The following is a 72,089-nucleotide window of genomic DNA, read 5'->3' as shown; positions in this document are numbered from 1 at the left end:
ACTAATTCAGAACGAAATAGTCTGACTGCAGACTTTAGTGTAATGGATGGTTTAATGTGGGTTGACGAATTCAAATTTCGAAAAAGCTACGTATCCCAGAAGGGACAAATCTCATATAGATGTACAAATAAGTTGTGTTCAATGACCATTATGACGGATGCTAGTGGACGAATTGTTTCCAGGAGTAGCGGTAAACACTCCCACCATCCTCCCAAAGAGAAAAATAGTAGAACTCCTGTTTTATTTATTTTTCATTTTATTTAGGGTTTAATGGCCTGTATCCGATTATACGGTAATGAATTTATACAGTGAAATATTTATTGGTAATGATCAGATATATAAAAATTTAGTTTATTCAATTTCCTGGATGGATAAAAAATATATTAATATTATGAGTAAGAGTAATTCAAACCTACAATTTATAAAGAGATAATTTACGATTCAATACAGTTTAATACAGCTAAGTTGGTTGATTATGGTTACTGATGAATGAATTCGCAACTAATAAGTTCAAATAGAGAGACAAGTACTAAATACTTTAGTAGACTTTAAGAGGTACAATACCGATTTTATTACTGATGTTATTAATGATGAGTTATTATTAGAAAGATTATTACGTATTAATTGAAAGAATAAATTAATAAAGTAAGTTATTAGGTTATGGACAAGATCTACGATGAAAAAAGATTTCTAAAGGCATAAACAAGAAACGGTTTATCTTATCTGCGCTCCTCGAAACACGACCGTCCGCTACCACTGCTCCGACTCGAGTCCTGTCGGTGATAGTACTGTTGTAGTTTAAAGAAAGAAACCTGTGCCTTTGTTATTCTGAGTAGAACCGGGCGCAGTTAATTGTTACAAATAATTGAAAATTATAGTCTGATCGAGTGTTTACTTACATGATTAAAGCTATAATGGCTGTCACAAATATCAGCTTGATGTGAACAGCTCAGATTTGTGAGCTAAGTGGCCGTTCTCCAGGTTTTCACTAAATCTCTCCCAAGTTCTTATCACGGGATATCAGTAGGTGCATTACCTCTCCAAAGATAGCTGCGCTTGTTCGTAATCATCTGAAACCATTTCTTCAATTATTTTGTGGATTCAATCTGTAATAATAAAAGTATGATTAATATTATAATCCCAGCATTCAATATTTTAAAATATATATATTATTATCCTATTATTTGCTGCCAGCAGTAGGAACATGCTCAAATGCAAATGATAGGCTGTCAATGTATGATTTTCTTCACATTTCACGATTCAAGTTTACATTTTTGAGCTAGAAAAACATCAATTTCTCTATATATCTCTTTTAGAATGCTCTTAAAAACACATTAAATATCAATATTAAACTTGCGAACATAAAATATTAAATTATTTTGATGTTGCATACAAAATATTTTATGAGTTGATAAGCATAATAGCTAGACATGTTAAAATTGTTATAGTTAATCTATCAAAGATGAAATTATGGTAGTTTTAGTCTTATCTAAGTGAAAATTGGTACAAAATTATAATAAATAAACGTAGGCTCAAGTAGACGAAGTACACCGAATATGAATGTGATGATTTCGAACCTGCTTTGTGCTTAGGCAATAAGTTAGTTTATGCTAGTCGGTATTCATAAATATATTCAGTGGAGTCACTTGAGCAAGACGTCAACAGTTTAGTGGGAGTGGCAGGTGCATGTTTGATAAGAATGATAACTTAAGGTTGTGCATCACGCTTTTCAAAACTTTTTATGGTAACATTTTTCAAAGAAGGCTATTCCGATTTGGATACCATCGGTCTCACTAAATGAAGCACATCACAAGGGAAAACTCAATTCATAATTTTTACTTTTTGCGATATATAGTTTAAATCTTGGGTGAGATCCGATCCATTGCTGAATTGGGAGTAAATAAATTCATGAAACTTTGAGGGTTCATTATTCAAGATAGTTGCTCATTGTAGACCACTATTTCAACCTTTGTGGCCTCATTTTGACTCTGCCTGCAATGTTTATCCTGGAATCAGCCTTAATGGTGGAATGGAAACCACAAATGTTCACAATAAATGAAGAAACTCATCACTATAAAAAGATCTACAAGCAAAATTGATCCATGTAGTGGAAGTGACTTCAACCTTGGCCAGGAATAGGCCTGAATTATTGAGCAAAAGAATATTGAACAAGGTTGCAGCTACTGTACGAAGCATAGAAAGAGGACAAGTTGAAGAAGACCCTGAAAAGTTAGCGGGTAGACAGACCCACACCATGACCACCACTCTGTCGACGAGGCTTATTCTGCACAGTGAGGCTTAGACGCTTCACACGCATTCGGTTCGGTTCGTTACCGAAAACGAATGAGGCTTTCATACATGTCAGGTTTTAATTCGTACGGTTCTAATTAGGTATTTTCTTCTCAAAAACAGTTGTGTTTGGATTTTCACAGGTCACAGGTCATCATATTTAAATATAACAGCTGGTGTTAAATTGTAAGATGTTATTTCTTGAACAACAAAAATTTAGGGCCGGTTTCCGAGCTCGGGATTTAGCCAAGTTATAGACTTTGACTGGCTTTAAACTCTGGAGTCAGATTCAAAATAAGATGTAGTCAATTGGTTTTCTGAGTCAGAGTGTTAACGTAGTCGAGGACTCAAATAGACCCTGGAGTTTAGACATCACGTTAGACCCTGGAGTTTATAATTTCGCTTTCTGAGTGAAGGGCTTATAAGTCCAGGACTTGAATTAGATTCTCGCCTCTTTCCAAGTCAAGGATTTATCAAAAATCAGAAAGCGAAATTACATACTCCAGGGTCTAACGTGATCTCTAAACTACACAGTCTATTTAAGTCCTCGACTACGTCAACGCTCTGACTCGGAAAGCCAATTTTCTGACTCCAGAGTTTAAAGCCAGTTAAAGTCTAGAACTTAGCTAAATCCCGAGCTCGGAAACCGACCCTAAAAGTTAATTAAAAATTGTGAATTATTTGAATAGTTTCTTTTTGATTATGTTAATTTTGGATGTTTAGAGATAATTTTTTTAAATTGAAAATTTGTTCCTTGTTTTGACACATGGTATTATATAAACTTCATCTCTTCTCTCCATTGATGAAATCATATAATATTCGTGGAAAAAAATTCTCCCTGAGTTTTAATTTATATCTTTCATATTTTTTTGGCAAACTATTCATTGAGAAAAAAATGTTCCTGTGAACTAACAGAATTGAATTGACCATATGCTTTTGACTTGGGAAATTTTGAAACAGATAATCACGATATCAGGTTAAAATAAAAACAAAAAAGGCCAGCGTGTGTAGAAGACTTTGTTTCTTCCTGTTTCCCTAGCAACAAATTCGAATATGATAAAACCTATTCGTGTCGAGGGGGCGTTCGGTGCTATGCGGTTGCTATTCTGTACCGAATTCAAACCGAATCATCGCTTCACACTTATAGGAATTCGCCAAAAACGAAACGAACCGAACCGAACCGAAAGTGTGTGAAAGTAGCCTCTCGCTAGCAACGAATTGAAACCTGATGGAATTTATTAGAGTCAAGTGTCAAATAGGCGTTCGGTTCTATGCGGTTTCTATTCGGTACTGAATTCAAACCGTATTACCGTTTCACACTTATCGGGATTTGCCGAAAACGAAACGAACCGAATGAGTGTAAAACTAGCCTGACGACCACAATGCAGCAGCGTTTCCAGAGGGATGAAAACAAGTATAAAGTGATCAAGAAAGTATTGCCTGTCTCATTACATATTTGATTTCTCAGAATATCAATTCTAAGTAAATTAAATCGATTTTTTAAAATTACCATATTCAAGTTGTTTTTGATAGTATCCAAATCGAAACAGTACAAAAATGTCACCTGTAAAATGATTTCCAAGTGGGTGGCGCACAATATTTATAAAACTTTGTGGCTTGGACACACACACAGCGATCTGCAGACAGGAATCAGAGAGATCTTAGCAGGTTATAGACATGAATATCTAAAATATAGATGAAGGCCACTCTGACCGCTTCCCGCAGATTGTTCTCTGTGTGTCCCAGCCCATACTGATTTGGAGCAAAAGCAAAAATTCCATTTCATGGTGAATTGTTTACTTACTTGGTCAAAAATAATTATTGCAACAACCGTATCAGTTACTGAATCACATCTTGAACGTTCCATTAGGATGCAGTTGATCAGTTTGGCACTGTAAAATATAAATAATAAGTTCAAGTTAATTTATAAGGAAAACTTTTGTATAATATTAAATTTAACATTAGCATGAAAAAAGTTGGCGATCAAATGAAAACTACTCATTCAAAGAGGGTAAATAAATACAGCGATACTTAAGTACAGCTGATTATACGAGTCACACTGGCAAACAAGGAATCTTCCTTCTGCAGGTATTTTTGCCTCACCTACTGTACTCATGCATGTGAGCATAAATTTAATCTTAATTTATTAATACTATTATCATAAATAAGGATATCATTTTGTTATAATTTCTAATTAAATAGATTAACATTTCCTTAATTTTTATGTTTGTATCTTGTTTTTGGCAAATAAATTCATTCATTCAAGTAGGCTTATAGTTAGGTCAATGCTATAATGCCAGTAGAAAAGATAGGACAACAGCGTTGCCGATTTCCTGTATTGCCACTGGCTCCTATAATAGAGAATAGCTGATTCGGAATAACATATCTGATGTAACCCAATATTAAATGTGCATTCTATTTAATAATAATAATAAATAATATTTTATTCGTCAAGAAAATATATTATTCAATTAGTAATTCATAAATTTTCATGATTTAAATTAAATCTTTTTGTAAGGTCTAATTAATTAGGTATATTTTTACATTGTAAAAAAACAATCATGTGAAGCAACATGAGGATAGAGCAAAACTTATTTCAATTTCCAAAGCAATTTGATTTGTCAAATGATAGACAAGAATAGCAACACCAATGTTTATCAAATGCTGCCATTAGGTGGACCTCATAGTACCAGAGTTATTATATTTATATTGAGTTAATATAAAGCAAAAATACCAGCGGCTTGAGTTAACAGTGAAATTTACAACATAAGAGCCCTATACTAAACCATTAAATTAAACACCATGAGATGTTTTTTATGCTATTGTTTCTCTATGATGCTACAAATTACAGTAGTCTGAGTACCGTATATAAATTAGCTTCAAACAACCAATCCAATCAGCTCTAGGGCTTCAGTGAGTCTGGTTGAATTTCATTCAGTTTATAATTTGGTTAATGGAAAACTTTTTATAAAATACTGAAAAACTTTATTTTCTAAAACAATCCACATTTGGCTAAACCACTCTAAGCTTAATCTTGAATCATTTCTCTAAATGGATTTTCCAACAAGTAGCCTGACTGCAGTAGGCCTACATGTAAATCACTTATGTTAGCAAATCCTTTTTTATTTAATTTATTGAATAAATGATGCAGTAACCTAACTACAGTATTTAAAAGAAGATGAAATTCATAAATATCTCACAATAGGGAATAAGGTCTAAATATATTTAGCCTATTCAGTACCCCTACTTCTAATATTATTCAAGTATTCTAATGATAGAACAAAGAAATTAATAAAAGTTGCTAGCCTATTATTAATAAATTAAATTTGCTATTTTAAAATAATATTTTCAACTTTAGTAACTTAGTCCACATTAAACTTACCTCAGGATGAGAATTATTGAGAAACCAAATTCTGTCACAATGTAATAGATATCACTAAGCAAAAAGTATATTTTTGTATTATCCCAATCCTAATTATAATTACATTTGAATACATTACATAAAAAAAGATTAGCCTGTAAAACAATACTCTATAAGAAGCTGTTTCTGTTGCAAAATGCAAATGTACGTTACACTTACCTTAATTATTATTATTATTATTATTATGCATAACATAACCTATAAACTTGATGCTATTATATTGAAGACATATTAAATTTTCTAAAAAATAATAGATATGTACGTATTATTATTTTATTATAAAATATTATATTATCTGGAAAATATTAAATTACTTCTACTTATTTTTTGGTACAATCGCAAATCATATGAATAGTCTATAATTGAAAAAGAACGACAAACCAGGTCCAAAAGTCCATATCATTCTAGAAAATAAGTCAGACTTGAACCATTTCTCAATGTCAAAACTTATATTATCTTTGATAAGAATCAGCAAGCCACCCACAGCTCGGCCACGTCTGTTATCTCTAATAGCCACTCTTTCCAATATTTTAAAACTATCAAATATAACTGAATCATTATCTTATTATAAGCCCATGTTTCTGATATGGCAACTATATCAAATGAATTGATTCTTTGGCGCTGCTGGCCATCAATTGAAAGCAAATTACTCAATCCGTGACAGTTCCAAAACATTATTTTCAGTCGAGAATTAGACTTAATTGAAGGATTAAAATTATGAGCCTCTTTAAAGGGTAAATGACTACGTCTACTGACATTTAGCGACTCCAGATTAACAAGTCTCTCACACTCGATGACTGGACTCACCCCTCCGTCTCCTATGGTGGACCAGCATCGCCGGGAAGCACACTAGGACTAGCACCAAGTGAGTGTCGAGCCCGTTCCTCGTTTGTCGACCGCAACACACGTTGACTGCCCCCGGCCCCCGTCCTCAGCCAGCCAAGCAGGTTGTTGGCAGGGCGCGGCGGCTGACTCGCGCTGTCGCCGTCCCTCGCCGCCTCCACACATCGATTTCGCCGACCATCTCCCCGTCGTCTCTTCGCACTGTGGTGTCCTCTCGATACATCAGTACGTCGCCTTTGAGTTATTGAATTCTCAGGGTGCTGAAGGGTGTCAAATAATGTAGCTCCTTGTCTTATTACTGTTGGGGTCGCGAGATCGGAAGCCGGGCTGCAGGGTGCAGGAGAATCGAGAGCACCAGGTGATTGGTTGGGTGTGATAGGGTAAGATCCCAGAAATCGTATGTCGGGAGAACTCGACAACCGGATGATCCTCCTATTTCTAGAAAGCACACCGCCGTCACCGTCAACATCAGCCATCGGCACCGTCACTTCACCAACTTCACTCATCACAGTCTGTTTGACAAATTTTCCCAAGTGTTTGGAGAATAATCGTTTTCCGTGGCGATTGAGATGGAGACCATGTTTTGTGAAGTTGAATCTCCGGAGGAAGTCATTAATGTCTAGGTAGAATAGCTGCAGCGCACCAACATAGTCATCCACCACTCTAGATACGTAAGAGTTGGAGTAGAGTATGCTCTCGTTAAGTGTTAGGTCGTCATAGCGGCAGGGTACACTGCATATTACAATTTTCGACTTGAGCTTGAGTTCAAGAAGAGAGCTGATTCCTTGGAAGATGGTTAATTGATGAGGTTCATTTTTATGAAAGTCATTAGTACCAGCCAATATAACAATGACATCATCCTTAGTAAAGTCACTGACAAAATGGAGTCCATCGTGAATGATGTGTTTCAATTTAGCACCGGGCTTGGTGTAGACAAAAATTTCGAAATCGTCATATAGATGATGGAGGTATTTACTCACCTCTTTTCCTTGACTGTCTGCTAATATTGTCATCCTCCTTTTCTTCTTACTATAGGTTGAATCACTACGTTTCATGCAAAGAGTCTTAGATTCACTTTCCTTATTAGGTCTGTGAATTTGAGCTTTGACTAGTAGCTTGTGAGTAGTAGGCTCATCATTTTTGATGGAGACAACGTATCCCCAGAAATTGAAGACATATTAAATTTTCTAAAAAATAATAGATATGTACGTATTATTATTTTATTATAGAATATTATATTATCTGGAAAATATTAAATTACTTCTACTTATTTTTTGGTACAATCGCAAATCATATGAATAGTCTATAATTGAAAAAGAACGACAAACCAGGTCCAAAAGTCCATATCATTCTAGAAAATAAGTCAGACTTGAACCATTTCTCAATGACAAACACATTACAAGTATTCCCACTTTGGCACCGATATTTTGAGTTCCAGATATTTCCAATTCCGCCATCTGCCAAACAAGTAATTTGAGTTCCAGATACTCCCAATTCCGCCTAGCAACATATTTCGAGTTCCGGATATTTCCAATTCCGCTGTCTGACAAATATTCGGAGTTCCACCCAGCAACAGTTTTCAAGCATAGGACATTTAACATTGATATTTTGAGTTTCAGATATTCCCAATTCCGCGGCCCCACTGGAGCTACGGTTACCGTAACTGTAGCCACTGCCCCATACTATCATACAGTATGGAAACTTGGCTAGTACCCTGACGCCAAAATCCGCCATCTTGTTAGGAAGCGCCGCATTGTAATAGTATTGATGGTAGGCTCGGATCACTTTAATGATCCGGATCTATTGATCTCATTCACTGCCACGAGCCAATCAGAAGACCAGGATTGGAACTTCCCAAGGTCATGTGACGTGTCCATGGTGAGGTTCACGTTATAATGACAGTATTTGATCAACTTTGGTTTTGCTATCATTCGTCAAAGCTGGTGGTACTATCCTTTTCTAGGTCCACAAACATGCCAATTATATTTTTGACAGTGTAGAAATATAATCAATTAATGCAGAGAATCGGCATCGCTATTCTTCTATCTTTATCCACTGCCATTATAACGTGGATCTCACTATAGTATTTGCGTCATGTAAAAAGCATTGGTCAGATAGGCGTTTGATTACAAGTTTCCATTCTGTACCTATTCTGTGGCTCTACAGTGTCAAGTAACAGTATACATACAGTACGGAAACTTGGCTATACCCTGACGCCAAAATCCGCCATCTTGTTAGGAAGCGCCGCATTGTAATAGTATTCATGGTAGGTTCGGATCACTTAAATGATCCGGATCAATTGATCTCATTCACTGCCACGAGTCAATCAGATACCAGGATTGGAACGTCCCAAGGTCACGTGACGTGTTTAGTATTGGGGCCATGTAAAAAACATTGGTAAGATAAGCGTTTGATTACAAGTTTCCATTCTGTATCTATTCTGTGGTCAAGTTGTATTCTGTGGCTGAACGGTTGCTCATGAATCATGACTGACAGATGTTTCGTCTGCTGCTTACATTTATAAACAAAACTAGAACCTGACCAATCTCATTGTATAATCAATTGAAATGAAAAACCATCAAGTGATTTGAGTTGTTTATGTTATTGATTTTCATTTTTTATGTTATTGATTTTTGTAATCATGCATTTCTGTGCACCCAAATACATTAAAATGGAGTCCATAGAAATTGTAAACAACCTCGTATTCAGCCCAGTGAACTCTAAACTAACTGGAATGGACTAGCAACACAAAAAAAGTGAGGCAGCTGGTAAAGATAGGCAACCCGCATTGCTGTGGGATTCGTTCATTTTGTTAGGCATTGGCTCTTATGAGAGAATGCATTGCACAGTCTCAATTTCTATTTTATTTCTATATTGTATGTCTTATTCCACGGAAGCGTTATTTTTCCTTTATTAAGCAGTTCATTGTTAACTTTTTGAGAGCAAAAATAATGAAACAGGTTGAATATTAATAAAGAAAAGAATTTTTTATTTGTGACTGCAGTAGTTTTAGTATTGTCAATTTTTCACAAGCATGGGAATAACTTTGGGCCAGATTTAAGAGAAGCGTATTATTTATTTATTTTTATTTATTCAACAAGGACAAATATAAACTGTCATTAAATGATTGGGAATAAAAAAACAGGCTCATAGTCCAATCTCATATTTTTCACAATAAAAGTAGGTAAATAAAATAAATTATGATGATTCAATAACACAGGATTATTAAATTATGTAATGATAGCAATATACTAGGTATTCTGATAACATTTCAAATCAGTGTGGGAGTTTCAGAAATGATGCAAAGAAATCTATGAAGAAACATTATATCAATTGTATTATAATTATGACCATATGATAAGCAAACAGTAAAATATGCTAAATAATAATTATTTTATAATTATAAATTATATAAACAATAATACACATAAAATTATTTTATAATTGTAAATTGAACGATTATTAAATTTATTTGAAATGGGAAGATTTCAAAAATTAATTACAATTCAGCTGATAGCAATATCATATTTTTCAAAATAAAAGTAGGTACCTAAAATAAATTATGTCATCTCATGATGATAACACAGAATTATTAATCATTATTGTAAAGCTGTGTTTACAGCATAGAGATCCCGGGTTTAAACCCTCTCAATACCAAAAGTTTTTTAACCAGATCACTCCTGTGTTATCGGATGGGCACGTTAATTTGTCGGTCCCGGCTGAAGTATGACAGTCATAAGGCCCATTGACGGCTTAAATTATATATTCAGGCAGTGGGACCTTCCCGCAAGGGACTCCCCACCAACAAAAGCCATACGAATTTACTTTTTTAGATGTGTTTACACAAAATTCATTAAATGTTTATTTTTTCGTACTTATAGATTCTATTAGATTATAGTATTATACTATCAGATTCTATTAGTATTATATGCTGCTACTTACACTTAATTTATATTATACATTATACATAAAATGTATGATATGCCTACTGTACCTACAAAATATACCGTATACAAATATTATGATAAATAAACTATATTTATTATATGCTGATGCTTAACACCAAATTTATATCCATAAATTACATCATACATAGAATGTGTGATAGAATGAATGATAGTCTTTGTAGGGAAACATTCACAATTTCTGCATCAGATATTATTTATTCTTTTTTGAATAAGGATTAATTTGTTCTTCAACTATGTTTTTATTTTAGATGCTATAAAGTAGGCCGAAATTTTCAATAAACATAGAACCTATCACAGTACGGTATAACTTACTAGGAATATAACCAAATTTGTTGTTTTATTTTTGGTCAAATAAACTGATCAATATAGAAAGAAGTATTGGAAATGTATGTGAAACAAAAAGATTTCTTCAAATCAATTAACAGAATAAAAATGTTTGACTTACCTGTGAAATGGTATTTCATTTCCTTTAACATGCCCATTCTTGCATCCAAATGCAACACAATACATCACCATTTTTCGGTCGTATTTCTATTCAATTCTACGCATTTCACTACAAATACATCACAATATTTAAGAGAAAAGGTTGTGATCTAATACTAATAGCCCTAATACTCATTCAAATCCGTTTTTAAACTTTAAAAATGAAAAATCGTACTCAAGAGCTGCAACAGCCTGCTTGAATGTATGAGTACGAGAGAGAAGGGAATCCCACACGGTATGTCTGTCTCACTCACTCCGCCTTACACACTTTTGGTTGTAGCTAAGCATTGGACAGCCCGTTCCAGTTAGTTTAGAGTTCACTGATTCAGCCATGTCTGTTTATGTTTAGCTACTCTGTTTACGTTCTTTTCCATCAGTAGAAAGTAGGATGAGCTTGATCAGTAAACGAACCGGATAAATGACGTATTTTTTTCTTATCATTTAGATCAAAGAGGTTTCAAACTCACAATGCCTATGCCTTCCCAATGCTAGCTCTTACTTGAAATTGAAGGCTGCCATTGAGGTATTTTAGCGCGATATATTATATCTGTGGCTTGGTGCAAAAACTACCAAAATCATTCTCTTTCAAAAATGAGTTTAATACACTAATATATCATTAAAATCGATTATTTTTAGTTCCTGAAGTGCTAATGTCCTATCTCAAAGCAATAAAAAGTTATAAAATTTATACAACCAATGTCATGATTTAGTACGGTAAGTTAGTTTTAGTATTTAGTAATTCCACTTTTAAAGTTTGAAAACTACTAATGAAGACATATTTTTTTAGATTGTCATTTATACTCCGTGCCAGAACTACCAATGTCGACTTCTGCACTTCTAGCACTCGCATTTCCGTATCAAAATGCCGTAGTTCGAAAATAAAAGGTGAACTTTCAAGCTGATTTGTGAGAAAGTTGATATTTTGACATAGGTAGTTCTTGCACCAAACCACAGATATAATATAATTTTTTTTTTATAATATTATAGATTACAAGGATCTTTAAGATCTTTAGTATGTAATAATCTTGCAGGTTGTCCCCTCAATGGCCGATTTCAATTCCAAATACAGTAGCGCTCCATGTGAGTCTATTCATCGTTTGTTCAGAACGATGATCAGGATCAGAGCCACGTTCACTCAACGGTCTCATGTCTCATCGTTTACTCACCGATCAGTGGCTTTGAACTCATCCAATGGTTGTGTTTGTTCTTGTATTTATTGATGGAGTGCGTCTGCTGGAAAATAGGCTAATATAGATGAGACAAAAATGGTAAATATTTTTTTTAGGTACCTAGCTAAACCTTTATGTTCATTGTTCTGATAATCATTCCTGTATCAAAAATTATACATATTAATAAACCCCTTGATTTCTTTACTCTGCCAAGAAAAAAAAATTAGATTAGACCTATTTGTTTACCATTTCGGTTTATTGTCCTTTAAAAGATGGTAATTTGTCATTCATTAGCATTAAGTTTTTTGTTCCACTGTTTTGAACATTCAAATCAGTCTTAATAAGATGCTGTTCAATAATAAATCTCAATTTTCTAAGCAGCAGAATTGTTACAAAATTATTAGCTATTTATTTTAACCTTAACATGTGTAGGCTACCATGTACCTACGTCTTGAATAGTAGGCTATATTTGAAGATAGATTTGTTATGGTATTATTGTTAAAATCATCAATACTTATGATTGTTTGAATTTGTCATGTCAACTTCTATTTTTAAAGTTGATTATGGTAAGCTTATGAGAACAGTCATAAGCTGACTAGCAACATATAACTTTAACGGTACCGGTACGGTACTGGATACTGAATAACTGAATGTTGTAAGTTTAAGATTGGATACGGTTTAAGTTTTTCCACTGATAACCTATTAATAATAGCCTATTATATATTTTTTCAAAGGATACCGTAACTCAGGTATTTTTTACTTTCCTTGCCCTACTACTAACTATATAGGTAAGGAAAGTATTGCTTTCCAAAAAAAATCTGGTGTGGCGCACTCACACAACTTCCCTTGCTCATTGAACTGCATTTTCCTGCTCATTGAAAGCCCTATTCTTGAAGGAGAATAATTTAGGGAAATAACATAATGACGATTGGCAGCAACATATTTGAAACCACGATCAGACTACTGTACATAATATGCGTATATATAATTGTTTTCAGAGTATTTTTTCCTTTGTGTAAATTGTGAAATTTGATGATTTTTTTTAAAGTAAAAAACCAGCTGTTCTACAGATGAAATATCTCGACTATGTGTTCTTTTTATAAACTGCTCTACCTACCTACCTCATGCACGAGAAGAAGTTCACAACGTCCATTTCTCAAGGATGGGGTGGACCCCATTAGTTTCCAAGGAAAAAGACTCATGCCAGTTGATAGAGCTGATAAATAACTATATAGGGTATGCATTTGAAATGAATCGGTCGAGTCATTTTTAGAAAATCGTGAAAAACATGTTTTTTTTGTAATCATCCGCCATTTTTCTCAAGAATATTATGGAAATTTTAAACTTAATGTCCATATACCATGAGGATCCGACAATAAGAAATTCAATAAAATTCAATTCAAGATGGCGGAAAAAATGGCGGATAATTACTAAAAAACAATTTTTCAAGGTTTTCTCGAAAACGGCTCTAACGATTTTCTTCAAGTTTATACCATGGATAGCTATTTATGAGCCCTATCAACTGACATGAGTCTCATTTCTGGGAAAATTGCAGGAGCTCCGTAATATTCTTGAGAAAAATGGCGGATGATTACAAAAAAACCATGTTTTTCACGATTTTCTAAAAATGACTCGACCGATTCATTTCAAATGCATACCCTATATAGTTATTTATCAGCTCTATCAACTGGCATGAGTCTTTTTCCTTGGAAACTAATGGGGTCCACCCCATCCTTGAGAAATGGACGTTGTGAACTTCTTCTCGTGCATGAGGTAGGTAGGTAGAGCAGTTTATAAAAAGAACACATAGTCGAGATTTTCATCTGTAGAACAGCTGTTTTGACGTCATTATGTTATTCCTCTAAATTATTCTCGTTTAAGAATGAGGCTCAAAGTTCAATGAGCAAGGAAAGTTGTGTGAGTGTACCACACCAGATTTTTTGAAATAGATTTAGAATAATTTTAATGTCAAATCTTTGTTTTTAAAACAATAGAAGTAGCTTTGGGTACTTGCTTTTAATAGTCAATATTTAATATGCCTAATTATATAACTTATGTAAATATTGATTTTTTCCATTTTATTTCATTTGTATCATTAAGAAATTTATTACTGATGTGTGCATAGTATTTCTATTCGTATATCTTCCAGAGCACTCATATTTCTCTACATTTACTCAGTTTACTTTATCTGTGAGGCTCCAGAAGCTACTTGTCTAAAAGAACAGATAAAATAAAGTATGTTGTTGTGTCACTATTGCCAATGAAGAATGAATTGAATTCGCTACCAAGAACTGGGGTTTCATTTCCCTAGAAAACCGGTTTCAGATCAAGACCTGTTCATGAACCTACCTTATTACTTCAGAGATGCTTTAGCCAGTACCTCCTGTGATCCTGTGCTGCTGAATCCAAGCAATACTGGATTGTTTGAGAACTTTTTCAGCTGCTTTCAGGAAAAGTTCAACAATTTATTTCCAGTCACAGAGATCACCTAAGATTGTTTGGATTGTTTGAGAACTTTTTCAAGTGCTTTCAGGAAAAGCTCAACAGTTTATTTCCAGCCACAGAGATCACCTAAGAAAGAGACCAAGCCGTATGCGAAGTCATCAGAAGTGGTCATACGGATGATCTTACCAGACTGAAGGGAGTCATACTTGCTTACTTACTTGTTACTTGTTCAGTCTTCGCCGCAGTCGGTGACCGGGGAATTGTCAATATTTCCTCATGCTTGAGGTGGTCAGTGAATGTTGTCAGCTGCACGTCCTGCCAGATGCTGATAGGTGTGTTCCCGGATGTACTGTGACAGCGCATAGTACGGCCTGGCTTTAGATAATGCTTCAATGCAGGAGAAAAGAGCCTTTCGTCTTCCAGGGCCTTCAAGGTAGCCGGTAACAGATTATAGAAGTAGGCTCCCGCATAGGCTGGTGAGTTTTCTTTTTTTCTGTCGGTGTTGTGGAAGGTCTATGTTTTTGGAAATCCTCGTTCTGTATCAATGCCTGTCGCCCCACTGTTGTGGTTTAGCTTTCCTTGCCAAAATCGTTGCTTCCAGGATGTACAGAGAGATCACAGTGAGTAGTTTTTATTTCTTGAAGAGTGGTCTACAGTGCTCTGTTATGTTCATTCCAAGAATATTTCTAAGTGCTCTCTTTTGTAGTATTAGTATTTTGTTGAGGTGTATTTGTGTGAACCCCATGCCCCACTATGCCATAACTCATGTGGGAGGCAAACAGGGCCTATGGCATGCATTTAGTGCTGTCTTTTCTCGTTTTATACTTGTCAGTCGTCGAATTACATAATTGCAGATGATAACTTCTTACTTAGTTGTTCAATGTGGGGCTGCTCCTATTTGGGGAAACTTCCGGGCTATTGTTTGTAGGTTGGAATTTTATGTGTACTGTTTTCTGTTCATTTATAGTGAGGTCCAGTCTATTGCATTTTTGGGTGGCTTCTTAAAACACTTGAAAACTTACATTAGAAACGGAAATTTTCGGGAACTGAGTTCCCTTCCTCAACCGAACAGTGAGTGGTACAGTTTGAAATCCAACAGTCGTGACCACAGAGTATGCACGGAGAGTCAATTGTAGCAGCAGAGACCACAGATTACGCGGTGCAGATGGATGGAGAGAAAAAGGGTACATATTCAGGGGACATTATGGGGTATTTAGGGGTCGGTTACAAACGGGATATTTAAGATTTGAGTGGGTTATGAATAAGGAAAGGTGTAGCTTATGAATTGATAGAAAAGAGGAGATTTAAAATTAGAAATCAAAAAAGAATTAGGCTAAAATTGGAGAAAGGAATTGTAGAATTGAACTTGAATGAAATTTATTTTTCATTTTTATTGAACATTTAATATATAATTTGATAGCTGTGAAATTTATTATGATATGATGAATTTTATTTCAATTTAATTAAACAGTTGGTGTAGAGTTGATAGCTATGGTACTATTGCTGTCTGTGGAGACCAGGACTGGAAGCAGCTCCAAGCACCCAAATAAAAGCCAATTCTTTTGTCTTGACATCTATGGAGGGGGCTGTGGGAGGGAGGGTGCCAAGGACTTTGACTTTGAAGCATTGGTCAAAGTTCTTGTTGTGCTCTTAGCCATGTGTGGGGATGGGTAGGGAAGTATTATTTTTAAAGGAAGTCCTGTGATTGTTGATCCGGTGGTTTAGGGCAGTGGTGGTTTCACCTATGTAGAAGGCAGGAAAGGAGGTAGATGCAATTTTTGGAGATGCAATTACTGGATTGATGGATTTGGTGGGTGTATTTGGTGATAGGACTGGTAAAGGAGATTGAAGAATCAGTGATGGGACAGGTTTTACAGCGGGGGCGTTTGCAAGGTAGGGTACCAGGTGGAGTTAGGATTTCATCAGGATATCCTGATTTCATCAGGGTATATGAATTTTTCAGCTGTATTATATATATACAGGGTTTCCCACCAAGGTTGTAACAACCGTTGACCATAGATTCTACTCGACATATCTGACAAAAAATGCCCAGTAAACTTTTTTCCTATCGACCTTAGTTTTCGAGATATATAGATTTTTCGATATTTTCAGAATATGCCTACTTCCGGTCATTAAACGAAATAACTCGAAAACTACTGGTCAAATTTCAATTTCAAGGGTATTGTTGAAAAGACAAAAACATTTCAAACAAGATTAATGTAATTAAATCTGTAAGATATTCTGTAGTTTTTTATTTGGGCTTAAACTTGAAAAATGATATTCTTCAAATTCAAAGTAAAATTTCAAACCGTTTTTTCTCGGGTTTTCTTCGGGTAATTAAAGTGGTTTCAATATTTCAAAAACTTCTCCATTTCATAAGATTTCGAATGAGTATAAATTAGAAAACGTAAGTTCCATGATAAAGTGTTCAAAACTGCTAATATCTGGAATGAACACCTTCAAAATGAGGAAATTCAGAAACAGCATGCATCAAGGGATGATCCTAAGGGTGAAATCACCTGATTATTGCATTATTTTCTGTAGCATTTATAGCCTAAATCCCATATAAAATATTAATCATACACTTTTACAAGATCCAACAAAATTTATTCATAGAATAATAATTCAAAGTAGATGAAGTAGAAAAAACTGATGGGAATCATTCAGATGATAATCAAGTAACATGTCATGCTCACTGCTTACAGGAATTCAAAATAGCCTCCATTTCCCTTTGTGCAACTTCTGCTGCCGTTCATCAAGCTTCGAGTTGCCCGTCTCACTTCGTTGGGCCGTCTCTTCATTACTTTAAACGTTAATCGAATTATGTGAATCAGTTCCTCCCTGGTCTCTACAGGTTCTCTGTAAATTTTATACTTTTCACAATGCCCCAAAAGTAGAAGTCTATTGAAGTAAGATCAGATGAGCGTGGTGGCCAACTTACGGGTCCACCTCGGCCAATCCACCGCCCAGCATAATTGTTATCAAGCCACCCACGGACGTTTCTAGCATAATGAGGGAGGCAGCCATCCAACTGGAGCCACATATTCTGCCTCATAATGAGAGGCACGTCTCCCATCGATTCGTGAAGCTCATTGGCCAGAAAGTCCATGAAAACTTCACCATTTATTCTTGCAGGGAAAATGAAAGGTTCATGTATGTGGAAAAGTTATTGTGGTAATTTACAGCACCAGTTCTTGTGAACGTACTTTTATATGTGAACTGTCCATAAAATGTTTCAAATTCAATTTTGTGCTACTATCCAACGGCAAAACTGCATCCTTGAAACACTATCAGGTTCATTCAACTCTTGAACTGGGGTATCATGAAATGGTCGAAAGTTATTGTTCTTCAATATTCTTTGAACTAGGTATCATTCTTGAAACCAGGGCCGCCCCGAGGTTAATAGGCGCCCGGGGCGAGATTTTGATATGCGCTCCCCCCCCAAGTATAGCGCGGTGAGGTAGTATTTTAAAGTGAAGCTACATTGCTCTTCCAGGAGGAGAACTTCCATTATGGGCTGCATCCTCTCCTTGATAATCATGCTATAGATTTTGTAAGCAGTGTTTAGCAAGCTGATTTCTCTATAGTTGTCACAGGAACTTCTTAGTCCAGTTAATATAGACATAAAAAAGGAGGTGTGCTTGCAATTTATATTGTAGTTATGATTTGTAAATATATTTTTTGGATACATGAGAGAAGACCGGAACAAAAATAGTCCAGAACCTCGTATTTTCAGCTCATTTTCCAGTTTTCAGCTTTTTCTGCCAAATCCAGTGATCTGACGGAAAAATTTGCTCCAGCCATTGTTTTAGATTATAAAATGAGATCATTCGCAACTATCTATCTCCAATAAATACCGAGTTATGATTTTTAAAAAAATGAGTGAAATTCAAAGAAAAAATCAACCTGTATCCTGATCTTAGATTTTAGAGCACAAAAATACGCCCAGAGGGACTTTGAATTATACATTCAACTAATTGGTAAAAATCGGAAGATATTGTTGATAAAAAATTAAAACTCATCAGAATTAATTTTGTCTTTAAATTTTACTCATTTTTGAAAAATCATAACTCAGTACTTATTGGAGATGGATATAGATAGTTGGGAATGATCTCATTTTATTCAGAATTTTATAATCTAAAACAAAGGCTGGAGCACATTTTTACGTCCGATTACTGGATTTGGCAGAAATAGCTGAAAACTTGAAAATGAACTGAAAATACGAGGTTTTTGGGCCACTCTGTATCTAGCACAAGAAAATTTTGCATGAAGAAATTGGTTCTGGACTTTTCGCATGTATCCAAATAATATATTAAAAATCTGGTGAGGCGCACTCACACAACTTTCCTTGCCGTTATGAAAATTTATCACCTTACGCTAGTGTTCTCGCGCATCCCAAGTCTACTATTCAAATACATGAGACAGCTGGTGATAGGAAAATAACACTGGAGACACTCGAGGTCTGCTACTTCGTAGTAAATGATTTAATTGCCAACAGTTTGCAATTTAATTATCACATTTTCTCAAATTTCAAGCTTATTTTCAATTTAAGGTGAACATGTTACTGGACATTGATTGTAGAGACTTTCATGCTGAATCTTTTCCACTTGGATTTTTTTGTTTAAATTGTATATGAAAGCTGATAATTGAGAATCTAAAATCAAGCTTCGCATAGATTGGGCGAAGCTTCTGAAATTTTTACAGATATAGGACTTGTTGCAGTTGATAGAGCTTATCAATGACTATTTCAGGTATGAATTTGATCAAAATCGTTGGAGCCGTTTTCGAGGAAATTGCGAAAAACCCTGTTTTTGACAACATTTTCGCCATTTTAGCCGATATCTTGGATTGCATTTGATGGAAATTGTTTGTGTCGGATCCTTATAGTGTAAGGACCTTACGTTCCAAATTTCAAGTCATTCCTTTAACTGGGAGATGAGATATCGTATACACAGTCGCACACTCATACACACACACACACACACACACACACACACACACACACACACACACACACACACACACACACACACACACACACACACATACAGACCAATACCCAAAAACCACTTTTTCGGACTCAGGGGACCTTGAAACGTATAGAAATTTAGAAATTGGGGTACCTTAATTTTTTTCGGAAAGCAATACTTTCCTTACCTATGGTAATAGGGCAAGGAAAGTAAAAAATCAGAACTACAATATAAATTGCAAGCACCAATGTATATAGTGACTGGACTATGTCTCCCTTCTTGAAAAGAGATTTGACTGTAGCCACTTTCCAAACTTCCGGGATCCTCAATTATTGTCTCCAGCACATATCAAATGGAGGAAGCGAAGTTTGAAGAAGAGTTCCCTATGCTTGAACAGCTCCATATTTAAACTATCCGGTCCAGCTTGTCTTATTTTATACTCTTTTCTCACCTTGTATTCTGCAGGCTAAAACCTGATAAATTTAAATTGCCGTTGATATTCCTAAATTGAAAAATTTTGAATATATTTTAAATTGAAAAATTTTCAATTTAGTAATACCAATGGAAATTTAAAAATAAATAGGTTTTAGCCTGCAGAATACAAGGTTAGAAAAGAGTATAAAATAAGAAGTTTCATCACCCAGCATTGGACAATGAAGCGACCAATGACGACTTGCAGGTTGCAGGGGCAGTGGGCGCGCACAGGCTCACTCAATGACTGGAAAAATAATATTATACACCTATGCTATGCGTAAAGTGACTGTATTTACCAAAGTCTTTATTGTTTATGCCACAATTAACACCACGCATATAAGTAATGAGTTACACATAGAAATGGATTGATAAGAAAATGGTTCAAGACCTTTAACGTGAAGGTGAAATAAAAGTACTTGAACCGAAAATGTCGGGGCGCAAATCATCATACGACCGCGGCGCCCCCCTAGCCGCGGCGCCCGGGGCGACCGCCCGGTCGCCCCACCCTTTGGGCGGCCCTGCTTGAAACATCCAACATACCACCAGCTGTCCGCCGGATGCAGGGTCGAGGATTCTGCTCGAAATACTTCAGAATAAGATTCTCAAAAGCTTCAGAAATTAAGACGGTACCTTGAAACTGATCCTAGACCCTTACCATCTTGACATCACTGTCAATCTTAAAACGTTTTATGAGATGGGTTTTTTTCGGTCAGGAAAATGTCTCCTGTATACTCTCTCTGCCTCTCTCGAATTGCATCCACACTCTCCATAAACCAATAACATGTTCAAGTACTCATCAAGGTAAATTTCATGATAATAAATGCAAACACTTCTCAATTAGCCAAAGTTGATACATATCATGCCAATTAACTGGAGCACACTGAAAACTATACTGAAAATAGGCTGAAACATAACACTTCTTGTTATTTCATTCAGGATTTATGGTACAGGAAATAATGCAAGTTATTGAAAAAGTCATATCATTGTAGAATGTTGATTAGAACTTGTGAATATTGTCAGAGAGAAATCAGGTGATTTCACCCTAGGATCACCCTGTTTGTGAATTTCCTCATTTTGAAGGTGTTCATTCCAGATATTGGCAGTTTTGAATACTTTATCATGGAACTGCGTCGTCTGCTCTGTTTTCTATTTATGAATAGAGTTTTGTTGAATATTTATGAATAGAGGTTAGTTGAGTTTAGAATTTTGAAATAATAGCGTGAAAAAATGGCATCTCTATAATTATCTTCAGCATATTCTTATAATATCAATAGCCTTCTTTTAATCGTCTACACTCTCATCTTCTTAAATGCCTATTTCCTATTTTGTGATGGCTATCTTTTGTATTTATTCTTTTGTAGGGATAATGGTGATATATATCATGGTTGAATCTAAAAAGAGTTTTATAGTTCTCAACTATTGGTTGTGATCGTATCTGGTATAGTTTCCTCTTCCTCATACGAATTAATTGAGCCCTTTTACTATGAGCAAAAGGTGATAAACTGCTCTAGACTAGACTCACCTTTTTTGAAGCATTTGCTTCAAAAGTTGAGCAAATGCTCTAGTTTATTCATACAATTTTGAGCAAAAGCTTTTACTTTTGAGCAAATGCTCAAACTATTTTTTTGATGAGCATGAGCAAAAGGTTATGCTCACGTTTATTCATAGAACATGAAGCAAATGCTCCATATTTTAGAAGTATAAGCAAATGCCCAACTTTACTCATATGGCCCATTGAGTTCTGTTTGAGAGGTAGCCCTCTAACCATTGGAGAGCTCTTCAGTTACATTGAGATTTCTTTCTCAGTTTCTGTTTCAGTATATCCCAATTCAAATTGTCGAAAGTTTTTTGAAGATCAATGAAGATACCAGTCAATGTGTTTTTTCTTCCCATAGTTTGTTTATGTTGTTGCATAGCTCCGAGACCACTGTCGATGTGCTGCATCCCTTTCTGAATCCGTGTTGGTACCTGGTTATTAGATTATTTTCTTCGAGGTGTTTTATGAGTTGTTCATAGATAGCACGTTCTATTATATTTTAGATACTTGTGGGAGGTTAGCAATTGGCCTGTAGTTTTTATTATCCGTCTTATCACCTTTTTTATATTTTGGAAAAATCTTAGATATTTTAAGGCTTTGTGGAAGGGCTGCCTGTTCTATGGATGAATCTACTATGTTAAGTAGAGGAGTCTTCAGTTCTTGCTCACAGCTTTTCAACATTTTTCCTTTTCAATGTCGTCATAGCCTGCGGAATTGTTTGATTTTAAGTCTGTATGTGTGACTGTTTTGAATTTGCTGAGTACTGGTGTTCATCCAATTTTGTTGTGCAGTTCTGTGTTCTGTGCAGTATCAGGTGCTCTAGCCTGTTGTTGTATGAAGGTGGCATTTAATAGATTGCAGACTTGATGTGGGTCCGTTACTGAATTGTTATTCTTTGTCAGGCACAGATTCTCTCTTTCAACTATACTTCTTGCCTCTTTCTTCGTTGATTATCTTCCAAAGTTATATTTTGCTATATGTCTGGTGTATTTTGTTGCTGATGAACCTCCTCTTCTTGTTTTTTATCTCTAGTTCATATAAGTATTCCAGTTCTAAGAAAGTATTCTTATCCTCTTGTGAGCCTGTTAGAATTAGTTGGTTTTGAGCATGGTTTCGGCTGTCTTTCAAGGCTATTGTCTCTCAGGCCCAGAAAGCATAGTATTTTCTTATAGTTATTTTTTGGGCTCTCTTGGCATGACCTCATCCATATGTTTATGCACTATTTGAGCGAAGGCCTTAAACTTGGCTTTGGCTTCGACTGATTTTAGTTCCACTATATGTCTCCATCCTCCATACCTAGTCTTTGTTTGAGTCTCCTCATATTGCGGTTTGAGTAATTTCTGCTGTATTTGTACTTTACTGTTTTCCTGTTTTTTCGGCTTTGATATTGCAGAGTATTGATTTGTGGTCCGAGATTTGAGTCTGTTTCACAGATACCATTATTTTGTCGGATGGTATGTTATGATAGCAGCCATCTATACTTGTTGCTGAAGTGGGAGTTATTTTGGTTGCCGGTAGACTGCATATACTACAGCCGTGTTGAGTTAGGATGATTTTTAACACTATAAGACCTACACTTCCTATTTTTAGTGTGTCAATATTAGTGTCACCGATTATCAGGATTTTGTGTGATTTTGCTGAGTAATCGTGCAATAAAGATCCAAGGCGAGTCATATTGGCTCACTTACTACCAGGATTCGGAGATCTGTAGGTTCCTACTATGAATAATTTGAATTTTTTCAGCTGTATTTTTAGCTATCTCAAACACTTGTTCTATTGGATGATGTGTTTCTTTTGGAGTGATCTCTGTTACTGAGTACTGGCTATCTTCCCTTTTATAAATTGCTACACCACCCCAAATGAGTTTTTCCCAGCAAAAATATGAGACAAGTGAGTATCCTGGAATTTTGGTGGTTATTAGTTCATCCCGTCTTTGGCCGTGCTCTGTAAGGATGACAATATCAGGTGAGCACTGCTCCAGTTCTATTTCCAATCTGTCTATTTTCCCTTGCAGGCCTCTTTGAATGTTCAGGTGGTAGATTTCAAGTACATTTCCATCTCTTGGTCTATTTATTTGGTAATTCTCGGTTTGGTTGTTTTGTGCAGTCATGTAGCATGTCATCATCCTTTGATTTCTCTGATGAATCGTTCTGGGTACTGTTTATTCCTTGACTGAAGTTGTGTGGAATCTCTGGGCCAGTTTCTTGGAGGTTGTTGAGGCAGGGTTCTCGTTTGGATAGTAAGTGTCTTCGTTTTTCTACTTTAGAATTTTTGTCGTGTCTGTGTGAATTGCATCATGAATGGCAGCTGCCAGTATGGCCGTTCCTTCTCAGTTCAAATGCACTCCATTCCAATGAAGATACTGTCTCTTTAAAGCCTTGGTGTTATCTATGAATTTTATCCTTAACAGTTCAGACATGAATTTTAGTGCTTCATTTGTTTGATCGACGAATCTCTCATTAAAATCTTCTCTATATGGTATAGAGCACACATACCATTCAGTCTTTGGATATAGTTTTTTATTTGCTTCCATGGTGTACCATAAGGATCGCATGACGTGATTGGGTGTCCTAGCTCCTAAGATGTTGTTTGATCCTACACTCGAAATCACCTTATCAAGCAGTGATGTTTGTCTTCTAAGGAATCAACTTATGTCCTGTATTCTTCCATCTGGAATGACCTCAACCTTAGAGATGTTGTCATCCTCCTCCTTCAGAATCTTCAATAGTGGTTCCCCTATTATTAGTGTGCTAGTTACCTTTTTTAGATATGGTTTTCGTTTGGTACTGCAGGCCTCTGTGATGCTGACCTGGTCCTCAACTTTCTCACTTGTCAGTGGCTCTGATGTGCTCTCTGTTGTAGAGGATTCTTGGATCTGGACAGGGTGTACCTCAACATTTGTACAGTCGGAGTCTTCAATCAAGATTGCTGTAGCATCCTCTGTCCTCCTCCTTAGCGGGCAGCAGGGCTCTGGATAGATACCTTGCGAAAAGTCATGAATTATATTTTCCATGCTATAAATTACACTTATCTTTCTTGCTATGATATCTGACAGACGATTATTGTTTATCTGTAGCATTTTAATCTCTTTTCTCAAGTCCTCTATATCGTCATGTGAAACTTTAATTATGACATCATAGCTGTTAGAGCTCCGGCGCATTTTGGGTTTTGTGCTATGGTATGTCAAGTCAGTGTTTTGTTAGACAATGTGTAATTACATTGCGATTTGTCATTAGTGTCAGATTTCAGCAAATCATTGTCATTTAATTTATTTAGGAGTATTGAGATATGGGAAGCTTCATCATTTATATGTGTCTTACATTCCTCACACATCCAGGCTAGGTCAGAACTTTTACCTGCTTTCATTTCGTCATATTGTTTGTCGGTTATATTGACACATTTGGTGTGATACCATTTATTGTCATTGCAGTCACATGTTACGGTGTGGTCGCTGTTCTCAACTGGTATCTGGCAAACACCACATAGAGACTGGATATTTTCATTAATAATAGCCTTTCCTAATTGTTTTTTCCCATTTTTGTTAAGCAAGTATATAATATAATATGTTGTCTTGCAGGGAGAATGGCGTGAATTTGCCAGAGTCGATAATCAAGACATAAAGGTTATAACAGTGCAGTCAAGCTGTCATGTATCACAGTCAAATATCACAAAGTTGGGCCCCAATTAGGTTAAAACACAAAACAAAAAACGATAACACAATTATATATCATCTAATTCCAATAATTACTAAGCAAGAAATATGAATTTGGTGAAGTGAGTTTGTCAGAATCTTTAATTGGAACGTAATTGAAAAAAAATTATCACAGTCAAATATCTCAGTTTTGAACAAGGAAAATAATATATATAACACGTTCACGTTCATTAAAACTCAGTTTTTTAAAAATAAACTTCATTTGCAAAAATAGCCTACATGTTAACACATCAAGTGGCTGAAGTAGACTAACTAAAATGAGCGTGCTGAGAGCGACACTAAGCGGTACTGACAAAAATAGTAGTCAGCACATCAATTGTTTAAGTTTACATAATTCCTCCCTCCTTAAGTTTTTTTCATCCCGAAAAATAAATTTGGGACACTCAAAAATTACAAAAATTAAAATGAAGTTACAAATTAAAGTTTACCAACTTAGATATAATTTCTAGGTGGTACAATATAGCTTATGGTAGGGGTTGATGATATTGGTACTTGTGTATCAATTCGGTAATTTAGTACACTGGTTGGCTTCTTAAATTTGTAATAAACAATTATCAAAATTACAAGAACTATAAATGTACTTAAAACAAAAATTACAATGTGGCGTGTCTTAAGGATGAAAGAATCTTCAAAATTTATAAAATCAAAATCTCTAGGTTCAATATCATCAAGTTCACTAACATCTTTCAAATCGATAAGTTTAGTATGAATTTTATTTGGTACATGACTTAATTTTTGTGCGTATGTGGTAACTGAAGTAAACGGTAATTTTACATCTGTTATTTTATCATTGATATCCAGATTGATAAGGAAAGATGAAGGAGTATTTATAGTGCCATTATTGATTTTAATTTGATCAAACTTATATCCTAAAATACAATTACAATTTTAGAAATAATTCATAAATGGTCTATCATTAATTATTTCTATTCTTACACAACTATCCAAATCCTTATTATTTACTACAGACAAAATACAGTTATCATGTATAATTTCTCCTGAAGTACAGAAAGAAATAGAAGAGAATTTTTGACAATTGGTCAGTTTCCAAAGCTTTTTGTTTTGAGACACAGATATTGATTTTTCTTTTAATTTCATGGTGTAAACATTTATTCCATTTCAACAGGATAGGACAGAAGGTCATATTTTTCAAATAAATCGTTCAATTTCGGTAAATGGATAACGTAAGTTATAACAGATTTCGATAAAATACAAGTGCTGTTACTAATTTCCCATAAAATACTGGAATCTCTACTAGCTAATGAATAATTCTTATAATTAATTAACCTACGAAAATCATCAAAGCTCAAAATTGATGGATGAAGTTTTCCTTCTTTGCAATACATCAACGAGTTAACAACATCATTTATTTCATCATCCAACAATTGTATAGTCAAAGTAATTAAGTCAACAGCTTGCATATTTTCAACAATATTGACAGTTTCGTTAGTAATATTTTCTAATGCTCTATTATTTGAATTAATATGCTCAACATCGAAATTAAATTTCTTAATCAACTCATGGTTCATTTCAAAATTATGTTTTCCATTTTTAACAAGATGTAATTCATTATTTTCTATTTTATCAATAACTTTGTCGAGATGTTCTTTGTCATCAGCAGTCATAAGTCCTGTCAACCATGATATGGCGTTTCCTAATCCATTCATTAGTCCACGTTTTACCTTTTTATTTTTATTTTCAGAAATCATTTCTAATTTAAAAATATTGGTTGAGTGAAATTTTCTTCAAGGATTCAATAATGTCAGAGGATATGTAAGCGACTTGCAGGTTATTAATATGAGTCTGTAATTTCAAAGATTGTATTTTAAGGTCAGTCACATTAGTAAAATGTATAACTTTGTATAATGAGCATAGATTGTCCTATTTTAATCGGAATTATTCCTGCTGTCTTTGTCAAGTCTGTCAGTCTGTACGTCTGTACGTCCTGCTGGGATCAGGAACAACAGAAGGATGGTCATTGCCTACATCTGCAACAATTAGATTATCTTTTACTTTTTTACAAGGCCTTTTCATTCTGTTAGGGTGGATTTTTATTAAATTTCTTTTCAAATAAACCTATCACCTTCCTTGGTAGCTGTGCTACACCTTGGAACATTTTTGTGAAATTTCGGGTTTTTAACCTATTTTTTCGGGTTGAATATCCTATCTGGTATTTCAGGTGGTTCCTCTCTATTTTTGTTACATTTTTCTGTTCGTTATTTTTCCTCGATTATTTTCTTGTAAACGGCATCATTCAACGCTTGTATTTCTTTGAAGTATTGATTAGCAAGTTCTTCAGTGATTACTGCGGGATTATCCTGATCTTGATTTTTTGGTAAATAATTCTGAATTCCGAAAGTTAGTTCATTTGGGCTTAAGTTGAATTGATCTTTTATCGAATTGTTATAGGTTCGCAAAGCTAATCGAAGTTTTTGTTCAACACTATATTTTGGGAATTTAATTTCGAGTCCTTGTAGAATTTCAATAATTGTGGAGTGTGTTCGTTCTATTAGTCCTTGAGATTGGGGATGATAAGGTGTGATGAAGTAAGTTTCAATACCATTTATTTCAGTGAATTTTTTGTATAGTGCATTGTTGAATTCTAATCCGTTATCGGTTTGAATGCATTTTGGAATTGGGAAAACTGAAAGATAGTTGTTTAGATTTTTTATTATTTCGATACTGTTAGCTGATTTCAATGTGTAGGCGGAAAGTCTTTTAGAAAACGAATCGACAATTGTGAGGATTTTAATATTATTATACGTGAAAGTGTCAATCTGAAGTTTTTCGAAAGGTTTAGTAGGTGTGGGAGTTACTTTGAATTTAGTTTTAATTGGGTTTCTTTCATACTTGGTTTTCAAACAGATTTCACATTTATTTACAAATTCGGTTACATCTTTGTGCATTGCGGGCCAATAGTAGTTTTTACGTATTTGTTTATAATTCTCGTTAATTCCTCTGTGGAAGTTTTTGTCTTCATTACATCGAGCTATTATCATTGTCTGTTCATCTACATCAGTTATGTCGGTGTTTATTCTTTTGTAGATTCGGAATTTTATGTTGGGGAACTATTTTGACAATTTCATTAGTCATTGAACTTAGAATTTCTGTTTTTTGAGCTTCAAACAATGGACTTTTATTTGAAAATACTATACCGTACACAGTATCAGGTTTCAAATATTCTCGTATTTCTTATACGTTGTTTCCAATGTCAAGAGCGTCTCTTTATTTGAAAATTATTCTGTTTTTATTAAAGATCTTTTTGAATTGGGGTTTTCCTTTACCTCGTGAAATAACTATTTGGTTTGCTTCAGTGTTTATGATACTATTTTCGTCCATTATACCTATTCTATCATCTGAACTTTCTTGAGAATGTTGTGTCATTAGTGAGTCATTGTCATTATCATTATTAGTATTATTTACAAGATTTTCATTGCCAGTTTCCACATCATTTTCATTAATATTATCAATATTTGCATTAACTATCGAATTGTTACCTATTTGTTCATCAAGATCATTCAATACACTTTCACTCACCGACGGAGGAGCTTCATTGTTATGGAATCTTAGCAGATCATTGATATCAATGTCATCGTACTCATCATTGTTATTGGCATTGTTCGCATTATTTTCCGCGGGAAAGCCTGGGAATAATTCTGAATCGTCAAAACCTGTAAATTCATCACTACTTTCCATCATATTTACATTGAAAGGCCGTGAGAGACAATCAGCAACACAGTTTGAGTGACCTTTTATGAATTCTACGGTGTAATCATACTCTTCCATTAACAATTTCCATCTCATTAATTCAGCATTTGGTTCTTTTAGAGAATGAAGCCATTGGAGTGGCTTGTGATCTGTTCTTAGGGTGAATTTTCTTCCATACAAATATGGCCTGAAATGTTTCACTGCCCAAGTTATTGCCAACATTTCTTTTTCAATAGTAGAAAGATTTTGTTCAGCGGGATTGAGTGTTCTAGAAGCGAATGAAATTGGGAGATCTTTATTGTCAGTCATTTGACTAAGGACCGCCCCTAAGCTTACATTGGATGCGTCTGTTGTCAAAATATATGGATCATTCAATTTAGGTAACTGCAATATTGGTGCGTTAGTAATTGCTTCTTTCAGAAAATTGACAGCTTCAATGAATTTAGGATCTTTTGGGTTTATAGTGGATGTTTTTCTCAATGCGTTAGTTAAAGGTTGAGCTATTTTAGTGAATCCTTTTATCATTTTTCTGTAGTATCCTGCCAAACCTAAAAATTGTTTTATTTGTTTAGTAGTTTGTGGAATGCGAAAATCTTTTATTGCTTTTACTTTTTCAGGTTTAGGCTGAATGCCTTTTACCAAAACTATGTGACCTAGAAATAGAAGTTCTTTCTTAAAGAATTCGGTCTTGTCCAATTGTATTTTTAGTTGATGAGTTTTCAATCATTTGAATACAACGTTCAGGTGTTTCAGGTGCTCTTGTAAGCTATCACTAAAAATAATAATATCATCAAGATATACAAGAACATTTGGTAAATCACAAAATATCAAGTTCATTGTCCTTTGAAATTGAGGTGGACCATTTTTCAACCCAAATGGCATTCTGAGAAACTCATAATGACCATTTTCAGTACTAAAAGCTGTTTTTGGTATTGATTCGGGTTCCATTTAGATTTGATGGAATCCTGAAACAAGGTCAATAGCCGAAAAGTACGTTGCTCGACCGATTTTTGAGAACAAGTCTTCAATATTCGGGAGAGGAAATCTATCATCTTTAGTTTTGTTGTTCAATTTCCGATAATCTACTACAAGACAACAGTGGTATGAGACAATTGGTCTCCAAATCAATTTTTGCTTTCAACCCTTGCAATGTTTGTTTTCCAATAAGAACATCATAATTATCGCTAAAATCATACACATAAAATTTTTCATCTTTATCAACACCAAGCATATTCTTAACATTAATATTTACACAACCTTTTCCATTAGATTCACCAGCGGGTGTATGAATTTTATAATCACAATCAATTATTTCTGTCTGAGGAGAAACCATTTGAGGTTTAATGAAATTATACTTACTACCTGTATCGATCAAAATTCGTGAATCATTGTAATGAATATGAGGCAAATCAAGAGAGATTGTATTCAAATCTAATAATACGTTTTTGGATTGTTGTTCGAGCCTACTTCTAAAAAATGATTCATTTTCTCTCAAAGGTCACTTACAGCATTTTCCATAGAACTCATTCTAGCATTCATGCTTTCAAATTCGGAAAACTCATTTTCAGAAGATTCAATATTGTGAACTGGAAACTTTTGAAAGTTGGAAACTGTTCTCATGCTCACATCGTTTGATTTTTGATTCAAATTTTGGTTGTTATTATTGAAGTTTGCATTTGGATTACGATTGAAGTTGTGATTTTGGAAACTTTGTCCATTAAGAAATCTACTTTGAAAGGATTGTCCTCATTTGAAAGGATTGTCCTCTGTTGAAATTATTTTGAGGCTGAGAGAAATTTCTCTGATTGAAATGATTTTGAGGTTGAGAAAAATTTCTCTGATTGAAATTGAAATCACGATTTTGAGATTGAGAAAAGTTTCTTTGATTTGAATTGTTTTGGTTTTGAAACTGATGGAAATTTTTCAGATGTGAATTTTGATTGGAATTTGACGAGTTTTGTTTTCCTTCAGATTTACTGAAAGTTTGATTCATTTGTGTTACATCAGTAGTAAATCCTAAATGTTTCAAATAAGCACTACTCTTATTGATAATAGCCTGTCTTGCATCACTGAGGTCTTTGATTCCTAGCGTTTGTAGGTGAGCTCCAAGCTGGTGGTTGATTCCTTCGACTAGAACCATTACAATTGGTTTATCCAACTGAGATGAGATAGTTTCAAGAATTGGACCAGTTAGTCCATCGAGTTTGTGTCTTGAGATAATCACAGTTTTTTTTTGTTGCAGTCTATTTATGAATTGAATAGGGTGTTCTTTTTGGTGTGATTTCATAGCAAGCAGTTCCATAGTTAATTGTTCTACTGTCCTATTATCAGCAAAGTTGTTTTTCAAAACATCAATCAAATTTGAGAGGTCATCTACTGTACTGTTGAGGATTACATCTTTAGCAGGTCCATGTAATTTGTTTTTACAATAGTGAAGGAGAATCCAATGATTGTCTGCTGCTTCTGCGATACGATTATTACAATAGTCATTTTTCAATTTTTCGACAACTTCGAGAAAGCTAAGTAGTTCTATTGGGTTTCCTGTATATTCAGGTATTATGTGTAGGTGATCTTTCGCAATTGGTCTTGAAATAAGGGGGTTATCCATTGTGCTTTCACTGTTATCTTCACTATTACTGTCACTGATTGTAGATGTAGAAGATGTGTTACCTTGAACTGTGGAGTTGGATACAGCTGCAGCCAGAGCCAGGTACGATCTTAACCTTGGCCGGTAATCGATAAGAAGTTTATGGTCTGGTCTGCTATCCTTCTTGCCTTTCTTCCCCAGGATGGTGGTTGTTGGTGTTGATGAGTCACTCTTCCACTTGACGGTCTTGATGATGGTTCATATCAGTTGCGACCCCGACTTTCAAATTTTCCGCAATCACTTGTGATTGATAATTGATCAATATAAACTGGCGGTTAAATGAACAACACAATTTTCACGAAATTTTCATGAAAAACTCTTCAGGGTCCCTGTTCGGGCGCCAAACACGTTCACATTCTTCAAAACTCAGTTTTTTAAAAAGAAATTTTATTTGCAAAAATACATGTTAACACATCAAGTGGCTGAAGTAGACTAACTAAAATGAGCGCGCTGAGAGTGACACTAAGCGGTACTGACAAAAATAGTAGTCAGCACATCAATTGTTTAAGTTTACATAATTTATATATATATTTTTTCAGTGAATGAAGTTCCAGAAATGACAGGATTAACTTGCAAATATATTCTATATTCTTGCTAATATATTCTATTCAAGTCACTAGTTCGATAGGTTGTTATTCATTTTGATATGAATAAGCTTTACCTTATACTCCTACCTTATGCTCCTGAACTCTGGAGCAAATGCTCACGTATTTTAAAGATTTTTCATCAGCTGATTCGCTTTTGTTGCCTTAATTTGTAATTATAGCTCACGGAAGTGCTAAATATGCAAACAGGGGGCACCGCTTGTGTTTGCGTCGTCTGCTCTGTTTTCTATTTTTTATAAATAGAGTTTTAGGTTAGTTGAGTTTAGAATTTTGAAATAATAGCGTGAAAAAATGTCATCTCTATAATAATCTTCAGCATATTCCTATAATATCAATAGCCTTCTTATAATCGTCTACACCTTCATATTCTTAAATGCCTATTTTCTATTTTGTGATGGCTATCTTTATAACAGGTAGCTTTTGTATTTATTCTTTTGTAGGAATAATGGTGATATATATCATGGTTGAATCTAAAAAGAGTTTTATAGTTCTACACTATTGGTTGTGATAGTATCTGGTATAGTTTCCTCTTCCTCATACGAATTAGTTGAGCCATTTTACTATGAGCATAAGGTGATAAGCTGCTCTAGACTAGACTCACCTTTTTTGAAGCATTTGCTTCAAAAGTTGAGCAAATGCTCAAGTTTATTCATACAATTTTGAGCAAAAGCTTTTACTTTTGAGCAAATGCTCAAACTATTTTTTTGATGAGCATGAGCAAAAGGTTTTGCTCACTTTTATTCATAGAAAATGAAGCAAATGCTCCATATTTAAGAAGTATGAGCAAATGCTCAACTTTATCCATATGGGCCAATAACTATCAAGTAGTCTGACCTATTTTGGATCGGTCTCAAGTTCATTTATTATAATATTACCCAAAGTCTATCCAATAAAATACGGAATTGTTTTATTTTTCTTTCTACGAGTTGAAAAATAATATGCGTGCACTGATATGTTTAGGCAGAATACTGCATGTAGAAACTACATCATGATGTGCGGTTCCAAAAGTTTGTGAAATGAAATTTCTCTAAATATATTTCTCTAAAAATATTTCAAATCGATTTGGATATTATCGTTTTAGCTCCAATTTAGAATTTTTTCACTATAAGATTGATTTGTCAGTAATAACTTGTAAAGATCTCACCCGAATTCGTTGTTCCAGTCTTTGCAGGTTAGCTTGGTATAGTCACGGATTCATTAACAAATTTGATAAATAAAAACTCACTTTCGATCAAAATTTTTTGGATAGATATTGAAGAAAAATGTTGAAATGCTCTGAAGATCAGTATTATGATGGTGGAGGTGTGGATAACAAGGAGAGATATCGACTAGCAAAGTCTATCTACAACAAGGAAAAAGAGCAGGCAACAGCAGCAAAAATTGAAAACGCGCCAAATCGCTGTAAGGCAGCATGGGAACCCAAATAGGTTTCTCAGTGAGGCAGCTCGATTTTGCAAGCCCTCATGTGTTTAATTGTTCTTCATTGAGTCGGTGAATTACATAGTGAGCGAACTACTTGTTATTGGTGATCCTGTTGAGCTGCTAGTTGCACGTGTTCCACCTGTGCATGCACGTCTCTCTTTCTTCCGGCTCACCACTTCTGATCAATCACTCCGCCAGCCCTTATAAAGATAGTACGATCTTTTAAGCCATCAAGAGTCCTGATGTGTGTGGCATGTCTGCTCACATGCTTTGAGAAGTGATAGATGCAATTGCAGATCCCCTTTCTGCAGAAAACTGGCAACTTTCTAGACTTTCTGAAAACCTCAAAAACCATTCTAGTCTACAACAAGGGTGACTTTCAACTCCAAAGTCTAAACAGGTTCAGGCCAATCAATATTAATGACACCAGTCTTTGGAAAGGTGGTTAAAACAGTTATAAAGCCAAAACTTGAGGAGTTTCTAGAGAGGCGTGAATTTCTTCAGGCATGAAATTTTGATTTCAAAGGTCTACTGTTTATCCATTCATTTATTTTATAAACACTATAATCATAATACAATTATGACATTGGAGAAAAAACTTGGCTGAGCCTGTACTATTTCTCTCCAAAAATGTTGATAAAATGATAATGTTGTCCAAAAGTTGAGGTTATGTAATCACACACTGCTTCTTCACTTGATTTTTGGTCCAGGAATAATATTATTTGAAAATTTTGAATTTTGAAGGTTGATGTTATACTCTAAATGAATCACAGAATGTATCACAATAGATTAAAAACTTAAGAAATATTGCACTTTATTTGAAAAATTTGAATACAAAATCACAAACCTACTCACTATTTAGTTATTTACAGCTGATATCTCTACTGTTATCTCTAGTAGCCGTGCAGATTGATTCTGTATTTGAGGATGGTGAGTCTTTGTCACTCACTACCTCTGTGTGGTCTAAGCAGAGCCTTTGATTGTGCTGATCAGTAAACTCCAATACTATGGGGTTGTGGACTCAGCTCTACCCATCTTGCACTCTTACCTGACTGGGAGGGTGCTGGGTGTGTCTTTGAGTTGGGCAGCTTCCTCTTTATTCCCTGTGAATTTTGGAATTCCTCAGGGTTCAATACTGGGGCCGATCCTCTTCATAATGATGATGATCAATGGCTCGACTCTCTTGTTTGTGGATGATTCGTCCCTGCTGTCATCAGGTGCGAACATTCAACAGGTGCGAACATTCATATGTCAGCGGTCTTCAACCCCTTGGTTCCAGTTCAACCACTTCCAGCTGAATGAGAACAAGACCCAGCATATCATCTGTAGTCTATCACAAAGTCTGCCTTTTAATCAAGACCACACACACCCACATTCAGCAGGTGACCAAGAGACGGTCAAGCGTTTCTTTCCTGAAGCTGCGAGGAGATGTGACGTAGGCCCACTTGGTCATGATGTATTTCACAGATTAAACTATTTCCCACTGTCTTATTACCTAGGGTCTACTCTTGTAGGACCTAGAAAACGGACTGCCCAGATAATGACTGCAAGTGAACATCTTGTACACTGAAAGCCCCTTTTTGTTAGGATAAGACATTTTTTATTCGGACAGTTGTCAGCCACTTCAGTCTTTTCTGCATGATGTACATCAAAAAGAACCAGCAAGACTTTGTCAGATGTGCATCACTTCAACACCAGCAATCGAGAGCCGATTGACATTCCCAGGGTGCGTCTCCAGAGATCGCAGGCTTGCTACAGGAGCTCAGCTCCACGCTCCTTCAAAAGCAGTTGGAATTGGGTGAATTTTAGAGAGTGCTGACCAAATGCTTGAAGGTCAGGGCCAACTACATTATTTGGGAGTTTCCAGACGATTACTTAACTCAGGTTTTGGAGGGGCTGCAGCACCTTCACAACCCTGATAACTCTGGGTTTTACCCAATGTCACTGCCCATCTGGAAACCCCAGTCCTTGGCAACGACGTTGAATGTCAAGTAACATTCAATGATAAAAATATGGTTATTGCATTTCAAGTATGTTTTAATTTAGTATTTTAATTATGTACTTTCCATTCATTTTGTGATTATTTGTTCTATTATTGTTTAATAAATAGATAAATTTATTTGTTTTGTATTTTATCAGATATATATATGATATTATTTGATTGTCTTCTGTTTCAGGAGTCAAGATAGTCAGATTGAAATGAAGACCTAGTTGAGTTTTTGGCTGGATGGATATGTATGGTTGAGGATGAAATTCATCATCGCTGGCTAATAACAGAGCTAATAACTGTTTAATGGTGACCGGTGATGTATCTTATCGATTCTCTAACTGGTGGAAGGTGTAGGTTTTATATTATTAACTTGAACGAGGTTTGTGAATATATATAATGCATTTTTATAAGCGTTTGAAAAATCTTGATGTAGTGTAATGTGGAGTTGAGTGTATTAATGTAGTTATTGATACGGATTCTATAACATTCTCCTAGTCACCTGTGCCATTGATATACTTGAAAGGTATAATTTGTTCAAATAATCTTCTTTTGAAGAAATTTTTAATCTTAGAAAAAAAATCTTGCCAAAGAAAAACAAATTCTATTCAAGAAATATAGTACTAATATAATATATGATTCTGCCATGCTAAAAGAATCCAATTGGACTAGATATAACTATTTTGTTCAAATAAGGGTGGTTAAAAATGTATTCCACTAAATGATTTCTTGTAACAATTTAGTTGATAATCGTGCCAATAAATTAGTCTAATTGTATTTTCTTTTATTAATTTTTCAATTATTATGTACTAATATGTAATGTACTTGTAACTTGCCAAAGGTGTATAAGTATTGTTGTATCAGATAATCCTAAGTTTAAGTTTGTGGAAGTTGATTCAGATTATTCCACAATATTGTTCTTTCTTCTATAATCTGTGGTTCTAATTCAAATTTTAGGACTATTCATTTTCAATAATCTTGTTTGAAAGGTGTAGGATTTGACCCTTATAAGCCATACATTGTGAAATACGGTAAATATTTATTTTATCTATCAAGTTTTCTTCCTAGTGTAGGTGTGAGGTCAAATTGATTCTTTGCATTCGCTCTGTCTCTTTCTATTTATAAATGAGTATGTTATTCCACTTTTTGACATTCTAATCTCAACACTAGACCAGTTTCGTGAAGCCAAAATTCTCAATTTTCAACCCTTCCCTTCTAAAACCAAATTGTATCCAATCTTATGCTACTCTAAAACAGTTGATCCTGTTCTTAATTCATGTACTAACTGATTTCAACTTGTCCAATTCTTTAAATCTTGATACACTTATTTAATTTTGTTCCATCAATATGCCACAAACTTTATTCTGGCTCTGCTTATTGTTTTCAAGTCTGTAGCTTTGAATAGATTTACCTTTAGATATATCATTATGAGCTTTTCTTTTTAGAGTGAAAAATTGTAATGTTTCAAATTCCATATAATAAGTATTCAATTCAATTTATTCCACCAAAAACACAAAAATTATACAAAGTTGTGACAGACAAGTTCTAATAGTTGAGTTTGTTTGTTACTTGAATCAAGTTCTAACAGTTAGTATTGTTTCTAACCTTATTGCGTCAAAATTGTAATCGTACCGTTACTTTAACCATCAATTATCTCAACTTTTGAATCGGGTGCTGTTCTCCTATACTGGTTGAGTGTGGCGCGATGGGCCAAAAACGAGGCTCGCTGTCCAAGGAGCATGTGTGCAGCGAATGCAACAAAGCGTTCTCGATGCCCTACAAACTGAAGAAGCACATGCGTATGCACACGGGCGAGCGACCCTACAAGTGCAGCGACTGCAGCGCCAGCTTCAGTCAGAGCGGCGGCTTGCGCAACCACGTGCTCAGTCAGCACAAAGCTGACGATGTGTTCCAGTGCCACTACTGCAACAAGCAGTTCCCTATCAAGGACAGGCTCAAGTTGCACATGCGTATTCACACCGGCGAGAAGCCTTACAGGTGCGTCAAACTTAAACCTAAACACCTAAACCGCATTACTGTGAGGCTGGTAGGACATGCATGTTTTGTCATCAGCGAGAGGCTTCTAACATAAAATGAACAACCAATAACAATAAATAAACCACTGGAAAATTACAAATTATAATTATAGAAAAATAATTTAACCTCAAATAGAGCAGCAAAGAAAAACAAACAAAAAATCTGAGATAAAAACCTTAACCTCAAATAGAGCAGCAAAGAAAAACAAACAAAAATCTGAGATAAAAACCTATCTTAAAAAAAATTGTTGAAGCCTTTCGCTGTGATGACACACCAATATATGACGACATGTGTATTATGCATGTCCTGCCGTTAATGGCCAGCCTAAATTTGCGCACCGGCATCAGCCCATATACATCATTTTCCTATTTACTTTCTTATATCACACTCACTCCCATCAATCAATTATATTCTTCCATTTCCAATAATTCCTGATTGAGAATTATAGCAAGAGGCACAGCACTCGAACTAAGTGAAAGTTTTTATAAATATATTCCCAAATCTATATCTATAAAAGGCCAAGTCCCGACTAACTGAAATCATACCATAGCCCAAACTACTGAGCCTACAAACTTGAAATTCTGCACACTTGTTTATGGTAGCCTCAAGGCACCACCTAAGAAAGGATTTTCGAAAATTTTCCCCCTGAGGAAGCTATGCCCCCCAAATTTTTTGTGCTTTTTAACCGCTCATCACACAGAAAAATCAAGATACTTTTTTGTTCAGCTACCAAAAAAAACTTGGATCTATGCAGAAAAATTCCGACTGGGTTATAAGAGGGATCCAGGAGGGGGAATTTTTCGAATTTTTTTATCTAAAATCACATTACATCCCAAACTAATTGCCCTACAAACTTGAAATTTTGCACATATTCTTCATACCTACTAGACGTGCACTAAGAACGGATTTAAAGATATTTCGCCTCTAAGAATTACAAAGGATCAAAGATCGATCTCATTGATCGCAACCGGCTGAGATGTATTCAGTCTTTGCGTGTTCTCGGCTACTGTCGGGGCTTTTCAGTAGCTGCGTTCTCCTCCCCGCGCCCCACCATCAAAGCAGCTTCCTTTCTCAATATTTTACATTATAGCAAAACAGCTGATTGAAGCGGGCTAATTCAAATGAGCATGCTCTCCAAACGATTTTGTAACAATTATTTAGTGAAAATACGTTTCGCTTTCTTTGTAGGCCTTTCAAAGCAAAATCTAACTTTTTAAAACATGAATGAATAAAAATTTTATTTTACGTAATGCTATTATTGATCAATGATCCTTGCCAGTGATTTTGGAATAAAAATTTTAGTGGGCTATTTAGTTAGAAAACGTACAGTATTTGTTTTGAATAAACTGGAATAATTCTTTGTTGTTATATTATTATTATTAATATGTTGAATATGCCATTGATTGATAATATTCACATTGGAAGATAGAATTCCAAGGCAATCCTTGTATTATTTTTCTTGAAAATTTTTAGGTTACCTATGTCACAGTCGTAAAATAAGGTTAGTTTTTTACGCAAAATTCGAATAGAACTTTATTCCAAAATAGACTTGAAAACTAAGGATATATATATTTTTTTAATTTTGTGAATAAAAAATACGGGTTGATGAGAGATGTGAGTAATTCCTTATGTTTGATCCAAATGGTTACTCATATGTAGTAGTCGGGGACACTGCAATTAAAGGTTTTTTACTCTGTAGCTAATTAATTTCATACGTATTGATTATTAAAATAATTGAAGTGATTAAACTAATCAAAATCAATGGCTTAAGCCTACTGGTCTTTCAAAGAATTTATAGTATTCCTGGTGATGGAGCCTGTTTTTTCAGCGTTGACTACATAATAATAAAGCTTTTTATTTACATTTTACATTCGGCTTAAACAAAAGCCTTTCTAAATAGAGGTAAAATGATAAGGTTGACAACTTTCAGTTCTGTTGTTTTAACATTTTTAAAAATCACTCTCAAAACGTTCATGTACCTACTATTGTGTTTGAGACACCTCTGGTGCTATCATATTCAGTTTCACCACTATTCTGTTCCACAACTTCCTATCTGTTGCAGTATACTATTAATAATAAAGTAACTATATCTATAATATAAAGTAAAGAACTGGCTTATACACGTACAAGATAGGAAAATTATGTTTGACGCATCATTTGAAACATTAAAATCAAGGAGGGATGTCAGATCCCTTATTTTCCTTTACAATTTACTAAACAATGAAATAGATTCTGCTCATTTACTTTCTAAACTTAATATCTACATTTCATCCATAGCTCGTCGTTCTTCATTTTCTTTTCTTGTAACACGCTCTAGAACAGAGAGACATTATAACTCTCCAATTAATAGAATCCAGAGGCTTTTCAATCTCTTTCCTGGGCGCCTAGACGTCTTTGGGTACTCTCGTGGTAGATTCCGCAACACTCTGAAGGGCTTAATTTAGGATAGATATTTGTGACCAGGTTTTTCTTTTTTTATTACATTTTTTCTTCTCAGTGCCCACATGATTCTTTGTTCTGTATTACATAATTTGTGCCCATGTAAGATATTTCAAGTGCATATTTTTCCACTTCTAATCTTTTCTCTTGGAAAGTAGTTTCACCAATAAATATAAGATTTTCACAAAAAAACCCATACTTCTATTGTTAAGACGCTTTTTTTGTTATTTAACCCATTTTGTTCTTCTTTTGTTTTACTCTTGTTTTATTCTTAGCTTGTTATTTATTTTAAATTTAATTTTTGAATGAAGAATGTTGTAATGTTTCAAGGATAGCCTACATATAAGGGTTTAATCTGTTGTCCCCATGTATGTATTTATGCAAAAAAATCATCACATCTGAACTACTGGACTGATTAACTTGAAATATAGATTCTTAATTAACCAAGGATGGTTACAGGTCCATTTTCAATTCTTAAAAATTTTATTACGTCAAGTTTTCAGTTTATTAAGTTTTAAAATAGACCATTGCGGAGCACGGGTTTCTGCTAGTAGATTATGCCCTTTTATGCCCTACACATTACTGAACTCAATAATCCATTTACAACTTTCACTTTGAACGTATGTACATACATGAGGTAAGACATCGACTTATAAATAATTGAGTAAATTGTTAATATAATCTATTCTACTTTTATTGAGTAGCCTTTTTACTTTCCTTGCCCTATTACCATAGGTAAGGAAAGACTGGCATTCCGAAAAAAATGAAATTAATTACGTTTCAAGGTCCCCTGAGTCCAAAAAAGTAATTTTTGGGTATTGGTCTGTGTGTGTGTGTGTGGTGTGTGTGTGTGTGGTGTGTGTGTGTGTGTGTGTTGTGTGTGTGTGGTGTGTGTGTGTGTGGTGTGTGTGTGTGTGTGTGTGTGTGTTGTGTGGTGTGTGTGTGTGTGTGTGTGTGTGTGTGTGTGTTGTGTGTGTGGTGTGTGGTGTGTGTGTGTGTGTGTGGTGTGTGTGGTGTGGTGTGTGTGTGTGTGTGTGTGTGGTGTGTGTGTGTGTGTGGTGGTGTGTGTGTGTGTGTGGTGTGTGTGTGTGTGTGTGTGTGTGTGTGTGTGTGTGTGTGTGGTGTGTGTGTGGTGTGTGTGTGTGTGTTGTGTGGTGTGTGTGGTGTGTGTGTGTGTGGTGTGTGTGTGTGTGTGTGTGTGTGTGTGTGTTGTGTGTGGTGTGTGTGTGTGTGTGTGTGTTGTGTGTGTGGTGTGTGTGGTGTGTGTTGTGTGTGTGTGTGTGTGTGGTGTGGTGTGTGTGTGTGGTGTGTGTGTGTGTGTGTATATGATATCTCCCAATCAACGGAATGACTTGAAATTTGGAACTTAAGGTCCTTACACTATAAGGATCCGACACGATTTTCTCGAAAACGGCTCCAACGATTTTGATTAAATTTATACCTAAAATAGTCATAGATAAGCTCTATCAACTGCCACAAGTCTCATACCTGTAAAAATTTCAGGAGCTCTGCCCCATCTATGCAAAGTTTATTTTAGATCCCCAATTATCAGGCTTCAGATACAATTTAAACAAAAAATTTCAAGTGGAAAAGATTGAGCATGAAAATCTCTAGAATTAATGTTCAGTAACATTTTCACCTAAAATTGAAAATGAGCTCTAAATTCGAGAAAATTGATTATCCAATTGCAAACTGTTGGCAACTGTTGATTCTATTAAATCATTCACTAGATAGCATACTTCGTGTGTCTCCAGCGTTATTGTCCTGTCAACAGCTGGTTCAGATCTTTGAATAGTAGACTTGAGATGTGCGGGAACACTAGCGTCAGGTGTTTTTTTTCATAACGGCAAGGAAAGTTGTGTGAGTGCGCCACATCAGATTTTTTAATTTACAGAACCAAAATTTTATTTTAAAACCAACTAATGTACTATTACTTCATAATTTATGATAATATTGTAAATTAAACACTCTAGGGATATACCCCATAGGCCTATACTTTATAGATACTATTTACCGGCCTTAATTGATTCCCATCCTTGTTAGTTTCTTCAATGTTGAAATGTATGATTACATTTGCGTGACTTAATGGTTATTGGTTGACAATCAGGTTGCAAATTTTTGAAAAGAGAACAAAAAGGAATTTTGGCTTGGATTAAGCCCCAATAAGGTCAAAGAGGGTTACTCACCATCAAAATGTATACTTTGCTTACAAAATGTTTAATAAATTCATGTCCCAAACCATATATGCGCAGATATCTTCTACTAGAATAAATTCAACGTTGAAATACTGTTCTCTTTGTAAAGCTATTTTTACAGTAATCATGTTCATTCCTTGAAGCAAATCGCTTTGATCCCAATGTAATGTTTCCTGTACAAGGCGATATCTTCAAATTCAGTTTTCTTGGAAAATTTTTGTCTATAGATTTTCTTGTAGCTCCAGTGTCCAGTAGAGCCTAAGTATTTGCTTAAACAGTTGTTATGGTGACTTGATAGGATTTCTGTGCCTGAACTGAATTGCTTAGTAATGCAGAGTTGATCGTTTCTATTGTTGATGTCTTCGAATTACCAGCATTAGATAGATATATATTACGTCTGGTTGGCCTCAACGGCGTCAGACGAGTCAAAGTGCTAGCAAAAAGCGAGACATCATTAATTTTTCATTAAATTTAGATCTAGTTTATAATTACTATTTGTCTTTGACTCTATTACACTTGTCAAAATAGTCCTTCAGACTATAAAAGCACTCCTTTAGGAATAATTTCAAACTTTGTTTAAACTCTGTAGTATAACAACAAATGTTTTGAATTTGTTATTACTGTTACTAAGTCTCCAAACAAACTCATTCCAATTCGAAACCTGTATAGTTCAAGTTATTAAAAACCTTTCTTAAGGTATTAAATACTTATGTCGTGTTTACTCTCATTTCTATTACAATTTTAATAACTTGATATTGTAAAATGAATACGATACTGAAGCCAGACAAGTTTAGTGTGGATCCAAACTTATCAACTGCAAGCAAGGAATGGACACATTGGCACAAAACTTTTCAGAACTTACCAGTATCGCACCACAATCATCAGATTCTGAAAAGCTCAAAACACTTATCAACTTCATCACTCCAGATATTTATGAGTACATAAGCGAAAGTGGTACGTATAATGATGCTATATCTACTTTAAGGAGAATCTATGTAAAACCTGTAAATGAAATATTTTCAAGACATAAACTATCTGCACGTCAACAACAGCCTGATGAGACTGTTGATCAATATCTTCATGCCTTAAAACTATTAAGTAAGGACTGTGAGTTTAAAGCTGTGACAGCTGAAAGAAATAGGGATGATTATATTCGTGACACATTTATTGCTGGAATGAAGTCTCCTACAATTCGCCAGCGTTTACTAGAGAATGTTGCATTAACACTAGAAGAGGCATATAGTCAAGCCAGATCCCTGGAACTTGCATATGCACAATCATTAGCTTTCCAATCTTCATCCCAATTAAATGCAACTTCTTCCCAAAATACTCAAGCAAGCAATCAGAATACTGATTCAGAAAACTGTTTATTAGCTGCTGCTAATGAAAAATGCTATTTTTGTGGTAATCTGAGACATCCTCGGGTCAGCTGCCCAGCTAAAAATACAATTTGTCATAATTGTGGAAAACAGGAGCACTTTGCTAAGGTCTGCAAGTCGAGTAAATTACAAACCAAACAATCAAAAAAATCTAAAGATATTATGAACTCTATTGACCTAGCAGCTTCGCCCGGAGGATTGACAAAGAGTACAGTACAAGCCCTGGTTAATGGAAAATCTGTCTCTGCTTTGATAGATACAGGGAGTTCTCTGAGTTTTATAAACAATTCTACTGCTCTTAACCTAGGTCTTCCTATAAGACCAGGTAGGGGTACTGTATCAATGGCGACTACATCAATCACATCCAATATAACAGGACAATGCTTAGTAGATCTTGTCATTCTTGATCACTGTTACAAACAAGCAAATCTTTCGGTCTTACCAGAGCTTTGTGCGGATATAATTGTTGGACATGATATTTTGAAAAACCATGAAAGTATTAAAGTAGTTTTTGGTGGAAAAAAGCCGCAGTTAACCGTATGCAGCGTGGCAGCCTCAACTGTAGAACCGGTGTCATTGTTTTCTAATTTAAAACCGGAATGTAAACCAATTGCAATCAAATATCATCGACACAGTACGGATGATTTGAAGTTTATTGAAAATGAAGTAAGTAAAATGCTTAAAGACGATGTTATAGAGCCCAGCATTTCTCCATGGAGAGCTCAAGCGTTAGTGGTTACAAATGAAAATCATAGAAAAAGAATGGTCATTGATTACTCCAAAACTATAAATCGTTTTACATTACTGGATGCTTACCCACTACCAAGAATCGATGATATTGTAAAACAAAGTTGCAAATTATGAGTTTTTCAGTACTATCGACTTGAAAAGTGCATACCACCAAATTACGATAATGAAAGAAGAAAAGCACTACACAGCATTTGAGGCATGTGGTCAACTCTACCAGTTTAAACGCATTCCGTTTGGGGTCACTAATGGAGTGGCAGTGTAATTGACCAAGTTATACGGTCTGAACAGCTACAAGACACTTATGCTTACCTTGATGATGTTACAATCTGTGGCAAAACACAGGAGCAACACGATATAAACTTGAAAAAGTTTATCAACGCTGCAAACAAATACAACCTAACTATCAATAATGAGAAGTCTTCATTTTCACTGAAATCGATCAACTTGCTGGGCTATCATATATCTAACAAAACTATCAAGCCTGACCCCAGCCGATTGGAACCACTGAAAAATTTAAATTTAAAAAATCTATTAGTTGATTTACATGAGTCTCTATGCCACCCAGGCATAACACGGTTGTACCACTGGGTTCGGAGTAAAAACTTACCCTACTCAATTGATGAAATCAGACGTATAACAAACTCCTGCAAAGTGTGTGCTGCTGTCAAGCCCAAATTCTTCAAACACAAAGGGACTCTGATTAAAGCCACTTCTGCATTTGAACGGCTAAATATCGATTTCAAAGGCCCTCTGCCTTCATCAAGTCGAAATCGTTATTTATTGGTAATAGTAGATGAGTTTTCACGGTTCCCTTTTGCTTTCCCATGTCCAGACATGTCATCATCTACAGTTAAATCAAAACTGAAAACCCTGTTTTCTACGTTTGGGGTTCCTAGTTACATACATTCAGACAGAGGAACATCATTTATGAGTCAAGACTTGAAAAATTACCTAAACTCGCATGGAATTGCAACTAGCAGAACCACTGCTTACAACCCAGCAGGTAATGGACAGGTTGAAAGATATAATGGTATTCTATGGAAAACGATTGAGCTAGCATTAAAATCACTTAATTTAGAAATAAATCAATGGGAGTCAGTTTTAGAAGATGCTCTTAGCTCAACAAGAACATTACTTTGCACAGCCACAAATCAAACTCCTCATGAGCGTATGTTTTTACACCCACGCAGATCTGGAAACAATGGTGTTTCAGCTCCTTCTTGGCTTCTCAATTCCGGCCCTGTCTATTTAAAAAAATTCAATCGAACATCTAAATATGAGCCACTTGTTGAAAAGGTCCAACTTCTACATGGAAATGCTGAGTATGCACATGTAAAGCTACCTGATGGAAGAGAAACCACAGTATCAACACGTCATCTTGCTCCAGTTGGAGAGTACGAAAACAGAGATCACGAAGAACAAACCGATTCTGAAAATGATGAAAATTCTCAATTACCAACTTCCGAACCTGAACTTGAATACTTCCATAATCCTCAAGCAACCCAAAACCAAGAAAACGAAACTAGTACTACTGCCGAGAGCTTACAACCTAGACAACAGACTACTGGACAAGAAAATCAAAATACATATCCAAGAAGAAGTTTTAGAAATAGAAGACCTCCTAATTATTTGAATGACTACATTCATTAACTCTTTGGGGGGAAGAATGTAGTATAACAACATATGTTTTGAATTTGTTATTACTGTTACTAAGTCTCCAAACAAACTCATTCCAATTCGAAACCTGTATAGTTCAAGTTATTAAAAACCTTTCTTAAGGTATTAAATACTTATGTCGTGTTTACTCTCATTCCTATTACAAACTCCTTTATCGTTAATATTTCCCGCAACCGAACTAGTAGTACTTGATAAACCTTTCTACCAATATAACTAGGTTTTTCTTCATACAAAGTCAATCTATGATATTCCGAGAAGGTACTCTTATGCCGTGTATTATATTCATGCGTCTTGTTAATGGTCTGTAGTGAACACCTTCTAATATATACACACATTTCCAAAATATAGAGACAGGTAACACTGAGAATCTCCATTTCAATAAAATAGTCCCTACAATGTGTTTGTGGATGCAACCTCAACATAGTGCGCAATGCTTTCTTTTGACAAATTAAAATTTGCTGAAGGTTACTCTCCCCATAGGGCCACTGAATATGTAATATGTGACTCCACCAAGCAATGATAGACCGACTTCAATAGAGGCTTATTATTCAATTTACTTAAATTCCTTAAGACAAAAATTCCACTCGCTATTTTACTTTCAATCTTATCCAATCTTACCACCTTCATACTAATCCCATCTAAACCATATGAAGATTTTTGCGAAAACTTAGAGATTATGTGTTTGAGGGTGGATTCATCTATTTCAACAAAATTCAGTATTCTACTTTGTTCTTCAGGCTCTTTCACACTTTGCGCCCTCTTTACAACCTCTATTCTATCACTAATTGATTCTGGAATGTTAACAAAATGTGTGTATTCATAATCTCTGCTATCTTTTCAGGATTTTCAACAGTCTCGTCCTTATTTCTCAAAATCAACTTCTCGACTTTTTTCTGAACCGTTCCCCTTAATTCGTTTACTACTTTCCAGGACTCTTTAGATTTATTACTGGCCTCTTCTATTCATCTGTTATACCAACAAGCTCTAGCAAGTGCAACATTTGTTTTATACAATCTTTTAGCTTTTAGTATATATTATTTTCAGTTGTTTTGTCGACTTTCCATTCCTCATTAACGGTCTACCATATCAATCTCAAGATTTGTAATTTTCTCATCAATCCATTTTATCTTATTGTGGTAGATCTTTTTCTCTTTGAAAGGACACGAAATATCAAAGTGATGCAAGAATGGTTTGACAAAGGTATCATATTTCTTGTGAATATCATTTTCACTGTACACATCAGCCCAATTCTCAAGTCTCAATCTATTCTTCAACTCTAGAAGGTTCTGGCGATTCAAATTCCGTGTAATGATTTTTTTAAACGACCAATTCTGCCAGATGGCTGTTTATAGGTGATAGAAACAGCATGATGATCGGATATATGACACTCAATCACTTCATGTTTATTGACTGGAAAATTTGTACAAATGTTGTCAATGCAGGTTGACGTCAGCTCAGGTTTTCCAGTAGGCAATAGAATCCTCAAGTTCAGATCAAAACTCTTCAATAAGTTATTAAAACAATTAGCAAAGTATTGAATGAAAAAGACTATCAAATTAGTCAAGAGAATGTCAAGAGAATTAGCAAAGTGACCTTTTATTTTCACAATCGCTGCAAAACATATCCCTAGCCAGACATTTAAAACGTGGATGAGTAACTTTACCTCATAAAAGCAAGTTTGTCCACTAGCATGACAAGATTGATCAGACTCGATATCTGTGATATAGCTGGGTAACCGTTTTGTTTTCCATCCTTGTCCAATGTTGAGGTATATGGTTAGTTACCTATGAATGTCTATGACAAAATTTGATGAATGAGTAAATGGTGTTGAATGAATGAGTATGAATGAGTATACTCGTTCATTTCACAATGAATGAGTATGGTGTTGCTGGCAAAACCAATAAGGGTTTGCTGGTAACGTCGAATAATTTTGTGAAATTTTACATTTTTTGTACTTTTAAGTAAAAAAAATGTCTATTATGTATTATTTTTAGGCAATAAATTATTTTGAATTTGAATTGGTTGCAGGTGCAAAGTATGTGACAAGATGTTCGCACGCGCCAGCCAGCTGAACCAGCACACGAACACCCACCTGAAGGTGCGGCCGTACAGCTGTTCGTTCGCGCGGTGTGACGCGTCGTTCGCCAGCCGCAACAACCTGGCCAACCACATCAAGCGCCACATGAACCAGTGCGACTATGTGTGCAGTCTGTGTGGCAAGGCCTTCATCCGGTCGGACGGCCTGCACAAGCATCTCAGCCGCTTCCACGCCAACCAGCGCGCCTTTCAGTGCAAGATATGCAACAAGCGCTACAAGGGCCATCTGCTACAGCACATGCGCATTCACATGGAGGAGAAGCCGCATGCCTGCTCCTACTGCTCTATGAGGTATGTTCAAGTTATTTACAAGCACTGATGCATTTACACTGAGTCGAGTGGAGTCAGTGGTAGCGGACGGTTGTGTTTTTGGAGCAGCTCCGTCTCAGATAAGATAGCCTGTTTTCTTTTCGTTTCTTGCTTTCAGAAGTTGACGTAGAATATTGTATTCATAACCTTAATTATAACTCAATAGCTTAATATTCCCGCGTCATTAAATATTAAAATAACCTTCAATCTTGAAAACATTTAGTAAATGCTAGTCTAATACCGTAATTAATAATTATTATCATTCATTAACAATCCTTGAACTAACGTAAATTTCTCTAGTTGATAAACGCATTTTAAAATTTATTTTAACCGGATCCAAACAATTGAACTAATCCTATATTAATCTTACTTTAGTTACAGATTTTTTTTAATACAATCGTAATATCAGTTTAAAACGTATTTCTGAGTAAATTCATAATAAAAAAATAATAATCTATTTTCAATTTCATAATCAATCTTTCCCATAATAGATTATGCATTATATTTTCGTGCTATAAAATGTAGGTTTAAATTTCTATTACAAAATAAATTAAACAAAGTAATATTAGCCTCTTCTTTTTCTTTGCTTTTGCAAACAGTTTCACAAATTGAATTACATAATATTACTAAGTCCTAGATTGATCACAGTCAGCAATAGTAAATAAATTTTCTCTGATATTTTCTTAACTTTGTTACTAGTATCGTACTGTTCTTGTATAGATCAAAATAGTCTTTTTACTTATCATTTTTTACTTGCTCTGCTTCTCATAAAGAACGAATTTATAAAATGGTCATTATTTATCATAACTTATTTCTATTTTGTAAGTGGCAAACAAATTTAATGTGTGCCAAGACTGTCCCTGTAAGCGTCGTATATGGGTGAATAATTTGTAAACCCTGTGCGGCCTTGCTCAGGATATCTGTCGCGCTTGTCCCGGAACTGGACGGGATACGCGCGATTTATATGTTTGGATTCACAAGCGCCACATTACCTTAAACGAACTATCCTTACTTGTTTGAAGTGAGAAGCGGGCTAAACTATTTAACGGTAACTCTGAAATATATTTCTCAATTATTAACTGTTTATTTCATACGAAAGAAAGAAAACTATCTAATCAGTTTGTTTGTTTCAGTGCGATAGAGTAGTATAGTCTCTTGTTTTGAATTGTTTCCTTTCTAGCTCAAAGTATCACTTCCCGAATTTTATCTTATAAACGTAGTAGACTTCATTATCACTCAAAATATAATATATTCTTACACTTTATCTGTGAGATTCCATCTAGTCACCTTGATACCCCCTGTTACCAATATCAATTGTTGCTTTTACTTTATTCTTCTGACTCAACAGCGTTCTAAGCGCTTTAAATATTACTCTTATTAATTTCCTTTTTTAACTCTGATAACTGATACATCCCATCAATCTGTTTCACTCTTCCTAATTGGATTGAACTCTATTTGATTATTAGGCTAACTCTGTAGTAATAGTTTATTTCAAGTTAGAAACGTAAGACTCTTTCCATCAATTATTTAGAATTTACTAATTTATTCTCACTCATTCTTTTGACTCTTTCTCGTACTAACAATACTTTATTCCTCTTGCTGATTGAATATAGCTGCATGTATTCTACTTTCAGGTAATGTCAAATACAGTATTTGCTTTTGATGATTGATGTAAGAGGGTAAACTTTCTGTATTGAAAACTAGCTGTTTGTCTTGGAAACATAGAGGCTTTATGAGAGGGAAGAATATTTTTGATTATCTTTAGTTACCTATCTCCTATAGCTAGAAAAAAATTATTTTGCAAAAATGAATGATTTTGCATTTTTGCAAAGGATATAGTTCAGGAGACACAGAATAGTTGTGTACTGCAAAAATAATATTTTTAATAATACCGTATTATTATTCACTTGAGCTTTTACAAAATAAATACTTCATCATGTCTATTTCCATTTAATGTTTTATAATAATCTATATATATATATATATATATATATATATATATATATATATATATATAATATTATATAAATAAAATATTCGGTTTTTTATGAAAAGTTTTTCTTATATGAAAGTAGCATATCTAAATGACATTAAACTTATACCAAAAGACTAGTTAGATTATGCCATTAAGCCTGGGAGGAAGCTCAAACAGAAGTAGATGATCTCCTATGATTCCTGCCCAAATGTTTACTGAAAACTGATGTTGTGGAAGGCACATTTTACAAGAACTGCTATCGTTAACGTCCACAAACAACATATTTGGGCAGCTGAGAATCCTCATGCCATCAATCCTAATCTTCCACAACATCAGTTTTCAGTAAACATTTGGGCAGGAATCATAGGAGATCATCTACTTCTGTTTGAGCTTCCTCCCAGGCTTAATGGCATAATCTAACTAGTCTTTTGGTATAAGTTTAATGTCATTTAGATATGCTACTTTCATATAAGAAAAACTTTTCATAAAAAACCGAATATTTTATTTGCAATCAGCTACAACCTATGAGTTATTAGTTCTCTCCTCATATAAACAGCAAATTTTTATGGTGTAATGTACTACATAAGAATACATTTTATTCAACTTTTATTTGAATTTAGTTTACACAGCTTACATAATTCTTTTCAGAATTAAATTCTCTACAATTTTTATTGCGAAAAAATATTTGTTTACTGGTCATTAAAGAAAGTTATTGGGCATCAAACGTAGAAGTCTGTGTTTTTCTACTTAAATTTTTTGCATATTTCAACGTTTTTCTCAAAAACTACTCACACTACAGCTTCCAGACTAGTTTTATTCAATTTTTCAGATATTTTTCCATATGAATCCAGCATAAGTTTTTCAAAAACTAGTCCCCAAACAATTCAGCATCGGTGTATTTCACCAGAGGAACTGAATTCCGGGCGAAATCTTTCACCCTGTATAGCTCGCCAATGAAGCGTTTATGGATATATGTTTATATGAACTTTTTTTCTTATTTTTACCTCTACTATCACGTATTAAAATATTTTACCATAATTATGAATCATCCTGTATATATATGTTTAATAATAATCTATTTCCATCCATTCCAAAAATGAATGATTTTGCATTTTTGCAAAGGATATAGTTCAGGAGACACAGAATAGTTGTGTACTGCGAAAATAATATTTTTAATAATACCGTATTATTATTCACTTGAGCTTTTACAATATAAATACTTCATCATGTCTATTTCCATTTATAAAACTTCAAGAAATAATACAGGAATATATCATGATGGTCAGTGCTATAGAAAAAGTCACACGTTGATGAATGGTGATCTTGTATGGAGGTGTGTAAGCAAAAGTTGTACGGGAACAGTTACAACCGATTCAACAATGAACAAAATTAAAATTTGTTCGGCAAAACATCTTAAACATGCAATACCTTCTGCGCCGGAAACAATTGTAAATTGCGTCGAGTCTGAGAAATTGAGAAATGATAGAGTCAAGGCTGTTAAAAGCACCTCAAAACTGCAGAGAATGTCACTCGACTCTATAATCAGTAGTCGCCGAAAAATTGAAGTATGCGACGCTGAATGTCAAACAGATGTTATATTTTTAAAAGAAAGAGAAGAATTGGTCTCTCGTGTGGAGGAGCTGCTGATCCATCGAGATGCACTCATTCAACAAATACAACTACAAACAGTAAAATCTCTGAACGACGTAGAAACTCAAGTTGACTTTAAAACTCCATCTGTATATATGAAGACGCAAACTGAATCATACTATGGGTTATCAACCGAACAATGTAAGCCAGACTGTGAAAGTTTGAATGTTATTAAAATGAGGGAACAGACGATTAAGCATTTGAACGAAAACAATAATTCTCTCCAAATTGAAATCCGATGTCTAGAGTCAGACATTACTGACAATAATACAGAAATAAATAGATTAACAAGGGAAAACAGTAATTTGTACGACATAGTGTCATTGTTGAACACTCAGGTAAAAGAATTTGGATTAGGCAAAATACCTGAAAATAAAGATTGTTCCTACTACTGGAAATAGTGAGAAAAAAGTAGAATCTTAATTTTCTCTGACAGTCAAGGTCGTGACCAGGCAATATATCTCAGCAATGAGATGAAAGGATTTCAAGTGTCTGGATTTGTTGCAAATATGACTCATATCATTAACAGTGTACTGAATAGCGTCGAAGTTGAAAATTTTAGCAAACGTGATTTTGTTGTAATAATGGGAGGAACTAATGATATCATGTGGAATATGAATGAAATCGATATCAACGCTTATCTACATCAATTGGATAAACTCATCTCACTTTCAGAGAGAACAAACGTAATCATAGGCAATATTCCGTATTGATACTATAGCACGTTTAATATAAATAGAGCAATAAAGTGCATTAATACAGGAGTACGGAATTTCACCCGAGATCATCCTATGACATTACTGAATATGTGGGATTTATCAGCTAGAGAGCATACCAATCACGGACTCCACCTCAACAAAAGAGGAAAATTGAAAATAGTACGGAAACTAAAGAAGATTATTATCGATTTATGTCAGCGAGAGGAAAAACTTACTACAAAGCAATTCAATGTGAATTTTAGCACAATAGAGACAGACGTGACTGGAGAAAAAAATCACCTCATAAGCGATGATATCGCCATCGATGTAGAATTCGGTAAAGGTGATAACGATTATTCAATCCCTAGTCAAGAATCAACTGACGACTCATATGATGATGACACTCAAATTTTTGATTCACATAAAGAGACCGATTCAAACTAGAAAACAATGACAAAGAACATACTTCGGCTGCATTTAACAATGTTATCAAAATAAAACATAACAATAAAGAGAAATGTTTTCTACTTAGCTATAACATTCAAGGATTAAGATCATGCATAGAAGAGTTTGAACTAAATTTGAATAATTTCCAGCCTTCGGTCGTTTTGCTTTGCGAGCATTGGATCCCATCAGGATCAGAAGCTTTCCTTGACAGAGTTGGTGGTTACAAAATGGCATCATTTTATTGTAGAAATGAAAAAAACAAGAGGAGGAGTAACGGTGTTAGTTCGCCAGGACCACGAATGTATAGAGAGAGCTGACATAAACAAGCTGGCAGAAGAAAGTATTTTTGAGTGCTCAGCTGCTGAAGTAGTTGTCAGAGTGGGAGGTAAACCGATAACTTGTTTATTCATATCTATATACAGAACCCCAAATAGCAACGCACTGAAATTTCTTCATAAAATTGAGATGCTTTTTGAAAAGATAAGAAATTACTCTAAAACAAAATATTTATTTATTGGAGGTGATTTCAATATTAATCTATTGGTGGATGATGGCATTAGCAAGGAATTCAGTCGTTTAATCCGATCTCATCAACTCAACACAGTGATCGATAAACCGACGAGAATCACCCCATTTACGGGAACTTGTATTGATAATGTTATCACTAACGTTAATCACAATCTAATAACAAGTACGTTGCATGAGCTGGGTATCTCCGACCACATGGCTATTGGAATTGAATTAAAAAAGATCTGTCACGAATCAAACTCTTTCTTCATTACAAAACGAATAGTATCAGAAGATAAAATGTGCCTATTCCTCCAGCTTTTGAATTCTGTACGATGGGATGACTGTATGAGAGAAAAATCAAGTAATGGTGCATTCAACGCTTTTTTCCGTTCATTTTATAATAAATTCATAGAGGCTTTCCCAATCAGCACAACCAAAAAAGATAAAAAATTGATGGGCTCTAATAGGAAGAGATGGATGACAAATGGAATAAGTAATAGTATTGCCAGGAAAAGAGAATTGCTTGCAATGGTGAAGGAAAGTCAAGATGAAGTATTATTGGAGTATTTTAAAAAATACAAAACAGTTTTGAAGAAGGTTATCAATCTTGCAAAAAGGAAGGTGAATGATGAATTTTTTTACAAGTCTAAAAACATAAATAAAGCAACATGGAAGGTCGTGAAGGAAGAAATTGGAGGATGCTTAAAACAAAGCGCAATCCCAGATATAAATCTACCTGAAGAGGTTATAACTAATCCGAAAAAGAAGGCCAGCTTGTTCAACAGATTTTTCATAACTTCATCCTCTTCAAACTTAAATTCACAATCTCTTCATAAATGGGTCTGAGCTCTTGAATAAAGCGAAAAGATGTACATCTACATTCAATTTCAAAACTGTTTCTGAGAAGAGTGTTGTGAGTATCATAGCAAGATTGAACAGCTCCCCCTCCTCGGGTTGGGATGAAATTCCATCTTCAGTTATAAAAGCATCCAAACATCTGATATCAGGACCTCTAACTTATATTATAAATCTGTCATTGAAAACTGGCGAATTCCCAAGTAAGCTAAAATATGCTATTGTGAAACCCCTATTCAAAAAAAGGGGATCAGAAAGAACTAAATAATTATCGGCCAATAGCAATTTTGCCAGTTTTTTCCAAGATTTTTGAAAGAGTTGTACATGAACAACTCTCAAAATATTTAGAAATAAGTAACATCCTGTTCAAAAATCAACATGGGTTTCGCAAAGGTCATGCAACTAAGGATGCTGTTTTTAATGTTGTAAATGATGTGCTGGTGAGTTTGGATCAGAAAAAACATGCAATGGGGATCTTCTGCGATGTCTCCAGAGCTTTTGACATGGTTAATCACCGCCTGTTGCTTTGCAAATTGGAATATTATGGCTTGGATATCTCAGCTTTGAATTTCTTTGAAAGTGTTTCATTGAATAGGAAACAGAAAGTGAAGTTACATGATAACAATGGGATAAGCTATTTTTCAGAATGGAGAAATATACCCTGCGGTGTACCACAGGGATCTATTCTTGGCCCTTTGTTATTCATAATTTATGTGAATGACCTTCCAGACAATATCACATCCAATGTCTTTCTTTTTGCGGATGATACCACAAGTATTGTGACTGGAACGTGGGAAGAAGTTGTCCAGAGTACTGAAGAGACTATTGATCAAATGAACATCTGGTTTCAGGCTAATGGTCTTTGTTTGAATATAAACAAAACTAAATTATTGGATTTCAAGTTGACTGAGACCAGTAAGTTGAATGACACAATCAGCCAAAAGATGGATGAGATTGTTCAGGATGAAGTCTGCTTTTTAGGAGTCAGAATCAGAAACTGTCTCAAGTGGAATGATCAAGTGGATCACATTCTGAACAAACTCTCAAGTGTCTGCTTCTCTTTGAAAGTACTGAAGAATATCGTTGGAACAAAAACACTATTGAATGTCTTCCATGGCTATTTAATGTCGATGATTCAATATAGCATAATGTTTTGGGGTAGTGGAAAAAATAATCTCAATTCTGTCTTCAAAAAGCAAAAAAAAGCCCTCAGAATTGTCGACAACTTGAAGCCTTATGAATCTTGTAAAAACTCTTTCAGAAGACTCTTTTATTCATTTCATTTTAACAGTTCCTACACTGTACTTCCTCGAAATTGCAACTATGACGAAGAAAAACGAGAAGATATTAAGAGAGAGAGTCATATCCATCATAGTTACAATACTAGAAACCAGATAGTTCATCTTCAGTACCCGCAACACAGAACCGCAAGCTTAGAGAAAGGGCCACATTATAGCGGATAAAGAGCTTATAACTCTCTTCCTATTGAAATAAAATGTATTGAGTGCCCAAAAAGGTTTAAGAATGCAATAAAAGCTAAATTGGTCGATGCATCTCCGTACAGTGTAGAGGAAAGCTTCAACTGTTGGCGCGTGTAGGTATTTTTTGCTGGCATATATTTTCAACTACTTTGTATGTTCTGATTTTCTTCTTTTTTTCTCTATTTTATGATTACTTTTTTTGAGTATTGTACTCAATACTTTTTGACGTGTCATATACTACCAAGCTTTGCTTGATTATGTACTGTTACATGACGAAAATTAAACTAAACTAACTAAACTACATGGATAAGAAGCCGCATGCCTACTCCTAATGCTCTATGAGGTATGTTCAAGCTATTAACAAGCAATGCATTCACATGGAGGAGAAGCCGCATGTCTAATGTGAGTGGAATAGATAGGACAACTTGCCACTGTTTTCTATTGGCTGTGAGTAGAGTCTCTAGACACCAATGTTATGTATTGAAGCTGTAAAAACTCAAGTCATACAGACTTGGTCTTTGTATTCTGGCGTCAAGCTCCTTTAGTTCGTAAGTTGTCCGCTCTGACGCTAGTTGTTTGTTAGTGCAAGCTTGTCATTCACACACTTTGCCTAATTCTAATTTTGTATATTTTAGATGTGATTTTCTGGTGTATTTTATTCATTTCATTGTTCTAGTAATTTATATTGCAGTTTTTGTCATATTCTGCAATTATTCGAGCCATTTTGCATTGGTTCTGTGTCATTTTTATTTTCAATACTTTGATCTTGGCTACGTTAGCACGATCGATAGACGTTTCCCAAGCCAAGTTGCCTGTTCGGGCATCGCTTTTCATTTCTTCAAATATGTAGCAATTTTATCTTTTCACATAAAATTAATGTTTTAAAGTGTTATCAAAGTTCTCCTAGTCATTATCAATCATTTTAATTCTATCATCAAAATTCAAATGTTTTCTGCCGTCATAAATTATTATGAACACTAATAAATTGTATTTGTGAGTATTTAAATGTAAGTTCAATTCTCTCTCAATTTTCTCTCTTGGCACTTTGTCTGATTGGTTCGGTTACAAGTCACAGTGACTTGTAGGCCACAATACTATCTCTCTGCATCATGACACCGTGTCCGCCGCACTCAGCATCAGGATTGAAGATCCGCCACTCTACTATTTTCAAGATTCTAGATCTTGTGGGTACTAACCCAGTTCAGTTCTCAACCAATCAGAAAAGTAGCCTTGCTGCCAAACTCAAGTTTTCATGAACTCTGTTCTCGCCCGTGTGCAATTTCTGTGTGCATCCAGTGATCTGGCTTATCAAATGTGCTCAGAACTTTCTTTATCAAATTGTTTTCAACTCTGTCAAATGAACTGTATCAAATCAATTCAAATTATTTTCACCGTCGTGATGGACAATTCCAGTTTGTGCTAACTGCAACCACTACCTCACATTTTGCAAATGTTCTGAACTCTGGCACCGTGCCATTCCAACCTACAATTACAAATTTCGTGTGTCGGTCCACCCTGGATCCTGTCTATCCGCTCTGAGGTCATTCATCGGTCTTCGGTGCTCTTCTCTTCGGTCGACGGAGCTCATCTCATCGGTCGTCGGAGTTCTGCTTCATCGGTCTTTGGTGTCCTTCTCATTGGTCTCCCCTTCTCTCACTGATTGCATCCAAGGTGCCCTGCCGCATGTCCAGGTCCGAGTCACTGGTGTGTGTCTCACGCGCCCTCCCGGGAACAAGTTAGATGGCCTGACTTGCAATGATTGCTTATCAGATGAGTTTTTTGTCACTTTCAATATTTTTAGACTTATTCTTTGGTCCATTTTTCACAGAGGTATTTCTAATATTTATATTTTAATTCTGTTTTTAATTGCTACTTATTTGTTACATTGAAACTTCTACTCACCCTTTTTTATGAGTCTCTTTCTCCTTTTACCACAACATTGGAAAGCCTGTTGTGCAACAATTTTGCCACTTCAAGTATTTGAAGTCACATTTAGTAATTCTGTATATGTATGATTCTAGGAACTTTCAACGTTTTCACATTAATTATCAATCATTTTAATTCAGACAGCACAGCTGTCTTTGCTCTGTTCTACACATTAGCCAAGTTGCTTCTGGTGTACTCCCACGTCATACGAAATATTGTTATGATTCGTCGAGAATTATTATGAATTTATTGATGATCCATGGTTGATTCTAATCATCAATACTGTGCAATATTTCTAGCCTTTTTGTTACTCATTTTTTCAGGAATAATCTTAAGAATTAGTGAAAGTGAATTCACTGACAATTGCTTACCTATTGAATTATTGACTTCATAAATATATCAATTCAGGACTATTAAATTTCTCAATTCAGTTATTGGTAGAAACCAAATTATTCAAGTTACATTTATCTATATTTAAATTATATATTAATTCACATTGAAAACTTATCCATAATCATTATTGTATTCTTACATTCTTATATTCAGATTTTTACAAATGTTTTGTAATATCCATTGACTTATTGACTATTGACACCTTTGAATTTTCTACAAGTATTTGTATTATTGTATTAGCCCTTTTTTATATCTCCATCATCAGTAAACCTTTTTCGTTTATGAACTATTCTAAGCCTATGTCAAAAAGGCAAAATAAAATCGGTCATTGTTTCTGTACAACTTTGTCTTTATTTAGAAAAATCATTATCACAGGTATCAACTTAGAACTATTACATTTTTCAGGTTTCTAATTACAATTCTTTACAAACATTATAGCTTCCAGAGTTGATTACAATTTGTATAACAGTTGTAATTTCAATTTGGCATTTTGTTGGGTCTGTGGTGCAAGAACTAGACAAGTGTTAGTTCTTTTATCAAATTATGTTTCTCACACCATACAGTCCACTCAAGTTAGGTTGGCTTTACGACCCAACCTACCACGAGACTCATCAGAAGCCTTATTGATTGGCGATTCGTCAATAATATTTCAATCTCAAATCAGATTATTTACAACAGCTCTGTTAAGAGACTCGAAATGTCATGAATGATGGAAATTCCAATAGAGATGTGTGTCGTCATTTGATTTTATGTAAACATATTATAATCAGACTCGCTCCAATCTGTCAACATTAGTCGAAACAAAATTGATGTTATTCTTAAGGAATTCTAAAAGTTTTAATTGAATCTACTTAACGGTTATGCATACAATAATCTTCGATTTTTATTGAAAGCTACAATTTATTTTCTTCATCAAAGCAATTTTTTGGGTAATAAGGGATTGAAAAAAAAAGGCCTTACTAATGTTAGGCCCAGTTGCACAAAAGCCGGTTAAATCTTAACCGTGAATAATTTCACGAGAACCAATCAGAGAAGGCCTTTTTGATAAGACGGCTTCTCTGATAGGTTCTCGTGGAATTAATCATGATTGAAATTTAACCGGCACAAAGTGTTATTTTTACATAAGCAACTATTTTGTGTTTTCAATTCAACATCCCAGTGTTAAATTTTGGCCAAATTGATGAATAATTAGAGGAAATTAATTAGAGAAGAGAGAAATTGAAGAAAATTCCAGCCACGGGCGCTCCCGACATTTTTTTAAAAATCCTCTTCACCCACATGCTCATAGCGAATAGAGGATAGCTGATTCCGATGTAGGTATCTGAAGTAATACGCAACTGTTCATTCTTGTTCGAAATAATCTTCTGTATTATATAAAAGCGAAAAGGCAATGATTCATTCACTCACTTACAAACTCATTAGTAATCAGAATAACAGAACTAAAAATCTTTTAAATACGTTTAAATTTGGTAGGTTTGTTCTGCTGGCCTTCTAGAGGCGCACTAATAACGGATGTGAAAAAAAAATCCAAAGATGAAATGAAATTTATTTCCAAAAACATTACAAAGAAAAAAATCTGGTGTGGCGCGCGCATCTCAAGTCTACTATTCAAAGATCGAAGCCAGCTGGTGACAGTACAATAACGCTAGAAACACACGAAGTCTGCTATCTCTTCATAATGAATGATTCAATAGGATCAACAGTTTGTAATTGAAATAATAACATTTTCTGGAATTTCGAGCTTATTTTAAATTTTAGGTGAAAATGTTACTGAACATTACTTGTAGAGATTTTCATGCTTGATCTTTTCCACTTGGAAAAGTTCGTTTAAATTGTATCTGAAGCCTGATAATTGGGAATCTAAAATCAAACTTTGCATAGATGGGGCGGAGCTCCTGGAATTTTTACAGATATGGGACATGTGGCAGTTGATAGAGCTTATCAATGACTATTTCAGGTATAAATTTGATCAAAATCGTTGGAGCCGTTTTCGAGAAAATCGCGAAAAACCTTGTTTTTGATAACATTTTCGCCATTTTCTCCGCCATCTTGGATTGCATTGAATCGAAATTGTTCGTGTCGGATCCTTATATTGTGAGGACCTTAAGTTCCAAATTTCAAGTCATTCCGTTAATTGGGAGATGAGATATCGTGTATACAGACACACACACACACACACACACACACACACACACACACACCACACACACACACACCACACACACACACACACATATATATATATATATATATATATATATATATATATATATATATATATATATACCAATACCCAAAAACCACTTTTTTGAACTCAGGGGACCTTGAAACGTATATAAATTTAGAAATTGGGGTACCTTATTTTTCGAAAAGCAATACTTTCCTTACCTATGGTAATAGGGCAAGGAAAGTAATAAAAACAATAATGTAACTTACTTATTGCATTAGCATGCTTATTAAAAGTTGATGTTAAATGTAGGTATATATCTATAGGCTATTGAAAAGAAAGTAACATTGCTGCCAGAATAATTACTATGTCTATTATAAATAATTACGGGTAATATTTGATGGAAATGATTATAGGTTTAAAACCTGTGCGCAGGTATTCCTTAAGAAAAGATCATGAAAAAAACACAAAGAAAATTACAAACGAGTTGATAATTATAGTTAACGTTCTTACAAACAAATAGAAGTAGAAACTTTCCAGAGATGAGGTGAAATATAGTATAGTATATAGTATATAAAGAAGAAAGCAAGATACGAATGTAAAACTAGCATTAGACTAGTTGAACAACAAAGTTCACTTAATTTAATAGTAGTTTTGTAATTACCAACTATGACTAAAATATTTATTTACTCTACTGTACTACTATGATACTATGAACAAATTAACTGAATAACTGAAAACAAAGAGAAATGAAAAGGAGTACTACAAAACTAAACCAACAGAACAATCAAATCAATTGATGATAAGTTACTCAAGCAATCAAATAGGTGCAAACTGTTTTTAATCGTAAGCAAGTAGCTCGAGATATTTTGATTCAAAACTATGGAGACTATTGAAACAGGAGTTCACTAAGCTTATATTCAAGTAACTTATATATTTGTCAATTTTTTCACCTTTTCCGTTATTCATTTCAATTTTATTTAAGGAAATCTGGAGGAAGACTGTTCATTAATTTGATACAAATATGAATTGACGACATAAATCTTTCAATTTCATATAGTTATCACAAAAATAAAGGATAGTTGAAAATACTTGCACATTTGAAATACCAGACAATATGAATGACACCCACCCTAACACTTGATAGGGATTAGTGATTAGACTAGTTAGGTTAGGGAAATGTTAGGTTTTGTTTTTTAATGACAATATTCTGGCTGGTATCATTGTGTTATTAACTATGGACTTTGCTTGTGGGGTAATTGCAGTGGTACTGTGAGACGTTCTTTATTTAGCAGAAAAAACTATGAGATGTATTGCTGGTCTGAGAAATAATGGAACTTATAGGCAAGTCTTCACAAAGCTCCAAGAAATGACTCTATTATCTATGTATATATTCTGCAACATGGTGTACATGAAGAAAAATAAAGCCAAGTTCCAACAACAGGAGGAGACCTACATTTAACAAGAAGAAACTGTACTTTTGTAACTCCATAAATACGCTCCTAAAATACATTTAAAAGCAACAAGTACCAACAATTTCCCATTTTCAATAAGTTACCTCAAACAGTAGTGTTAGTACTATTTTGAATTCATTTTAGATGAATAAAATGAATATTGTACTGGTATAAAGTATTTTAATGGTGTTTTTGTTTTGTTGTATTTGTAGGTTTGTGCAGAAATCGCAGCTGACAGTGCACGAGCGCACACACAGCGGCATCCGGCCGTACCGCTGCCAGATCTGCCACATGGCGTTCGCGCACTCGACGGCGCTCAAAATGCACATCCACCGACACACGGGCGAAAAGCCATTCAAGTGCCTCATGTGCGCCGACCGCGCATTCAGCCAGCTGCCACACCTCAAGAAGCACATGCTCGCCATCCACAAGACCGACAAGCCCTACCTGTGCAAGCCGTGTCAACACTTCTTCAAGACAAAGAGTGAGCTGCTCGACCACGAGCGTGAGTGCCAAGCCGACGCCTCCCTCCGCCCTCACCACTCCCAGCCCACGCCCACCTCCCTCGAGCAACTCCGCATCCTGCTCGCCATCCTCCTGCAGAAAATCTCCACCCCCGCCCGCCTCACCTCCTTCGGCTACGGCAAGAAGCTCATCGACGATGTCCTCTGCGAGTCCATCAAGAGCTCGGGGCGGCAACCCTGTCTCGACGACACTCTTCTGCCGCTCGAGCGTCTCAAAAACAATGTCGAAATACTTTTGGAATGGACTGTACCCAAAGAGTACATGGAAAAGTTTCGACAGGAGAAGCGTTCCACCGAGGATCTGATGCGCGAACTCACCTCATGACAAGGGTCAATAGTATTTTTCATCACTTCATTTAGTAATAACTATGCAACTCTCAAGGTACCTAGCACTGATGCATAGCAAATTTCACTTTTCTTCTACATTCATAATTCGTTCAGAGCCGTATCTATGAACTTTGTTTACTCGAAAGCACGACTTTTTCAAATCGCAAATACTTGATTTTGAGATTTTTTTTACAATCATAAATCTTTCAGAACCGTATCTGTGAACGTTGTCCACTTGAAAGCACGACTTTGTTGCATTGCAGATACTTTACCAGTACTTTATTGAGATTCACTTCAAAGTGTGCATTCCATATAAATTATATCAATGCTTCCCATTCTACCAATGTTGACAGTTTGAGGGAATCTCACTGTAGTAATACTCTGGTTTTTATGAAGCTATTGTGTATTATCTATCTTGCGCCAACTATCTGAATATTTATTTTGTAATACTGTTTTTGTGCAATAGGTCTGTATAGAGACCTGGCACAGCAAATAATAAAATCAAACAATCTGGTACTCAGTTGTTTGGCAATAGAGCCGTTCTTCCGGCTTTGAAACTTATGGGTATGGTCCTTCATTTCTAATAATCGTTGAAGCGAGGTAGGTTGTGACACAAGGTAGGAAGGTTCACGAAACCTCACTTCTTGATTAGTGTGAATTTATTTTCTATAAATTATCAACTTTATTTAGTAGTTATAAAATCTTAATATTTAGGCTTCACTTGATTTGGATGTATGTGTGCTGGTATGTCTTCATGGTCATGGTCGCTAGTCTTTCGTAATATCTTTCATTACTCACTTCATCTAGTAATAATCTTAGCATTCACGGGGTAGGCATGTGGTTTACTAGTTTCGATATTAGTGTGAATATTGAAGGTGACGGTTATTGAAGTATTAATCATTGATCAAAGAAGAACAACAGTTCCAGGTGAAATAATGTAGTACTTCAAGAGATAAATTATTGTACTATGAAAATAGATAAATGCTAATTGAATTTTCAATCTAATGGTGAGCGATTGGAAAGCTGAGTTGCACTCAGGACAGAGATACAGTTATTTTGATATGTAGCTTGTATTATGACGTTGACTGTCTTTCAGTCTTGCTGCGTATTTTAGTTCCTATTTTTCCGCTTATTTTAGAATTACGTGCGTAAGAACCATCATCATCTATCTTGAATCAGCTTATTATAATATTAGTACTTATCAGAGCAAAGATCCCTGATTAACATTATTAATCTCAGTTGGTGTAACTGCAACCCAACTTCAGTTATCAGTAATTATTCGATTAACCTCATTCAACATGTCTTAGAATATTTTCCATCACACATTTTAATATTACATTAACATCTAAATGTCGAGTCTATTGGTTTTCATTGACTTCTGATTTCAATTATGGAACTAGGCGAGTTTAGTTGATAACTTGTATTGCAAACATGATATCTTATCATAGATCTTGTAAGTATTCTACAGGTATCAGACTTGAACTACTGTTAAAGTGTTGATCATGTTTTATTTGAATCAGCTTACAGTTTAACATACTTGGCTTACAAGTTTTTAATCTAGGCCCTCTCGTGTTCAATGGCACAGTGTTGCTATAATCTTCTACATTTAATTCTGACCAAAGCAGTGAGTATCTATTTTAGAATAGTAATTTCTAGCTAGAAAACTTTGTAATACTGTCGAAGAAAAAAAGGAAGCACATTTTAAAATTATAAATTAAACTAATTATCAAGAAACATGAAGCTTTTGTCCTCTTATTGAGAATTTGAGTGATCTCAATAATACCAAAGAAAACCCTCTACTGGCATAATTTTGATGATCTCACACTAAATCTTAATAGCAATTCTTTCATCTCAAATCCGAAATTATATATGAAACACATATTGTGTTGATCACTATACTCACTGTCATTTATTGCTAAATTTAATTGATAGGCGAGGATAGAGGTGTTTGATCTAAATTACTTGATAATTAAAAATATCAACATACAAAATCTTATCAAAAGTATTATTCGTTCTTGTATACTATTTATGAGTACATATCTGATTAATTGAGAGATTTTTCATTATGAAAAAATAGTATTTAAGAGTAGGCCTATTCATCTATGATGTAATTACCACATGAGTCTCAGACTTTAGGTTGGTTCCATACCATCAATCAGTATAAGACTGGAATAAAGTGACCCCATAAAGTTACCATGAATGTTCATCATTTGAACAATATGAAGTTCATAATTAACACTGAAAGTGTTACAATGACTAAGCTTGCCATCACAAGTTACCGATGGATAATTCTCAAGCGAGATATACGCTCTTAAAAGTGTAAAATTGTAATATAACAGCTTTTAATCCTATTTCTTGATGTTTAAGGGCCTACAACTCTTCAACAATGCATTGTATAAATGAATGCACACCGTTGATTTGTAGAGCTTTGTTTTCTCTTCAATTTGATGTATTATTTCACTACTCAATGTTTTCCTTCTATTGTTATAGCAGATTCAATATCTCGAAAACTGTTGGAGATATCACAAATCACCACTAAACAAATATTGTAGAGAATTTATCAAGCTTCATTTCCGAATAGTTAGTCATGTCGGTTGAACGCATTTTTCTCAAGATATGAGCATGTAAGCAAAACATTGAAAAATGCAACTTTTAAACCACTCTCATCCCTTTAGCACAAGGGGTAGAAATGGGGACTTTTGATATATTCATCCCCTAACTGGCGCCAACAAAGCTGCAAAGTAAAAAATTGTGTTAAAAACATTCTCTCGAAATTCCTTTGTCAATTGGTCTATTTTTGCATAACTGAAGATATCACACTCAACACTGAAGCTGCTGCAACAGTCGTGGGGATGTGCGTAAACTTGTGACATTATATATCAAATTGAAGAGAATTTGATGCTCTAAAAGCTCATAATCAGCATGGATTTTTCCCATCTATATTCAAAAAGTTATAAGAGCAAAAATAGCAAAAAAATTGAAGGAAAATGTGTTTTTTCAAAAATGTCACATCTTATAGAGCGGATATCTCGAAAAGTGAAAGAGATATAGAAAATGTTGTTAGATCAACATTGTAGGACATTACTTATGCTTTAATTTCTTAAAGAATAGTCATGTCTGTAAAATGCATAATTTTCGAGTTATAATTATGCGAGAAACCAAAAAAATGGTACCTTTGAACCACCCCCACCCCATTAGCACAGGAGGTAGGGGTGGGGACTTTTGATATGTTTACCTCCTCACTACCCTAAACAGAACTGTGAGGTCAAAAATTGTGTTCCAAACTTTTCCCTCTATACCTATTTTTGAGCATTCATTGCCTGGACTATTAACAGTATTTTCATTTGAAAAAAAAATTAAAAAACACAGTTTTATTTTCGTCACATCATGACTTGAATAATTAGGGAGAAATTCCACAATATCAACTCTTATTCAATGAAATTAAATTGCTCAAATCATTTACTATTTTTATTTAAACTTTTGTTTAGTGCCATCTAATGTATTATGAGTTATGAGTAAATGTGTTAGCTTGATATTGAAATGACCATCCAAAGATTACCCAGCAATTATTTTGTTTATTAAGTCAACTTATTAGATAACTAATAGTAATATTAATTCGTTTGGGCCAAGCGCACACCAGTTAGTTAGACACGATAATCAAAGTTTTTCTCATTGTTTGTCTCAAAGTTTACATATCTCAATGAATGTTTTATCTACCTCTAGACTAGCTAGGTGTGCGATTAGCCTTAAAGAACACTGCCATGATATTATAATAATTACCGTAATTGAATTAACTTATTTTTGTATATAAATTTGATATATTGTCAATGTAATATTAATTGAATTTTTCAACTCAGAATTACCTAAACTAAAATTTAATTTCAACATTATTTCAAGGAATTGAGATATTACAGATTTTTCAAATTATTCAAGAAATGAAAAAAATGTAGGAAATAATAAAACAAAATATTATCCACAATCATAATTTCATAATTCGACTGACGGAGAAAGACAAAAATATATCGAGTTTATTACTGTATTTGATATTAAACAGTGTTATATCAATGAATTATTATAGAGTTTTTTAGCTTTTGTAGGTGCTTTATTTTGCAATTTTAGATTTTTATAGCTTTTAGACTATTATTTAATGTGCGATTTTTAATAATAATTTTAATGTAAAGAGTTGCTTGTTCCAAAGAATAACGAAACGCTAGTTGTATAATTAGATTGATCCATAAATATTTATCATAATATTCTCTAACATGTTTGTATTGAAATAATTGATTTTCACCATTTTCAGTGCATTTTATGATATCAAGTCTACACTACTATTGTTTTAAAAAGTAACTTTTTAAGTTGTATGTCGTTATTATTTCTCTCAATACATAATTATTTAGCCGTTTGAATCTTCGTGTTTTTTTCTCCAACTACCTAAACATTTAAAAAAAGTTTCCAACTTGAAACTTTTCCACCAGAATATTAAAAAAATAAACGCCCTTTTAAATTGAACTATTTTGGCGAACTGAATAATCAGTCACAGTAAACATGGTATTGATCGTAATTAATTTCGCATTATATTAAAACAAACGCTAAAGTGTTGATTTTTGTAAAAACATTATAATTTATTAAAAATTGAGTAACATGAGGAAAAGTTAATGGTGGTCTGAGTAGATTTTTGCCCACACCTTCTTCTACAAGAATTCCCAGTGTCGCTCTGGGCCGGCTAGACTCAGTCGGCGTCTGGGGTGGGCCGCAGCAGGGGACGGGAGGCTTGGTGTGGTGTCCGTCAACCACCCTCGTTCGAGTCGGGGGTTGGAACAGGGCCTTGAGTACTTTGTTGAAGTGATTCTCAGTGCAATTTAAACTTGGGTAATTGTGATTGTCCCACCATTAAAAAAGTCAATAATACTAAGTACTTGGGAATCATAATTGATGAAAACCTTAAATGGGATGTTCATATTAAATACATAATATGTAGAAAAATTAGATATTTATATTTTAAATTTTACCAAGTTAACAGAATTCTGAATAAGAACCACCTGAAAATGATGTATCATGCCCTGGTCAAGTCGATTCTGCAGTATGGCATAGTTGTTTGGGGGGCTGTTTCAACTGTCATATTGCTGAATTAATTATAGCACAAAAACTGATAATTAAAACTATATTAAGCAAACCCAGGCTCTATCCAACAGATATGGTTTTTAGTGATTTTGAGGTCATGACTATACGTCAATAAATTATACATAAAAACCGTAATTGAGTACTTAATAAAATATAGATCCGATTTTCCTCTCACAATAAACTCTACACTTAATTATTATAATCTAAGGGCCACTGCTAACAAATATGTAACCTATAACACTAATATTGAATGTATAAGGAGGCAGTTAATTTACATAGGTACTAAAATAATAAACCTCATTCCAAATCACTTTCTCATGGACAATAAGATCAGCGGAAAAATTGAACTGGATATAAAAAAGTGGACATACAGTATAATTTATTCTTCCATTCAGATATAGGACTCGAGATTTCTGCTCCAGCATTGTTTTTTCATTGGTTTTTTTCATTTCTCAGTGGACTCGCTTACCTTTATTTTGAGTACCTATTCCTCTGTTTTCTTCCTTCCCCCCATTTCTCCCTTCCCTTTTTTTTCCTCATTACTTCTCTTCTCTTCTTTGCCTGCCTATTACATGGGAAACCATAGTTGGCTAGGTATCTTCCTCTCTTTTTTCTCTTCTCCAACACACCCAACCACAAAGCCCATGGTTTTTTTTATATTTGTAACATTTTATTGTGTTTTATTTGTTTCGTAATTCTTTGTAATTTTGTTTTGTGTGTTTTTAATAAATTGAAATTGAAATCTTGAAGAAAATTGATTCCCTTTTTAGGAAAGAGGGGCCGTGCTTTCGCACTGCCTAACACGGTTGGGCGTGGAGAGATAAGAGTACGAATAATCTGGTGTCCTCCGCGAGTATGGTCTTCGGGGCGGGAGAAGCGTTCCCAATTGTCACTGGATGTCCTCTTGCTATTCCCGATGGAATTAGCAAGGTACAAGAGACCGGGCGTCGTGGCTGGTCACCGGGTCCCTCACCTCGGGCACCGGCTGTTTCTGGCTATCAGGACTGGCGTCTCGGGGTCGAGAAAGGCGTTCCCAAGCCTTACTCGAGGTCCTCTTGCTATTCCCGATGGAATTAGCAAGATAGAAGAGCACTGGAACCGGGCGTCACTGGTGGTCACCGAGTCCCTCACCTCGGGAACCGGCTATCTCCTGCGGCCAGGATCGGTGTCTCGGGGTGGAGAAAGGCCTTTCCAAGCCTTACTCGAGGTTTACTTGCTATTCCCGATGGAATTAGCAAGATAGAAGAGCCCTGGAACCTGGCGTCACTGCTGGTCACCGGGTCCCACACCTCGGGAACCGGCTGTCTCCTGCGGCCAGGATCGATGTCTCGGGGTCGAGAAAGGCCTTCCCTAGCCTTACTCGAGGTCCTCTTGCTATTCCTGATGGAATTAGCAAGATAGAAGAGCCCTCTGGAACCGGGCATCACGGCTGGTCACCGGGTCCCTCACCTCGGGAACCGGCTGTCTCCTGCGGCCAGGATTGGTGTCTCGGGGTCGAGAAAGGCCTTCACTAGCCTTACTCGAGGTCCTCTTGCTATTCCCGATGGAATTAGCAAGATAGAAGAGCCCTGGAACCGGGCGTCACTGGTGGTCACTGAGTCCCTCACCTCGGGAACCGGCTGTCTCCTGCGGCCAGGATCGATGTCTCGGGGTCGAGAAAGGCCTTCCCAAGCCTTACTCGAGGTTTACTTGCTATTCCCGATGGAATTAGCAAGATAGAAGAGCCCTGGAACCGGGCGTCACTGGTGGTCACCGAGTCCCTCACCTCGGGAACCGGCTGTCTCCTTCGGCCAGGATCGACGTCTCGGGGTCGAGAAAGGCCTTCCCAAGCCTTACTCGTGGTCATCTTGCTGTTCCTGGTCCTCTTCGTGATGTTCCTGGGTCCAGTCAGGTTTTAGCCCAAAACCCAACTTGTCGCCACTGGTCGAATCAGGCAAGCTGGCTGCTAGAAGTCGCAGAAGTGGTCGTACAATACTCGCCTTCCTGTGAGGGTTGTATCTCGGAGCTTCCAGCGTCTTATATTAACTCCTGTTAGTAGAAGGTGCAATTCGAAGTAGTCGAAGGAGTAGGAGTAGTCTCTGGTCACGAGCTGTACTCACTCTCGCCGCATGCTGCTTCCTTCACTAGTTCTCGACCGACCGTCCATACTCGACTGATCTTCACTGCCACTCGTCGAGCCTCCCTCGGCAGCCGGGTGGGAGAGGGTAAGGGTGCGCAGCATAGTTGAGAAGTAGCTCAGTGGCTGCCTCGCTCGTTGTACAACAAGATCTTATCATGAGATTACCGAGCGTCTTCAAAACTAGCTCTAAAATCAATTCCCCTCACTAGTTGCAATATACATTGTGACACTGGAGCCAAATTATCTACTGAACATAACTGCTTAATGTTGATTGCTAGATAGGGCATTGATTTCACTATATTTTTGACAAGTCTGGTTTTGTAAAAGAGTTCTCAGTACTTATATTTTTTTAGAATATTAGCTGCTACTTGCTATTTGAGCAGCAATTTATGAGTCGATAGCTGACTTTGGAGAACATAATTCCACATCAATCTATACTACATTAAGAATGTATATTAAACAAATGGAAGATTTTCCAGCAAATCAGCAGATTTTCTTCAATGGTCCAATGGTAGCAGGCAAAGACACTCAAACTTACTTACATAAATGAAAATTGTGTATAAATTTGATCTACAGGTCCCTATTATCATCTACAAACAAAAATAGCAAGTTGATAATGAGCTAATATTACAACTACAGTTACTATATAGAGGCAGTTTGGCTATTGACTGTCACACTTCTGATTGTCTAGCTTGATCACATGGTACAAATCCATCAAACAAACTTTATAATACACTATCTTAATGCATTGAAATATTGGAATTTATCACTTCTTTTACTGATTAGGAACATATTTTAATTTTTTTGAAGATAAATTGATTACAGTATATTTTAATGTAGACAAATATAGGTACGGTAATCATGAAAACATCAATAAAGCATGACAATTTTTTTTCTTCCCTCGGACATCTCGCAAATCACTTTTTCGGACCACCTGTTGGGAACCAGTGATCTCAAATAGATACTTAGAAAGACAGTCTCTTTTAGGGCTACTTGTAATATAAATATAAATACAAATCTCTATTTGATTTGTATTTTTATTTAGAAAGACTGATTTCAATTTCACTTCAATTAGGCTAATATCGGGGCACCGAGCTTTGCTTGTTATTCATTTATTGTGTAACAAATTATCTTGAATAGCAAACAAAATCGCTTAATGAAAAGATTTTATAGGTCTCTAGCAAACAGCTGCTCTGTTATCGCCGGGTGCGATATCAACAAGTGAGAGATTAGATAAAAAAAATAATAATAACGGGTATCCTGGCTACATTTTGAACAGCCAATTAGAAATAATTTTATTTGCTATTTATTGAATTATATAAAATAATGAAATTTTGAGTTTAGGCTATAATACTTACTGGTTGGCAACCTAATAATCGATCAAGCCGTATAATTTGAAATTTAGCCAGACACCTTTGGCAAGTTTTTGTTGTAAACAAATAGCATTCAACCAGAGGATTTGGTAACCACATGGCATGTTATTGTAAATGGAAAAACAACTTAATAAACTCAAAAAAATTTATTGTGTAAAATGAGCATGCACAAAATACATAAAATAAATAAAAATATCAAGGAAGTATGTATATTCTATCAGGCGCATGAATACATTTGTAATTTTTAGATGAGCCAATCAAATTGCAGAGGCTGATTGGCGGTAATAACGAACCGATTCAAAAATAACCATCAGTATTTATATAAATGATAAGAATTTGTAAGTTATCACTACTCAGTTCATGTATTGGATGTAATCTGAGTAATTATAAAATATAACACATATGATATAGGTAATAGCCTAGCAGATTGACACAGACTATTTGATCATACAATGGCGTAGTAGTTGAATATTTAAATAATATGCAAATTTGGAATACGGAAGTAT

General features: G+C 35.0%; 1 protein-coding gene and 1 long non-coding RNA gene across 3 annotated transcripts in view; one reads left to right on the top strand and one right to left on the bottom strand.

Annotated features, from left to right (window-relative positions):
- The window catches only part of LOC120351324, a 7,350-nt gene extending 1,462 nt beyond the window's left edge, over window positions 1–5,888 (bottom strand). The window contains exons 1-3 of one of the 2 annotated variants that reach the window (XR_005571318.1): window positions 5,672–5,888; window positions 4,094–4,181; window positions 900–1,070 (exon numbers count right to left, since the gene is read on the bottom strand). This is a non-coding gene — a long non-coding RNA (uncharacterized LOC120351324). Of the gene's footprint in view, window positions 1–899; window positions 1,107–4,093; window positions 4,182–5,671 lie in introns of both variants that reach the window. The other variant, XR_005571317.1, reaches the window with a different exon arrangement.
- Window positions 5,889–12,122: 6,234 nt separating this feature from the next.
- LOC111046957 (zinc finger protein OZF) lies at window positions 12,123–67,376 on the top strand. Its single transcript, XM_022332612.2, has 4 exons — window positions 12,123–12,272; window positions 35,871–37,678; window positions 48,186–48,545; window positions 62,332–67,376. Exons 2-4 carry the CDS (start codon window positions 37,386–37,388, stop codon window positions 62,966–62,968), a joined length of 1,290 nt encoding a protein of 429 aa, XP_022188304.1. The 5' UTR covers window positions 12,123–12,272; window positions 35,871–37,385; the 3' UTR covers window positions 62,969–67,376.
- Window positions 67,377–72,089: the final 4,713 nt, after the last annotated feature.

This window comes from Nilaparvata lugens, chromosome 5 (genome assembly GCF_014356525.2).
Source record: "Nilaparvata lugens isolate BPH chromosome 5, ASM1435652v1, whole genome shotgun sequence".
Lineage (NCBI taxonomy): Eukaryota > Metazoa > Arthropoda > Insecta > Hemiptera > Delphacidae > Nilaparvata > Nilaparvata lugens.
The sequence above is the reverse complement of the archived record's forward strand: the minus strand, read 5'-3'. Positions and strand labels throughout refer to the sequence as shown.

Excerpts from the sequence above, each read along its gene's own strand:
- LOC111046957 (XM_022332612.2), top strand. The coding sequence starts at position 37,386 with ATGGGCCAAAAACGAGGCTCGCTGTCCAAGGAGCATGTGTGCAGCGAA. Across the intron at positions 37,679-48,185 it reads ACCGGCGAGAAGCCTTACAG|GTGCAAAGTATGTGACAAGA; the intron begins GTGCGTCAAACT and ends AATTGGTTGCAG. Across the intron at positions 48,546-62,331 it reads TGCTCCTACTGCTCTATGAG|GTTTGTGCAGAAATCGCAGC; the intron begins GTATGTTCAAGT and ends TTGTATTTGTAG.